Source organism: Ciconia boyciana, chromosome 1, assembly GCF_034638445.1.
Source record: "Ciconia boyciana chromosome 1, ASM3463844v1, whole genome shotgun sequence".
NCBI classification, from domain to species: Eukaryota; Metazoa; Chordata; class Aves; order Ciconiiformes; family Ciconiidae; genus Ciconia; species Ciconia boyciana.
The window spans coordinates 186428063-186484026 of record NC_132934.1 but is presented as its reverse complement, the minus strand read 5'-3'; the positions used below and the strand labels follow the sequence as shown (position 1 = coordinate 186484026).

At 42.2% G+C, this 55964-nt stretch overlaps 1 protein-coding gene across 1 annotated transcript; it reads right to left on the bottom strand.

The window, feature by feature from the left end:
* Positions 1 to 28082: 28082 nt before the first annotated feature.
* TNFSF11 (TNF superfamily member 11) lies at positions 28083 to 51192 on the bottom strand. The gene is made up of 5 exons (XM_072854265.1): positions 50962 to 51192; positions 43169 to 43336; positions 36524 to 36569; positions 36342 to 36440; positions 28083 to 28773 (listed from the first exon to the last, which is right to left on the bottom strand). Exons 1-5 carry the CDS (start codon positions 51190 to 51192, stop codon positions 28352 to 28354), a joined length of 966 nt encoding a protein of 321 aa, XP_072710366.1. The 3' UTR covers positions 28083 to 28351.
* Positions 51193 to 55964: the final 4772 nt, after the last annotated feature.

Genomic DNA, 55964 nt, shown 5'->3' with positions numbered 1-55964 from the left:
TTGAAGCAGCTGGACTAGCAGGGGGATTCAGGGATTCTGCAATAGTCTCATTTTCTCTCCCTAAAAGCATGCTGTTGGGAACATAACTACGGAAATTCCCGCACATGAGTTCTTGTTGGTATGTATGGAGATCACAGTGTATCCACAGATGGATTTATACACATTAGGAAGACTTGTAGCAGCTTCTAAAAATGTAATCCTTTCCTGTCTATGACTATGAGACCTCAGAGAGGAACAGACCACCTGGGCTATCAGGCCACCCTGCTATAAGAGGCAGCTATACCTTTACACTGCAGTATGCACAAAGCTGGCCAATGATTCATGTGAGGGAGAAGTTTTAACCAGAGAATTCATTGGGAATCTCACATCCTAAGCTCTGCTGATTTATCTTGCATGAGAAGTGTGAGTGTTTGGAGGAATCCTTTGGTCCTTTCTTGCCTCTGCCTGCAGAAACAGAGTGCAGCTGTGCATCCATCTTAATTACAGCATTTGCCTTGCAGCGGTTTGCATTTCCAAAGCTGTCTTCCCAAGGCAAAGGTGATAGTCTTCTCTATTTTCTTCTAATCAAGAGCTGAGTCACTCCATTACAAAGCCCATAGGCCAGATATATTACTAACGCAGTTGCCTAAGTCCCTATAGGTTCAGCAAAACAGTGCAGCCCCAGTTCTGAGAAACAGCTGTGACTGTTGCATGCCTCTATTTAAATTAACTTGAAAATCTTGAAGATAACACTGAAAGCAGCTAAACTTTTTTCTTTCTTCTTTGCTTTCCTTGTTGCTTTAATATCCGATATTACCTCCCTGTGACTTCAGCGAGTTTTTATTGATCCTAGGAATTGGGCTGCTGGAGTCATATTCAGACAGCTTCCTTATACCTGCCTACTTTAGATATTGCAGCCTCTTTTCTCCCCTTGGGATGGTCCTTGAAAACAGGCAAACATTGCTCCCTTGTTTCAGATGCCACAATATTTGTGATGCATCATTTACATGTGCAGATAGGTAGGTCCGGTCCAGATCCTCAGAAGTATGCAGGTGATTGGGGTAAATTACATTCCTACACACTTTCAAAAAACTGAATTTCCATCCCTGAAAAGTGGCATTTGCAAGCGAATTCAACATTGCAGAAGTGTTACCATTAAGTCAATGGTATCCAGTAAAAGCAAAGTCATTGACTTCAGTGGAAACAGGGGTAGAGCCAGAAAATGCCCATTTGAAAACTGAACCCCAAATACACAAACAGTTAACGTTCACTAACCTAGAGAATCCTGCCTTCTGACTTTGCCTGGAAAATAGGCTGAGATAGAGAATAAGATAGGAATTTCTTTTTATTGCATCAATAATTTTCATTTGGGTATTTCTTTTCCCTAGCATCAATCCCAAACACTACTTAAAAGCAATCTATTCCTTGTCCTGATTTCAGAAAAAGCCGTTTTACTACTGTTTATATAGCACTGAAATCAAGTTTATATCCCAATGCTATCAGTGTTTCTTTTATATCACACACGTACATAGAACAAACTTCCTGGTGAACCACCATTTCTAAAAGGTTCATTACTGAAATTTCAGTCTCGAGTATTACTTTTCCTCACAATCGCCGAGTCCATTCCACTTGGGTAGCATTAATCTGCTACATAGACAGAGGCAAGATGTTTCCATTATTCACTAAGATAACTAGTTCCTCAATTTCTGCTGACAAGGTTGTTTTCCAGCTACTCCAACCCAAAAAGCTGGCAAGAGTTTATTAGGAACATAAAGACACAACCCTCAGGATTAGTCACTGCATCTATGCAAAATGTTAAGGCTTTTTATTTCTGTTCTTATAGACCTGGAAATATGGTAGATGGCAAAACTGCAGCTTCTATATTTCATACTTGATATAACAGAGCAGTAAGGTCTTAAGTTGTGTAGGATCAGTTTTCTCCTGCAGGTTGCATGTTCACAAACTGAGAAAGCCCAACCAGTTTTTTGCCTAGGGGATACGTGCTTTGTACCAAATTTTCAGGCAGTTTTAAGATAGTCTCTATAATTAGTGGTCTAATTTTGTCGTGCACAAATGACTTTACCCACCCAAGTAGGAACACAAAACTCGTATTTGTGAACTCAAATTGGCTGAATGTGTGTCCTCAAACAAGTGTACTGTGAGTCTGCTGCATGCATAATATTAAGTATGGCAGGCTCTGAAACTACAGTCAACAAACTAATATGAAACACTGCAAAATTATTTTGGTGCAAAAGAGGTGAGGCTAGGAAACAAGCCAGAATGAAAACTTTGACTTTCTTACCTGGCTCCTGTCCAGATCCCCCAAACATGAGCAAAGTCTCCCAAGAGTCTTGGGAGCGCTCAGAAGATTGTGCAATGTCGATACGTTGCCCTATAAGGGTGTTAATATTTGGTATCATGATCTCATCATTGCCTCAGCCTAGCAGGATCTAGGACTCTGTTGCTGGACCTCATCCTTCAGGAGAACCTTGAGGCCAGGCATGAAGGAGGTTTACAAACCTCTGTGAACCAGGGACTCTGTAATATAAACACCAGACAGAATAGATTACTGATAATTCCATTCATGATCCCAAAATATACTAACACTACACATGTTCTGCACTGGCATTTATAGTCTTGGTTTTCATACCATGTCTGTTTCTCTGTTTTATAAGCTGCCTACCAGTACAGCTTAAGTGCTGTACTCTCAGCCTGATCATTCTTTAACAATTGTCCATTCCTGTTTCAAAGCTTCTCCCTTCTGTTGAATTATCCAAATACGACTAAAGGAATGAATAGTGGCAAAAGCATTACTGAGCCCAGACAGCAGTCCAAATCTTCAGGAAAACCTATGAGAAATCATTCTGGCAAATAATGTGCAAACCACCATGGCTTGCTTCTGTATATGTTTCTTGCAATATTCCATAGGGAACCATAGTGCAGTAGGAACAATTAATCTTATTCACCTACCAAATGTGTGTGGGTTATAAACCCTTCTGAGTAAATGCCTCGGTTTTATTCTTGTCTGCACCCTTTAGTGCTATCTTCTCTGTATAAGTAGAAATTGAAATAAGAGCAATTATTATTATTATTATAACTAATAGCACATTTCTTAAATTGAGGCTATTTTGAGTTATAAGAACACAAAAAGCTTGAAACAGGTGGAATGATTTTCTTTAAAAATCACAAAATACAAGCCAAATCAATCTTTTTTTTAAGTTTTCTTTTGAGCTAAAAACATTGTCAAGTTTCACCCCAGAGCAAATTTCTATGGATGAGTTATAAATCTCTAAATAATGAGGTTTTTAATGAAAACAAGGCTAACTCAGTGTGAACTGTAGCAGAGCAAATTGTGTCACTATAACTGTAACTTAATGGAAAACTACAGAATATTGAAAATTTTTTCTGATTATTGCTTAATTTATCAAAATCATATCATTTACAGCACACTCTAAATGAGGGAAAAGCATATCAAGGATGTGACAGAGATAATTATAAAAAGCACCAAGCAGCCAAGTAATGAGTAGGTAGAAGAGTAAGTAAGTCACATGAGAGGAGACGGTATTATTAGGCTCAATGTAAATCTGGGATTTCAATGGTTATATCAGCTATACCAGTCAGCTGATATATATATCAGCTATATATATAAGTATGGGAGATGGTGGGAAGAATTGAGGACGGGGAGGGGGGTGCTACGTGGAGGGAGGGATACAGAACATGAGTGGAAATGGCTTTCTGACCGGTGAATTAGTAACATCGTCTGTAATGTTTTCTTCCTGGGGTATGGTGTAACTGCTGTATATATAGGCATTTTTAAGTGGAAGCTTGAGATGCAATTAAGCAAATGAACAGCTAAAACCAAAGGGTCCCAAAATAAAGGAAACGTTAGCAAATTAGCTCTGAAGTAAATAGCACTCATAATTTGTGCAGCATTTTACATTTTCAAGGGATTGTATAAACATTGACTAATGAAGGGCCTTTTTTTTGTTCTCCCTAGAGTTCACAGGAATTAAGGCATCTATAAATGAGCAGGAACAGGCCCAAAATGAAGTGCTTCATCAACCAAAGATAACAGAGGAGGGGATACCAAGCAGTAGCTGACTACTAGGTAGGCACATGGAAGATGATACAAACCTAAAACAGCCATTAATGGTGCAGTGGGGAGCTTCTACAGAGCTAGCTGGTCCGTTACCTGGTGCATTAACATTGTGCACCTGAGCTGAGAAGTCCTCCCTCTCAGCCAGGCACAGCACTGTGCTGGGACCAGCTGTTGCTCCATCAGCCCTGCCTCTGTGCCTCTGCGCCTCTGAGCCTCCGCGCTTCTATGCCGCACTTCATCTCACATGAAAGATGTGCCTGAAGCATCACACAGTGCACCGAGAGGATTACAGACCAAGAATTGCATCTAACAGGAGCTCACATCAACTGCAGGGAGAGCCCATAATGACCACGCTGACAGCATCGCTCTTTCCTCTCTTGAAACTCACCCACAATCCAGGCAAGAATGGCAGATTCGTGGAATGGAAAACACTCTAAAGCCTAACGCTTATGGAGTTCACTTGCTAAGGAAACAGCCAGGTTCCTGGGCATTAATTTTATGTTGCAAACTCTTACAATAAAAATACATAAACTACTGTGGGAACAGGGGAAGAAACACTTGCCAGTGAATGCCCTTATCATAAGACGATTTTGCAAGGGCTCCCTCCAGTCTCACAAATCTTTCCGTTTCAGCTGTAAAATGATCCAGTTTTCATCCTTCTTCTCTTTCCCTCCCAACCAGAAACCTCCCAGAGTGCCCTGAATTGTGGAAGAAGAAAGTACAAGCTCTTTTCAGCTGAGGACACCAGAAACTTGGGTTTACCACCTCAGCCAATATTCCAGCCACCAACTATTTTACAGAAGGTGGGTCTCTCCTTCTCTTTCTCCTGAACAAAACCAGCTTTGATGGCTCACCGTCCTGCAAGTTCAATAAATGAAAATGTAGTGGTGGTTTTTCTGCTTCAATCTGAGACCAATACCCCAGTGTGAATTAGGTGTGCTGAGAACAAACCAACCAAACCTGACTGCTCAGGGTTTTAGGCCTAGGAAGGCTTTGTGGATCCTACAGGGACTTCAGACTAATCCCACACTCGGCTGAGAAGGCAGCAGCTCTGAAAATGGACACCAGCAGGACTGTCAAGGTCAGGCAAAAATGCAAGCACTTGAGTATTGACTTCTACTGAGGGGCTAGGCACATTACTTGTGCCTCAGTTCCACCTATGTAGCCTTTGAAGTGCCCAAGTGTCTTTTTGGATCTGGGCATGAGTGTTACAGATGGCATTAAAAGCACATAAGCAGAGCCGTACACGTCCTGGATGGTCAAACTTCAAGTCCTTAGTAGCAAATATCTTCTGAGCCTTGAAGGCTGAATAACAGAAGGAGATGTTGAGAGCATACAAGTCATTTTGTGACTGTGTAGTGGCTGCTGGTGCAAAGCATACATTTTCAAGTGTTTCCAGGACTACAGAAGCCTTGCAGCTGGTTCTGAGTCATTCTGAGCACCAGCAAAGGTGATGAACGTTATAGGAAATGATCTCCAGTTACTTCAAAATATTATTCTGGAATGGAAACTTCTGTGAGCTATTTGCTCCGGGAGGTATTTTGTGGTTATTAGGCTCATTTCTGTTCTGTTTTTACAGAAATGCACTGCCTACTCCTGCCCAGGACTTTGCAACGATAGGCACAGCTGCATCCCATGAAGACTATCCAAAGCATCATTTAAAGAAAGCCAGTAAACAAAACAACAAATTATGGCTCACGCAGCAGATGTTGAAGATAGTGTCTCATGCTGGAACACAGTGGGGTTCTTACTCCTTACGCCACTGGAGTGAGTATTCGCCAAAGCTCTCACAAATCAGAGACTACATCACCCAAGAGGACCAGCCCCAATTATTATGAACCGAGCCAGCAGATGCACTTAGCAGCATCGCCACCATTCTGCTGGCCGCTGTCAGGTTTCCTCTCTATCTCCATGCTTCCAGGACGATGGTCTGTTCCTTCCTGATGTAATTTGTCATCTCAGCTGTTCAGCCAAGGGACGATGTAACACGGACACATGAGGTTGTACTGGAGATGGGGATTGCTCTCAGGTCTAGGAGCTGAGACACGCAGGCCAGCAGCTGGGACTACCTACTAATAGTAAATGCAATGAAGATACAAAACACCAATCCTGCAAATGTTCAGAGAAAATTTTCCCGACACTGACTTCTATTCTATTGCGGTCTAATATCTCAAAGGAAGCGGTAGAAGCTTCCTGACTTTAGGCATTTAAGCCTCAACTGCTGAATAAAACTTAACAAAATAGACTGCAGTGATCAGCTTTTCTTTGGCAAGAAGACAGCCTCATCATAAGGGCTTGCCCTCTCGCACGTCTATGATTTCTGACAGATTACAGTTAGCCAGGTAATTAAGGTAAAGAAAGTAGCTTAAATGGGAATGTACAACTGTGAGAAAGGAGAATGATTATAAACATTGCAGACTATATTAAGGGATTACAGTAAAAAGAAAAAAAAACGCCTCAGGAGGATTCAAGTGTTAAATAGTAGTTAAATAGCAAAGAGAGAGAGAGAGAGAGAGAGAGAACACAGTCTAATGCCTCTTTTTTTTCTTTTTCTTTTTCTTTGTAATCCAGATTTAGAAGCAATTTTCGGATGTCTGATGCCCTGGTGTGTGAAAATTGGATGCATTTTCATGAGATTAATTTCCTCAACAGGAATTGGGTCAGGTGAGGGAGTTTTGTAACTTCTTACTGCCAGACAGCCACTAGGACATAGGTGGAGGTCTTTATGCAGGTCTTACGCCTTGCTCTTCCCTTCGCTGAGAGTGAAGGCTTGCAGGAGGGAACAGTTGTGCTATCTGGCTCAAGCTGAGAGCACTGTGAGTACCACTGTTTACTTGGAGGGGGTAGATGTGGCACAAAACAATCTTTTTAGTATCTGGTATCAGCAGAGAAAGATAGTCTTAAAAGAAAGAGACAGAGAAGACTTGTCTGAAAGTGAAGCATAGATTTAACAGAGGGCACCTTATATGCCCCTATGGCGTGGTAACCCAAAAAAAGATGTATGTCATCAGAAAGGAGTTTATGACCACAGCTGATTTACAAGGTGAGTCACTGAAGCACATACTCTAAAAGAAGGCAGTGCCCAGTAAAAATTGACTGCATGTGGCAAACCACACACCAGCCCTGCCTCAAATCATCCGTGCTGGCCATGCTCCTGTGTCCAGCCTATGTACCAAACCTATCCCAGGCGGAGCCAACGCTCCTCTCAGGCTTGGCAATGCCTTTTACAAGATTTTAGCTTAGATTCAGCTAATATATATCAAGCTATTTGCACTCTGTGCCTTTGTCAGTTGAGTGAGGAAAAGAAACCAGCTGAGAATCTGTGTTTAAATATAATTTAGCCTGTCAAGCAAGAGTGCTCCTCAGCTGGGGGTGTTTAAATGTGAATCGAGGCACTTGTCGTGAAACAGCAAGGTCAGAGACACCCCCCCATCGCTGTTCGAGCCCTGCTTCCAGCTCCAGGCCCTGGGGCGACAAGAGAGGAGCCTCAGAGAGGAGAAGGCAGCAGCTGGGAGAGCTGAGGAAGCCCTGCTGCGGGGGCGGGAGCAGGCAGATGCCAGCTCCTGGGGCTTGCATTTCCCGAGGCCAACATCCCTTCTTGTTTTTCCTCTGCTGCTACCCACCACCAGCGAGCCAGTCTGCACATGCAGGTATGTAGCTCCAAAATCAGCCACCTCCAGAAGTTTTCCCCATACTGAGCTCCCAGGTCTGCCTTGGGGAGGCTGCCACTGGGAAGGGAGACTTACCCCCTTGCAGGCACGGGGATGGGAGCAGTGCCAGAGCACCCACCACCTTTGTACATCCTGCTCTGTACGCAGCCAGCTCACAGCAACCTAGCTACGCTAATCCTTAAAAAAAATCATTCCAAGAAAAACACCTCCTTAAATAGCGGTGATTTGGGTGATTTTAAAATGCCACCATGCTGCTGCACAGATCTGCTCTCTGTGGCTGAAGATTTCAGTACTGTCATTCACTTCCCATTACTACTGAATCTTGTGGCTCCAGCTCCATGTATTACTTTGAAAATTTGCCCGTATGTATCTTCCAAGATCTATCATCAGCTCGGTTTACTGACACAATCAAACGTTTACTGCTTTCAGCACTGCAGAGCCAATATAGCTGAACAGCAAGCTATATCTACTTCTTGCAGCATCATCAAAATTGCCAGCTAAATTTTGATTTCTGATGCCTTATTATTGCAATGAAGATGTATGGAGCAAAAAAGAAAAAAAAAGTTTTCATTTCCAGATACCCATCTGATTCTTGAAACTGTCATTGAAACAAAAAATACCCACCCCCCACCACCTCAAAAAAAGGAACATATTTTTCCTGAAGAGTAAATGAGCATCTAAGCGCAAGAATAAATTACATAAGGAAGAACCAACAGGTCATTTTTTACTTTAACTCCATGTGGAACTAAATTCTTGAAAACAACTGTCAGTATGGTGAGCACAAATTTTGGCACTCATGATTGTAGGCAGTTAATAACTGAACATCCTGACGTAACCCATACTTCATCTCTTTAGGCATCCTCTGCATATTTAATTGAAAGTACAAATAAACATGACCACAACTGTTCTTTGCAAAAGCCAGGCACCCCCACAATGGGTGTAAGCAATGTGGGGCAGTCTAGAGAATATCTGGTTAAAAAAGACCTGGCTAAAACAAACAAACAAAACAAAACAGGTTTTCAAAACCAAATGCATGCAATACAAGAATCCTATGAACTAAAGCCTGAAGCATCTGACTTGTATGTCCCGGTTCCTGACGTAGCATCTAGGACCCAGAGTTTGGTGTTTTGGGACCCATTGAGCTATGAGTTGCCAAAGTGAGTTCATAGTTCACTGGGGATGAGGACCAAAAGCCTGGGCCTTGAATGTATCTTCTTTTTTTAAAGGCTTTTCGGCAGGGTTGTTGTCTCCAACCCCTTGCCTGGTGGTTAGGACTCTTCCTGAGGAAGGACAGCCTTGAACTTCTTAATGCTGAGGATGGACCCAGAAGTAAGCCTCCTTCAGGCAGTCAAACTGGATCCCCATTTCCCTTGTCTCAGAGCTGCTAACCAGTACCCACAGTCAGAAGGAAGGTGGGGTTTAAGAGTCACCCGTCTCTGTTGCCAGCCCGGCTGGTTGGCTTCTCTGTCCTCTTCCCCTTCATACACAGCCTCATGGGCACCTCATGTTGAAAAACAAGGGCCATCCCAATGAAGCAATCATCAGGGCACAACCCAGCACTGTGTTCACACACTGCTTCAGAGGTGACTGGTTTTTAGCAGAAGTCTTAGTCCTGCACATCTGAGCTCACCACACTTCTTTCAGATCCACATCCAGGTAGCGCTGAGCAAGAGTGGAGTCAGGAGAGAAAGCGAGCAGGAAATATTATGGACAGGAGGAGGGCGGAAGAGGTTGCAGATGAAGGAGAAATATATTTAGGACAGGGAGGTTGCTGCTACAGATGAAACCTCATGGAGGTCTGAGGGACCAGAAAGATGTCTGTGCAATTGTAGCTATTACCCACTTAGACCTGTCAAGTCTCAGGCTTTATGTCTGAGGGGTGATTTGTTCAGCTGCCTCCTGGACTGGTGCTGTGCAGCCTGGAGAGCAACAGCAACACAGATTTTCTCCGTCTTTACCTTCACTGACCAGCTATATCCAGTGCAGGAGGTACCAGGCCTAGGGGAGGCTCTGGCAAGGGATAGCGGCAATGGAGTTTGTCTTCCCATCGGGCCCTCACTTGTTGGTACCCTCTGGTTTCATGTAGCAGCCACAAATAACATAATGTAGAGCTAGATGGGGAAAACATGGAGTTAAAAGCCACCATAGCCATCTGTCAGGTATTCTGATCCCTGAAGTTTGTTACCTCGGAAATGGCTGGATGTCAGTGCTAGGTGAAGCGGTTCCTATGAGATTGCGAAGAGCTTTGATTTAATAAAATAAGGCATTATCATTGTTGGGTTTTTTAATTATTATTATTATTATTATTATTGTTGTTATTGCTATTATTATTGCTTGTCTGGCACACCTTCTAGTTTTAAAGGCCTGGAGAAATCTGACAGCTGATATGGGGATTAATGTTGTCATTTGCTATGGTTACCAGCAACCTTTCATTAAATTCATTGCTGCAAGGTAAACTGTATTTCCACATTCACTCTTTTTCTATGGCTGCAGCAAGCTCTTAAGGTAGGACTTGGGATTTGGCTGTTCAAACAGAAATGTGGGCAACTGATTCATTGTAATGTGGCTGTCATGCTATTTGGCGTTTGTTGGGTTTTTTCAGCACATACAGGTAATGATTACTGCACAGGCAGAAATGTTTATGCTAACTTTCAGGGACCCTCAAGGCAGAACTATGGTTCTGATCCATCTCTTGTCAATAATTCTTTCTCTTTTTAAATAACTGAAGCACATGCTTCAATCACCAGGCATTAAATAAAATGTATGAGATTGAAACATCTACAGTAAAAATACTAGATGGAAATAAAAGGGCAACTACTTTGTAGTTATAATATTAAGCAGCATCAATATGCCCATTTCCATTAAAATATTGCACGTTAAAGGTTACAGGAAAGGCCACGCTGCAGCAATAGTTTGATTTGTACTGCTTTTCTCTATAGAGTGTATAAGTCCTGTCTTAATTTTGTCAGATGATGTGCCAGCCAAGAAGAGGGTATGCAATTATGAAAAAAAGCACAAATAAACACTGCCATCTTTTGGGCACCGCTTAAACTCCACATTTATTAAGTTCCAGATACATGTAATGTATGAATGCTATACAGGAATGCACATACACGCTTATCTGTGCAGCAGGTGACTTTAGGGTACTAGCTTTATTGTCTCTTGAGAGGTAGTGATAGGGACTCAAAGCCTGAAAGTCTCCATCCAGGTCTCTACAGCTGACCACTTTTCTGCTGTGGCATCCTAGACTCCTGCAGCGTGGGGTGCAGAGCGATGCCTGTTTCTGAGGCTGCCCGTGGCACCTCCGTGGTGGATGTAAGTCCTATCAAGAAGCAGATGGATGACTCAGTATCCTTTGAGAATTTTTGTGTATTGAAACACAAGGAATATGAAAGTAAGGTGGAAATGCAATGCTTTCATTTCTGTATGGGGGAAGAACAGCTTCATGTTTTACCAACATGAGGTCCAAACGGATTACATGTAATATTGGACCGTTAACCTCTGGGACAGGTTTGACAACTGAAGCTGTGTGGGTAACTGTCCCCTTGACTGAAACAGGCTTTCCCACTGTGACCCACACTTCCGCCACTGCCGGGATTGACTATTACAACATGTTGCAACCGTGAGCAGAAGGTGGGCTTTGAACAAGCTCCAGCCCCATCAAAATGAGTCTCCCAAACCATAAACACCACCATTCCTGTGCCTCAGGCACTGCCTTAACACTTTCTGAATGCCACAACAAATTCCAGTAGTTAGGAACAGCCTGTACAAATGATGCCAAAAACAAATATGGGTTTCCAGGTGTATTTATATGTCCAATGCTCATTAGAATAGGAGCTGGGTACTCAGTCCTTTGAGAATCTGATCCTACCTTGAAAGGAGAGTGGATATTCAGCCACGCTTTACTGAAAAGGTACCCATAGAAAGAGTTTATACAAGATTAAGGGCTAATTACAGGATGATAAAAAAGTGTTGCACTTACCAGTGATATGTCCATTGCAGCAGTCATCACCATTGTGGTGGACAGCATCATGGCTCATGGTAAGCAAGCAATCAACCCCCTGGACCATAACAAGGGATTAAGCAGTTCTTGAAACATCCAGGAGCACTCTAGCCAAGAAGGGACTGTATAAGGAGATATGACACCAGTCAATCTGCTCCCAGGTAAATGCAAAATAATAATTTCTACCTGACTTAGGTAGTGTGTACATCCCCTCTCTTCTCCAGCTTTGATCAAGGTTGTGTTTAGTCCTGAATAACATAACCTTTCATATTCAGTGATTCTGCATGAATTGAGCACACTATGAAGACCAGAAGGTAATGCCCTGGCAGCTCCTTCCCTGACCTCGCTCCCTGGAGACACAGCACTAAACCCCACAGCATTGTGCAGGCACTGGCATGCACTGGAGTCCTGCCCCCGGCTCCACCAGCGTAAATGCGGACAGTAAGGCAGAATATTCAGAGACACAAGTCTTGACACTTGAAAGAGTAAATGTTGCAGTTAGGAACTGTAGAAATACAGACAGGCAGGCAAAGCCTGAGCTCAAGATGCAGGGCGAGACAAAATAACTTCTTCTGAGGCACAGATTTTTTAAGATGTTTAGGCTCCTAAATCTTGAGACATCAGTGGGGGTTGGCTGTCTCTGAGGTTCAGCTGTACAACACCCAGGTTTCTTTGACAGACATGTTCCTGTTCATCTCCTGTCTCTGTGCTCTCTCTCTTTTCTTTCCCTTGCACAGCTCTGTGGTGGAAAGGCAGTTGTACTCCATTACATTTCCAGATAAAGATACAATTCCTTAACATCTCTCTCAGGAAGGCCTACACAGAAAGTGATATTTTGGGGAAAAGACAATTAGACTATAAAGCACCATGACTTGGAGAGGGGTCCAAAACTAACCCATTGAATTTTGACTTCTCCGGATTCCCACTGCAATTCTTTACCTTAGCTGTGACCTGGGTGATGCTTCTCTCTTCAGGTTAGCTTTCTCCAGCTAATAATGTTCTGCTCTGGATTTTTCTTCTTACCATCCCCAGATGCTGAATTTGTTAATATTTTCCCAAGAACACAGACAAGTTTGAAGTCTGATGTGCTTTCTTTATTTCTGTAAATTGATATGCTCCATTCATTTACTCAGAGGAGTTTGGCAGCAGTAGACACAGCCCAGTTGTACATGGCACACATTGCACATTGCAGAGAGATCAGCATACAGATATGTCTACTCTGCTTACCAAGCATATCGTTTGCTGCTTTGCAAACAGTGAAGGGCTTGATTAAATTCAGGTTTTGTGTGTTTGCCAACTTGGCTTGAGGTCATAGTCAGTGGAATCAAAATCTTATTAGAACTGAAGTGTACATTCAAGAATAAATCATTATCTTTTTCATCTGCAGACTCTTCACTGTCTTACATGCATTGTTTCTGTGTGCAGAGTCTTTTATTCAAATTGGGCCTCAATAATAAACGCTGTGTCCAGTTACTTTCTGGTGATAAGACATTGTTTGACACTGTATGGCTTGGATACATTTTCAGGTTGTTCTTGCCTATATTATTGTTATGTTGGAGGTGCAGGATCAGCAAGAGGGATGCCACAATAGGTATCTGCTACAGATTGCCTGGTCAAGAAGAGGGAGTGGGTGATGCCTTCTTTAAACAACTGGATGAATTCAGGCCCTCCTGATCTCAGGCCCTGGATCTCAAGGTGGGGGTTTACCCACTCCAGCATCTGCTGGAAGGACAGCATGCGGGGCTCAGGCAAGCCGCAAGATTTCTGGGATGTGTTGAGGGCAATTTTTTACACAGGTGCTCTACAGGACAACTAGGGAGGTGCTCAGCCAATTCAGCTGCTCATGGATAATGAAAGATTAATCAAGGACACGATAGCTGCTAGCAGTCTTGGCTATGGGGACCATGAGATGGTAGAGCCTAAGATCCTGAGGGAAGTGAGGAAGGCCACTAGTGCAAAAATTATTAAGAATTTCAGGAGGGTGGACGTCATTTTTTTCAGGGCAGTAGTAGGCAGGATCCCATGGGAGGCTGTTTAAAAAGCCCAGGAGAGCTGGCTGAGCAACCACCTCATTGCACAAGAATAGTCCACCCCAATGTACAAGACAGAGCAGGAGATATAGCAAGAGTCCAGCCTGGTTGAGGAGGAAAATCCTGAGTGAACGCACGTGACAAAAGCATATAGAGGGAAGGGGGGACCAGAGACAGGCTATCAGGAAAGAATATAAAGACATTGCCAGAGCATGCTGGAGGGAAGTACAGTTGAAACTGGTGAGGGACGTGAAAGGCAAAAAGGAGCAAAACAGCTTGGACAGTCATGACTCTCTGGACTTCTGCATCCTTGAGAGATGCACCCCACACACGGTTGTTGCTTCACAGTTTATGATGTCAGCCTTGCACCAATAACACAGAGATAGCTGGAATTATTTTAGTGGGAAAATAACACCATCCTTACAAGAAGGCAATTTTCCATGAGAAAATTTTCAATTTTGCTCAAAAAATGTTTTGATTTTCTGTCAAGCAAATTGAGCAGACAGCAGCCCAGCTGCTGACTTGGAAAGCTCTTTCAGCTGTGTTTCATAGTGGCAAAAAGTCAAATCAACCAAAGCCCGCCAAGGGGGAAGCTAAAGGCCACATTCATCCTCTTTGGTTTTCAGTCTGCTCATCTGCCTCATTCACAAGTGTCCAGCAGGGAAGGGTGAGTTCCTCAGCCCTCTGCCACACCAGCTCCTGCTCAGCACATCTCCAACCAGCAGGGCACGAAGGGAAGGTGGGCAGCCCCTGCTGTGGCTGCTGGAGCTGTGGGGACCAAGTCCTTGCTCCCTCATCCACCCAAGCCCTGTGGAAACCGCCAGCTGATTTCACCTGGCACCCACTACCAAGAGCCTTCAGGTGAGCAGCCAGAAACCTTCCCCCTGAGGTTGCTTTGGTTCTTGACATCCCTTTTGCAATTTTCACCTCTACTTAGCATTTTTTGTTGGGTTTTTTTTTAAATGCAAAGGCTTTCCTTCTAAGGAACCACCAGTCTCCAGGCCAGAGTGACCACAAGTTGCTTCTGCCGAGTCCTTCAGGCCACATCTACACTGCTACAGAAAAGAGGCCCATGGATGAGACTGAGGCCAAGCCCGCAGATGGGCTCCCGGCCATCCTGCAGAGACTATGCCCTGTGCAGAGCAGGGCTCTTTGGTGGGAGGTAGTAGCTGCAGCAGCACAAAACAGAGCCACAGCTACGCAGCACACAAAATGAGGGAGCCTGTGCTCAAACTTGCTCCCTGCTCCTCTTTTATTTAGCAGCACAGCCATACCCTTTGGCACAGACCAGGACCTTGCTGCAGACCACTCCAAGATATGTGCTGTTGCCTGACCAGGGGGATCCTACAGCATCTTCTGAGCCCTCCTTACTCCTTTTGCCACTGGCAGAGGTGATCTCTCCCTCTGGGCTCTCGTCTTCTGGGAAGCTCAGCAGTAGCCTGTTTTCTCCTACCCTCGGCAACTCGTCCACCTGCTCAGGGAACCGTCTGGTTGTGCTGGAAGGCTTCTGTGGGGTGGCCACAGAAATATGGGATTTGCCAGTGATACCAAAAGCTGTGGTCAACAGGAGTAAACAGGTCCATCTGCATAGCTCTGGTGGGGTATTCGAGTGTCTTGGAAGTGTCTAAAAATTTGGTATATAACAGTTAATGCCGAACTAAACATGGAGCCTCCATGAGCCAGTCAGACAGATAGGTCCACAAGGACCATCCTCCCAACTTTCCCATCTCCTTTTTTACAGCAGATTTGGTCCCCATCTAGGGTATCTGCTATCTCCACTGACTGTTTGGAGAGCCTGGATACAGGCCTCATTTAGATGGCTGAAACTGAGATGGCTTCAATACTAAGTTGGCATCATATAATGCTCTTTACTCTGATTTGTGTTAAAATCCACCACCTTTTAGAGGGACAACCCAAGGCCTATTTACCTCTACAGTCTCAGCCACACCTTTTCTTACATCTTCTCATCTTGTTTATGCCTTTATATGGGATTTAAACAATGTCTCAGAAACCTAATCCTCATATGACTGGCACTTGAAAGGCCAAAGACCATTGTGCCCTACTGACGGCAATCCATTTTATCTAGTCAGTTAATGGCAGAGTTTCTCTGGCATCTATAATGTTTAAACATTTATTAAGGGATGTATTTTATCAGACAGCACAAGAACTTTCTTGGACCTATTTGTGCTGCTGTGGTTCCAGGGAAAAAAAATGCACATTTAGTTCACAAGTGAAAATTTTCATTTCTGAGTGTATATCTAGAAAAAGTGTAAGGACATATATGTATATGTGTGTATTTCATCATAACCCTACTGCCTAACTGACATTGACACCTGTGAATTTCAGCTCCTAGATAAAAGCTGAAAGTGGCACTTTGGAGAAATAATAAGGTAGAGCAGAGTGTGCATGTCTACACCTTTACTAAGAGAATTTAAATAAATAACAGCTCATCACAATTGAGCTGATTTCAAGGACTGGAAGGCAGGTGATGAATTCTAGCATGCGCTGAGGTTATACCAGATAACAGCATCATTTGAAATTTTACCAGATAACCCGTTTCCTGCTTCAGATTTTTATTATGTATTTCAAACGAAGAGGAAATTCTAGGTAGTGCAGCTGCCTTGCTGTGTTATATGACTCCAGCCTGCCAATGGCTGATTTCTGGTGCAATTTTAGCACTGTGGATGATGTCTCGGAGTGCGATAAGCAGCATAGGTCCTGGTTACTGCAGATACTTCCTTTAGTTCTGCAACCGAGGCCAGATCAGATACTGCAAATATCTCAATATCTACTCCTTGCTTGCTAAGAAGCAGCTGCCAATGCACTACACAAAAGAAGGTCTCTAAATCTGGGCCCTTTATGACACATCACGTTTGGGGAACTTGTGTTTTGGGGTGAGGAAGAGATTGGTAGGAAATAGGATTCTGCTTGGATCTTGGAGGTATTTAGATTTTGGACATAGAACAACAGAAGGAAGCAAGGTCTTCCCAGAGACAGTCACTGGAGGAGTGGGGCTAACATCTCCCTAACCACGGGAGACGGAGGGACCCTGGGAGGACACATGTTCTTTCTTAGTCATCTAAGCCAGTGCACTAATGCTGGAGGAGAAGAGGGGTAGATGAGTATCCCCCACCTCCCTTGGAGGGATGTGTGCTGTCCTGTCTGTCCTGCAAAGAGGGAAAGCTTTTCAGTGCATAGATGTAGGAGTCAAAAAAACCCCTCATGTCTCATCTACTGACCCACTGGGGAAAGTTACTTCAGCTCTGTGTAAAACATAGTTTAGCTTGAATCATAATTATTACAGTGATGCCTAAGAATTAACCAAGGACCCACCAGACTAGGGGCTGCACCAACACAAGGAAGCAGTCTCTGTCCTTAAAGCCTGTACCCAAAATGGGTGTTGGTGAGGGCAGGTAGGACTCACAGCAGATGCAAAACAAGTCATCGTGGCAAAGACCATATCAGTGCCAAATGGATTCAGGGTTTCTGCAAGGTGGGAAAGGGGTTGCTGTGGGACAGGCGAGCTAAGAAAGAGTGCGGGAGAGGGACAGGGTATGGAGGGGAGGAGCACCCGAGCTAAGCAGAGGTGAAGTGATGGGGTGGCAGAGACGCCACAAGGAGCAGGATGTGAGCAAGCAGACTGTCAGCGCAGGGAGAGAAAATGAAGGCGGCAAAAGTCCCTGGTGTGCTTTCTCAAGCCTGCTGGCCTCAAGGTTTCCCCAGGACCCTGAGCAGAGGCAAGACATGTGTTGCCATGCAAGTCAGAGAGGATTTTGGGTCAAGAGGGATCCCTTCATCACCAGCCTGGGGTGGCAGGAGGAAAAGTACCATTTTGGGAAAATGTGGCCCTGTTTTATCTCTCCCCAAAAGGCATCCCAGCGTTGCTCATCTTCCCTTACAGACATTAGACTTCCCTTTCCACACAGCAGGCAGGAAGATTCAGAGAAGAAAAGCTTAGCCTGGGTTTTTCTGAGCCAGTGAAGGAATTTCAGTGCTCAGCTCTCAGCAAAATTAGCAGCTAAACCCTTGAGTTTAGCTTCAAAAACCTCAGCCAGATTACTCATTGCTGCTGTTATTATGTATTCAGATACTTTTGGCCAGGTGCATTATTTATGATCCTAAACAATGTCCCAGTTATTGTTTGCTATGACACTGAGTTAGGACGCAACAGGAATGTTAAGGGGAACCTGCAGATATCAACCCTTTCTTGCACAGAAATCAATGCTTGCAGGAATCAGCACAGAGATGTCAAGGTGGCAGAAGAGTTAGTTTTGGTCAATTGATTCCATGGATGTGGTAGGCATCTGAGGCTGCTTTTCCCATTAGTGAGTCTAAAGAACCTATTGAATATTCTAGTTTTTGATGTATAATTTCCAAGAGCTACCTACTTTGCATGGTATTGTGAGGATTATTAATGTTAAAATGATGTGTTGATGATTTCAGGAAGTGAAGTTCTAAATTTCTTCTCTGACCCCTGCAAACCCAAGTGATTTTCGAGTTTGGCAGAGCAAACCTCCCCCTTACTTAGGCAATTTATAGGAATGGACCCAGAAAAGTCTGTGTTGAATGTTCCTGCTTACAAAACTTTAAATGACTCAGTAGCAGCTTAAACCACAAGAAACATCAATGTTTGCACCACCAATTATTTTGAAAGGGAAATACATTTCCATTTTCATGAAGCGGAGGAAGATAAAGTGATGTTTTATGAACTTCCTCTTATGTGTCAAGCTGGCTTGGTTGATTTTTTTGGATAGCACTTAATCATGTTGGGTCTCTTCCAGGAAATGATAATTTACAAGCTTTTGAAACTCACACTCCCCCTCTTTACTAGTCAGAAACTATGACCTAGTTTAAGTTACAGCTTGAAGATGTGACCTAGTTTTACAGGTAGCCTGCACCCATTGTGCTCAGCTCAGCATTGTAAAATTTGGAAATCTCTTCATGAAAAGTGAGCTGGACTGTCACCTCAAATCATTGCTCCTTTTTATCTGGCCCCTGAAAAGTTAACAGTATTGCCTCATTTAGAAAGCTTGGGATAAAAAATTTTTAGAGGTATTTGATCTCCTAGATTCAGGTCCTCAGAAACACTTTGCTGCCCAGCCCCGATGATCAAATAAGGCCTGGGGGCTCTTCTGTAAATCCCTGCAAAGGATGGTCATCTGAGGACCACAGTTTAAGACCACTTCACCACTGAAGACATGGCTGGGTTGCCCAGTGGTTGAGGAGCTCAGGCACAATGAACGGCTGGCACTGCTGACAAGGGAACAACCTGGCAGAGTACAGCTGCCACTTTTTTCCTTCTCACACAAATAGTATGCAATTACAGAGGAAAATGCTCCTTGCTTGTCTGGTCTCCCTATATCATGGTTGAGTGCTCAAGCACCACTAAACATTGAGCAAGTGCAATGTTTTATAAAGAGCCTGGACTTATTCATGGCTTTGATGTTATCTTAGTACAGCAGTGGGCTTATTTCCTCTGGGGCAGAGAGCACCAGCGTATTTTCTCTCTACATCTCTACCTGGATTAGGCAGGAGTTGCTCAGATGGGGGCAGTTCTGACCACGTGCAAAATCAGAAAAATTTGCATCCTTAAAAGCAAAGACAGATGGTGATGGTAGGTCCTTCTACACAGAAATGTTCTGGTGGGTTTTCTGGAAGCAGTTTTCCTCTTAAATGCTTTGATTCTAGCGGAGCACGACACAACTCTAGCAAAGGCATCAAAACCTTAATGAGTATGTCCTAACTGGTACCTACCATTGAAGAGATCTCCATGTGGTCTCCTACTACTTTTCCAAACTTTTCACTGCATTAAATAAGGTTCTGCCTTAAACACTGGAAATAACTGAGAGCACTGTTCATTGTCACATCCAAACAGATGAACAAGAAGAGGAATAATATTAGAGAAAAAAGTTTGTATTGATGAACCAAGGAAGCGCTGCTGTAATTAAAATGGAGGTTCCTCTGTGTGGAAAGCTATACATGATCACATCCATCATATCAGTGGCTTTGGAGTGACGAGCCAGGCATCTAACGAACGGCTCACTTCCATAGCAGAGGAAACACCAAAACGTGCAGCACTGAAATTTAGGCGCGATGCAGAACTTGAGCCTTCAGAGGCATATACTGAGTTAATTTTCCTCTTAACAAAAAATAATTGCCCTACAAACATGAGTATGGGGGAGACATGGTGATGGTTATATCTCCTCTTCTTTGCACATGCATAGGAATGGGTTAGGTGAACATGGTATTGCAAGGGTTATTTTACACCACCTAAATCTAGGTCACATCAAGAAATTCAAAGAAAACTTCTGAGTTTACCGATACATTTTTAGCAAGTACCACATTTCCGAGTATGCAGGAGCTGATAATATGAGAAATACCAGTATTTCGTTTAGCCTGGCCTTTTCTCACTTTAAAATTAGTGCTGTGGTGAACTTTTGGGTAAAGGTTATATAATGTGAAACAAACACGTAGGAAGGGCTTTGGTCTAGCCCAAACTCGGCTGCCTATTTTCATGGCTGAAGCAGCATGATGCTCACTGTCACCTTCAGTCCTATTTTACTCTCCATGAGAAGCCGACTGGCGTGTGCTGGTCTTGATGTTCAACCCAAACTACTGACTCCAAACAAAAGACCGCGATGAAAGATAGTTCATCGGTAACCATTGGGCAACATCAGCTATAATTACTTCGAGAGGAGGAGCTGGTATTAAACCCATGGTACATTCTTGGTGTTGGTCCTTATTTTAGTGGCTCTTATAGTCTGTTATTTTTTCCTCCCTCTAATGGCCAAGAGGGAGAGGAGATCCTGCCCTGGCAGCGGGAACTTGCTCCAGCAGACTCTTTGGTAACCGGCCCATTCCCATTGTTGATTCAGACTGTCTCGTGTTGGGAGCAAACCCACATTCATATACTTTTTTTTTCTGTAAGAACTTAAATTACTTTTCATTGAATGTGTCTCCAGCCCATAATGGTCATAAAGGCCATCTGTGCTCCCGGGCATTTGGCTCGCAAGCGGAGGACAGCGGATGCTGACTGGAGCCTCCTCTGCTGTCCGCCTTTCGGTTTCATGAGTGTCATAGATACCTGGGCAAAACCAACAAAAATAAAACAAAAAAAGCCTCCCTACCACTGGGGCAGAATTTCTGCTTGGGTCATATTTGGCACATATTGCACAAGCACATTTGATAAGGCAATGAGAAAGTCTCTGGCAAGTCAGGTGTGTCGTATCTCTTCTCCCTCACTAGATTATGGCCTCAAGAGTTAGTATGGAGCAACTATGAGCCCTTGTTCCTGTTCCTGGCCTGTTCCTGGCTGGGATGCTGACAAGTGATGGGTCATTCTGGACTTTTGGTGAGCAAAGACACCAGCGTTTCCATCAACTATTCATTTGTTGTTGATGCTGCCAAAGTCATTCGGTATCATCTTTTTAATATAGGCACAGAAACGCCAAAACAAGTTATAATATTCCTTCGTGGCAGATCTCACAAGAGAAACAAAGATAAGATATGTCACCAATGAGCAAATACTATTCCCAGGGCTATATTATTCTCAGTTACATGTAGACTATATATGCTATGTTTGAAATAGATACAACTAATGGATCTTATGTAGAAGAAACATTACTTGCATTGTTGCTATGTTTTAAAGCAGTTTATACTGCACAGAGTGACAAATACCAGCATACACTAAAATAGCCACGTCCTAAAAAAGGCTTAAAAATATACTGTCTCGTATAAAACTATTTATAATACTAATCTTATTGATGTCAGCAGGAAAACATCCACTGATTTCAAAGTGAGAAGCTAAGCCCTTTCTTACCAGTACAATATTAACCAAGATTAATAAAACTGAATGAATTGTAACAAGCAATTTATGTATTTGGGGGGAATTTTTCACATTCAGCAAGTCTCACAGCACAGCTGGGCCAGTAGAGTTCTCAATTATCTTTTTTATGTGAGCTGCTTTGTTTCACAATCTCACACATCAGCAAAATTCTGCAAGTGTACAGATGGCATATACCGGAGAACAAGAGCAAACTTGAGGAAATTTGTTTGGATGTTTTCAAATAAATCATGGGAGCATTTCTATTTGGCTCGTATTTTTGGAAAAAAAAAAAAGTTTTTTAAATGTAATTTTCACCCAAATGGAAAAAAAGAAAAATAGCCAGATAACAAAGCAGAAATAAAGTGCTACTAATCCACAGGCAGCAGAATGCTGCACTGCAGTCCAACACACTTGATACTAATTTATAATATTACTTTTTATATTTATAATAAGGCTAATGAGATTTAAATCAAATTATCTCTTCTTATTCATAGTGGTATAATAGGACTGTTAGATTTGAGAGAAAATGCAGTCACATAAATAGTAATTTGACTATACATTTACAGGTGACAATAGACGGTAAAATAGACAGCTGCTTTCAGGAAATAGTAAACAAATTAAAAATGTTTTGTGCTGCCAGATTATTCTCTAATTTATTACTCTCTATCGACAGTGATAGATTGAAGAAGAAAAAGGCAGAAGCTCAGGCCTGGACCTTTGCTGCCCACACGGGTTTATTTTAGCTCTCTTGCTGGCTCTGTTTTGACCTGCTTGGAGGAGTCCTCTCTGTCAAGCCCCAGGGCGTGCAGCACATATGCTCAGTTTCATGCGATAAAAACACAACTTAGTGGCTTGCAACTTGGTAGTATCTTCTGCTCAAGAGGGAGGCTGGCTTAAGCTGCAAGGCTGTATGCCATTCAGTGCCTCGTAACTCCAGCCCTCTTCCAGTTAGCAGGACAGAAATAACCTAACTATCCATTTCCAGAACGGCAGTTGTTTTTCCAGAGCAAAGATCTGGAGCCATGATGAGTGATAAACCATTAAACCAGATGGACCTTGTTTTGTTTAAGCTGTGTTACTGCATGTGATATTGTACTGCAGAAAAAACAATTAGTAAACCTCACATTGCAAAATGCTGCAGGTAACCAGGGAGCTGGTCAAACTTCTGTGTAACACAGAAAGCATTATATTTGGGAGATGTTTATTAAAAAAGGAGTAGACAAACTGCAAATGGTTGCTAACTAAAGCAGTGTCATTAGTTATTAGTTCCCAGAGAGCAAAATCAGTATGTACAGGTTACGCCATTTGTGCCATCAGTTCCCCGGGATGTCAGCAGGGCGGAGAACCCACGCTGGGGTCAGAGCAGGCACTTGAACCTGTACCAGGCCAGCAATAACCTATGGACCAGCAATGAAGGTCTGCTCTACTCTATGCATTCATAGCCAACATCTGTGGTGAACTGGTTTTACCTGTGTCCACGGAAAGCTGCGATTCTGACATCTGGTGGTTTTTTGTGACACAGTAAGGAAAAAATCATTCCAAGCATTTCACTCGCTCAGTCCAATTAATAGTGAAGAGTAGGTAAAATCCTCCAAACTGGTGGGACATGAGATAAAAACATTGTGTACAAAAGAGTGTCGAACTTCCCAAACAGTTACCTTCCATGTGGTCACATTTCAGTGCTCCAAAATCTGTGACCTGCTGGGAAGGGGACAGGGGAGGAGATCCTGACTGAATCCTCCCCTTATGGAGTCGGGGTCCCCAAAACTGCCCAGCAGGCAGCCTTACTCACACCTGGTAGTACAGACTTAGGGACTAAGGGAGTTTGGGACCTACAGGATGTAGCAGCAGCTACATCGTGGTTACGAAGACATGATAGCACCTAAAATGTGAGCTCAGTGGTCAAAGAAGAATTCTGGCATCCTCTGCTAAAAGAACAACCAGGGATCTCTCACACGGTGAATGAATCAAGAACCAGAAGGTTGGAAAAATGAATCTATCATTTTGTGACTTGCAGCATGTAAGGAGCAGAAAGCAATTGGAGTTCCTGCTTGTCTTCTGTCATAGCCAAACATAAATTGATTGGAATTTGGTGATGTGCAGTCTGGGGAAAAGCAATGTGTCTCACACAAGAGTGCAGGTGGTAGAGAGCACATGGTTCAAACGCTGAACGAATGGCAGGAAAATATGCCCTCCCTAAACTTCATAAAATGGATTGTGAACAGATAGCAGTAAATCAAAGACACCCAGCCCCTCACTTCCACCCCAGCACAAATACTTCCTTGGAAACACCGCTAGAAACCCCAGCACATTCAGACTTAAGGCTAAAAAAAGCAGAAAAATGAAACATCCAAAGTTGCCTAGAAATTTGTGAAATCTAATTTAAACACCCTCAATCTGACATGGGTTTCTCAGCTTTTCATGACCAAGCTTTGCTTTAGAGCTGGTCACAAGTGATAACATTAGGCAAAGGTATGGGATCTACAGGGTCAGACCCCAGTGAGTTAAAAAAAAAAAACACAACAGTTGGCAAAGTCCCCTCGTTGTGATCCCAAATACCAGCAACCAGGAAATACTGGACAAGAAACCAATACAGAGGGGGAGAAAGAACAAGAAATTGCCTGCATACACGTGTAAGAACACTTTCTGCTTTAGATGTGAGTTTTCTCAAATCACCGCATCAAAATGCTGCATATGGTCACATTTGGGAAGTTTTGCTGGAGCCTAATTTTGTAACAGCAAAAGTATAAGCATGCGATAATTGTTTGGAGCCCTCCAAAGCTGGTACATCAAACCAAAGGGCAGTAAGGACTGCTTCGTGCGTCCAATCTCCTGGTGCCTTATTCCCCAACTACTTTTCTTCATGCCTATCCAGCTCAGCCCTTGCATCAACACTTCAAAAATCTTTTTGACAAACATAATCCTTGTTGCTTTCTATCCAAAGACACAGCAAAGCCACCTGAAAGTGGGCCAAATAAGGGGAAGTATGCCTAGATCTGACCCAAGGCTGTTGCTACCACCAGGAAAAAGAGCTGTAAGTCAGTGAGAGTGGGGTGAGCAGGAGACACTGGCAGCTGGAAGGAGCCGGAGAAAAGGAAGTGGGATAGACAGAAAAAGAAACACTCACTGGCTGGAAAGAGCTTGGGAAGGCGGGGGGGAGGAATACCCAGGTGCCAAAATATGCAATCGTAACCCCATGTATGAAAATTTACTTTTTTAGCAAGAACCCAGTAGAAATATACAGATGTTTACATGCATGCAAACACACTGAATTCCAAATAAACTCTTTCCAAGTAAGATTTTTTTAACTCCAAATTTCAGCAAATAATCATCCTCTATCCCACAGACCAAAATTATCATTTGAAGATTATAAAATAAGTCACATGTACCTTTCTTAGCCAAGAAAGCATTACCTTCTTCTCAAGGTAACTCTCTTCATTAATTGATTTGTCTGCTCTTTTCATTAATTGTGTCCCAATGAAGCAATCAAATAAATGAAGCAGACAGAAAAGAACAGACACTTCTGGGGGAAGACTTGGTTTCAGTAAGGTCAGTGCAAGAGCAGGTGGTTTTACTTAATCATCTTGGCATACATGCCCAGGCTGCCTCAAACGACACTACTGAAGCTTCTCAATCTGTGGCTGCTCTGATATAAAGAGCAAAATCAAACTGTACTAACAGCTCTACGTGGAGTTCCCTGCTTCCTTTTAAATGCATGTAAGGGTAAGAAGGGACAAGGGCCAGAGCAAGACAGGCAGAGTAGGACCTCCTATTTGCTTTCTATTTTGTAGAGAGAATAGCCAGAGTGTGCCTTCCAATTATAACCCCCAGGGTAGCCTATATAGCCCCATGAGGACTGTTTTATCACATCTCTCCCACCTAGTTCATCGTATAGCTGGACAATTTGCATCCAGAGGACACTAAAGCAAAAAAAAAAAAACACCCCACCAAAATTATTTAGGCCCCAAAGCCATCACACAAAGGAAATGTAAAGCCCCATATTGCATCGTGAAATTCAGATGCCTACAGCATTCCTAATGAGCACAGATGTACTAAACTGAGCCTCAGAGGCCTTCTTCTACCTCTGCTAGCTTAGGATGCATAGGTAACCAAGTGTCTTCACAGGGGCTCAACACACCACAGGTGCTGTGACCTTCTCCAGCACACACTCTTAGCCCACAGCTACTGTCATTCAGATGACATTTAGTACTGGTGCTTCCCCTCCTTCATATAATACCATACATAGGCAGAGCATTTGCTAAGGTCAGCTACTATGTGCTAAGTCTAACTCAACTTCCAAACCATTCGAACTCCCATCTCTACCTCCCCAGAGGGTGACAATCCCCAGAACAGACACAAACAGTAGACATTTTTCTCCCAGCCTGCCAATGGACATCTCTATAGTGGAAAAAATATGACTGAGTATGACCTGTAGCTCTTGAATTTTTGAAAGAAAAGCCCCAGATTCTTCTTGTCCGTCATTTCTGCTTTTGAACGGACAACTGTTTGGTGTAAAACACAGATGGGAAGGCCTCGTTTCCAGCTAAATTTCCTACCCCTAATGATGTAACCCTACTTGAAAGTGGTGGTTGCATGTTTGGAGCCAAATCAAAACTCCATAAAATTCATTGTAATTCCCTCAAAATAGTCAATTTGTGCCTCAGTTTTCTTGAGTGAGTTATACCATACCCAGCCTGCATGTTCTGAAATCTGAACAAAATGACTGAAGCTGCACAAGAAATACAGGGACAGAGGAAAATAAAGAAAGCACAAAGTTGATTTTTTCTTAGAAATATATTTTGTAAGAAAACAAAACAATATTAACATTAAAAAGAAATGTTTATGATACAGTATAAAATAATTGCTTGAATTCAACTCAGTTCCTTATAAAAAAAAAAGCCTGAGGATTTGTATGAAGCCTCAATTCCTACAGATTTGAGTCTTTTGCCTTCTGTGATTCCTGCTGCGTTAAAGAGCAGGTTTTCCCCACATCATCCTTAGAGCACCCAAACACTCCAAAACTTCCCTCATCCCTTCCCCAACAAGTTGCCATTCCCTGCCCAGATGTGCTCTAAACATCACCCATGGTATTTGCGGCTCTCTCCTATGGCTCCCATACCCACCCTCAGATTCCATCCACCTACTTCTTTTGGCCAAGCAACTATACAAGTGACAACACACGTTGCAGCTAGCTAGGAGTCTCCCCATATTATTTTGTTGGCTAATATGAACAGTGGCCAGCCACTGACAAATAATGTATAATGGCTGAGTGGTTCTCAGCTGTCTGTTCTCATAAAACCTGTAAGAATATCTCTTAACACTGCCATTCATCTGCCAAATCTGGCAGAAGCGTGCAGAGTTTCAAAAGGTAGAAGGAGAGACAGGGACAGGCAATGCAATGACATAAACTTCACTTTCTCAGAAAACTAAGCTAAAAAGTCATTACGCAATTGCAGAATTTACAACTTGCACATTTTGTTGTAGGAAAACATGCCTGTTCAGTAACTATAAATACCCTTAATACATTTCCGTGGCTTATTATGTATTATTATTATATATTTTTTTTAGGTAATGCCAGCTTTGTAATGTCAATTACCCTCCAGGTTTGAAAGGCACCCAGTGACCAGCATTCTGGTGTAATTATTCATGACATTGGTGTGATTCCCCCCCTCCCAATAATACTGACAAGTTTAAGAGAAATCTATTAAGTTAAAAAGAACAAAGATATATATTACATTTGCTAATTGCAAACAACCTCTTTTAGCTGCAATTTTTCCCATTGGGATTAAAAAGTGCACCAGTTTAACATGTCTGTACATTAAGAACAGTTTAAAACATTAAATATACAAACAGCAAAAGATTTAAAATATTTTGTATCAAATACTATAGGACAATATAATTTACATTTTTTTTTTTTACACAAAACATTACACCCGAAATATAACTTTAGATATTACAGAATATAAAAATACATACTTTTTGTCTAAAAAATGTCTTTGCAGGTTCTGGCACATGTAATACTTTAAAGGCACACTGTATTTTGGCAGTCTATATTTGCAATTAACTGTGCAACAATAATAAAAATGACCTGTAATTAACCTTTTAGAACTGCAAGGCCACATGATCTCCCTTCTTCCTTTTAATCAGGTAAAAACTTAAGTTGAACTGTTTAGGTGTTCTGCAACTCATTTCTGCCACGGCCTGAGCTCTCCAACACTAATCCGGCAAAGCAAGAACAGGCTTAAGCATGTGAAAAGCCACATCAAATGCAATGGGATTAGTCATACTTTCACAATCTTTGCCGTCTCAGGGTCAGAACGCTCAACCCCAAGCAAAATTGAGCCCTAAATGCAAGCTGGGAGCCAAGTTCTGTCCTGCCCTATGTTTGCGCCAAAACTAGTAAGAGTAGCACAGGTTAAAAAGTCAGGGCAGAACTTGGAAAAAGAAGTTCAATATTAATTGCTCTGATTTCAACTACATCAATGTAAAAGTCATGACTCTACTGAAGTCAGTGGAGACATATAAAGTAAAACTGCTGTAAGACTGAATCAGGAGAACTATGTAATTTTGCCCTTTGGTGCATTTGTGGGACTCCCACTGGAGCCAGCACAGGGCAAAAACGTGTCTTTAGAGATATATGGCTTATACAGACGCAATTGGGTTGCAAAAGATTTTCAGTTCTGTCTTCAAGTTGTTTCTGGACCAGTAAAAACCCAAACAATTTTCAGCACACTAAAGAAAGATTCAGTCTAAATCCCTTACTTTAAACGCCCCAAAATAAGTTGCTTCTTGTGATGAATCCAGTAGCAATGGGTTTGATACCTGGATACTTATCATTTCACCAGATTTTAATTTAAAAAACCCTCCTACATTGACAGAATAAAAATGAAATTCTGAATTCCCTGACCAGTATTTGGTGCTTCCTCCCTTCATCAACACATCAGAGCGCCGTATTTTAAGGTTTGTCTTAGTCATATACACCATCAGCTGAAGCCCTCTTTTAGTCAGGTTTCCTGAAGTTTCATGATGTCTAAAACAAATGTTGGCATAAAGGTAGTAAAATCCATCTTGATTAACAATTAGCTTTCCATCACTGAATGTCATATTTGATAAGTTTGCCTGGCCTTTGTCATGATGCCAGGATGTGAGGTTCACTTTGCGAGTTCCTGAAGAGAGGAGAGAAAAAAATTCATAAACTTAACAAAACTCAACATGTAGAAAGCAATCCCCAAGTTTTTAGGATCAATAGCAACTACAGTTATATAGGCTAAAGTGAATATTAGACAATTATGATAAAAATTAATCAGAAATTTCCTTTTTTCATCATGTACTGCCATATTTGGCTTGCTATTTATAACCATCTGCCCTCCCACCAACACAGCTACTGGACCATGGTACAAAACATTTACTTGGCCAATAGTTTTATTATGCTAAGCAATCACACAACAAGCTCTGTATAGAAGTTGTGTTCCACCTAAAACTCTATTCAAGTAACAAATACTAGAGAGGAATTTGAAAAGAAAAGTTACTAATGAAAAAAGAGCAAATCTTGTCATCAGTCTTTAACCTGTAAGTGTTTGCAAGGAATAACAAAAAAAAATCTGGAAACAAGTTAAACTGGTAATTCCCAAAAGAGAAAGCTTATGAAACTTTCCTATATTTTATGTTCTTGTGACTGTAGTGGGACAAAGGTAGACATTTTCATTTGAGAAACCAAAAAACCAGGGAAAAATCAGTACAATTGTGCATCTTTAGTACTACACAATAAGTTGCCTAGACTTTAGATAGCGCTTCAAGTATTTATGACGTAACAAACCTTTTTATGCAAAAACAATGTTTAGAGTTAACCCAGTGCTTGCATATACCAGAATAAGGCTCCACAATCTGGTTTAGTCATATCCTAGATATCTAGGGTAGTGGCCCACAGCACAATCCTAAATCTTTGATAATTGTACAAATACTTCTAGCTGGGCAGTTATAGCTATTCAGAAGGTAAACTCAGATTCTTTGTCTAATAGCTAGGGGAAGGTCTTGCAAAAAGAGCTTTAGGAAGACAGATGTGATTCTGGATGCAGTGCTCTTTTTCTTTTCTTATTTTTATTTATTTTAAAGTATTTTAAGTGTCAAACTAGAAACAATGAGCTGATATTCCATGCTTGGAGGATAACAGTCCCCTTCAAGTTGTCTTAAGCTGGAGATCCACAAATTAGGAAAGAAAATTATGATAATATTCTCTCTGTCTCTCCATAGAACATCATGCATGTGGAAATCAAACTACACATATAACAGTTATCAAGTCTGACTACCAAAAAGGAGAGATTAACAGAATTAACATATGTAAACAAGCATTATTGAATTCCTTCTAACAGGTAGTGTAAGCCTTTTCAGCTCTGCCTGCATGATGGTGGTGTGGTAAACAGGAAGCTGTTCCTTATCTGTTAAGGTGGCTGAATGCTCTGTGAAGAGAACAAAAAGGAGCTGAGAGACTGAAGATGCTTTGGTTAGCTCAGCACTGTCACTGAAAGCTAATTTCACATATACAGGTACAAATGTCCCCCAGAAACTCTGGCCCAAAAGGCACCTCATCAAGTTCCACATTGTATCATCTCTTGGAGGTTTCAAGGTGGTCAAATCTCAGATGTCATTTCACATAGATCCTGGACATTAGAAAAAGGTTCTTCATTGAGAGGGTGGTCGGTCACTGGAACAGGCTCCCCCAGGAAGTGGTCGCGGCACCGAGCCTGTCAGTTCAAGGAGCATCTGGACAACGCTCTTAGTCATACAGTTTAGTTTTAGGTAGTCCTGCAAGGAGCAGGGAGTTGGATGATCCTTATGGGTCCTTTCCAGCTCAAGATATCCTATGATTCTACTACTGAGGCTGTGCTAAGAGATGGCCTGGCAGGAGGTCAGATAGGCACTGAGAGAGAGCATGAGTCTTCCTTCCAAACCTGGTCACATTTGACGCTTCAGTTTGGTTTTGGTGGCACAGTGTTAAGAAGCAGCCTGCAACACCAGGCTAGATAGCATTGCTACTGCAGCACGTGTATTACGTAGAGGTTTATCACAGTATTTTCTGTTGAGGAGCATGCCCTGCAGCATACATCCCACAGTCCCTTCCACCTCTCCAGCTTCACCACCATCCCATTATAGCACCATCTCATCTCACAGCCCCTGCCTGCAAAAACAGAGGAATAGGCAACAGTGGGAGGAGAAGATCCAGCCAAGGCCCATGGGCATGCCCACAGAGAAAACAGCACCGTCCTGAGAAAGCCACGCAGGCCCTGACCCTTCCTGATACACACAAGCCGCTAACACACTACCATTTATTCAATGTAATACACAGGGCATAACACTACAGATGAGAGTTGGCCAACTTGTCCTCCTAACCACTAGCAATTTTCAGCACACAAGACTAACCCCATTTGCTCCCTCTGAGGCACCCACAGCAGCAGGTCCACACAGGCACCAGACGACCTTACACTTTCAGCTCCCAGTGCATCTAAATGCCTGCTTTGAATATTCAGTTCCTTATTCTCCCAACATCAAACTAAAACAATCTATTCCCACCAAAATTTCCATGGCATATGGCAGGGCCCAGTGCCCTCTCCTCCAAGCATGTATCGAGGCGTGCCCCAGAACCGCCAATGCTCATAAGCGTGCTGGAGGAAAGCCCCAGGTATATTTAGTTAGTTAAGATGCCTGCTGGATTTGTTTGTGCAGAAAGACGTGAGGGGAAGTAGGGACAGGGGAATTTGAGAGCTATGAGTCTTCCCTAACTGCCAAGGGGAAGCAACTTCTGCATGTGAGAGGAATACTTTGATAGTAGTCCAGAACAAAAAGCTTCTGGCATTCTTCCACAGAGACTTGAGCAAAGCACAGGCTGTCAAAGGCAGATCATGAATAGTTGCTCCCCTATGGCTCCAGTACAGCCAGGTAGAAGTTATACAAGCAAAATCATACAGAGAAGCCATCTTCTATGCAGTGCCTCAAAAAAACTTCTGAAAACCATCAATTAATTGGAAGCAACAGTAAGATCTTAAGTCTCTTAGCCTGGAATTATTCACCTGCAAGAGATGCTGAGATAGGGGTACCAGAGTACACCTCTGAAGCACTGGGGATAGCTGAGGAAGTTGTAGAACTTCTTGTGCGCAGCGTTAAGTGTGCCAGAAATACTTCCCGCCCCAAGGAGGTTGGGCTACCTTCAAGATGAGGAGGATAAGCAGGAAATCACTGTTTGGATTGGAGGAGAGGCACATTAGAGGTGTGGGACAGGAATGTATACGTATGACAATAGAAAGGCATGCCAGCATGCTGTGACTGACTGGTGGCACACTGGGTAGCTGCTAGGCAGATTTTATTTACCTGCCAAGTAAACTTTACTTGCCAGTTTTAATCAAGTAGCAATTTTAAAGAAATCCTTAGTGGGAATGCACAATTCTCTACTGAAGAAGGGGGAAGAGAGAAAATACATGCCACAGTTGCTTGTAATTGAGATGCTGAGAGGGGCTCTGGGTGGAGTTTGTTCACAGTTTTGGTGTTGAGAGGAATATGCATCATTCATCCATGGTCAGGTGGAGGGACAGGCCAAGAGATGATGGAAGATGACCCTATCTGTTTTGAGCAGGGGATTAGCCTAGATAACTTCTGGAAGTCCCTTCCAATCTAAATTATAATGCTATGGTTGTATTAACTGAGGCGGACGGGCGTTTTGCCACAATTCAGGGCTTCAGAAGAGGCACACCACTGCCAGCAGCACAGCACAAAGATGTAGGAGTTATGCCATGCAACCTTTAATGGAAGGAGTGAGCAGGCTCTCAGCACTTCTGGTGGCAATACACCCAAATTTGGATACACCAAAACAATCAATACCCCAAAACAGGCAGAGGAGAAAACTGGAGCATACAAGAGTCAAATCAGCTGTCCATATACCAGAAACTCTGAAACATAACCCAAGCCATGGGACAATCAGAAATGCTGCAATACGCTATCTTCTGTAATAAAATTTACTATGGAGCCATGAAAAAAATAGCACAAGTCATGTTGACAGAGAAGGAAGAGGTCAGAGAGATACTAAGATAACCTTCCAGACATGGTAAAAAGCATTAAAAAAAAGTCAAGATAATACACAGTTGTTCTGGTAACTGAAGACAAATTAAAACAATGTCTTGGATATTTGTGAGCATGAACTAAGACCAATAGAAATGAGTTTCAATAAAATTAATTAGTAAGAAGGAAGATGATTGGAGGGGAACAGAGGAGAAAGTAGCCCTGTATTGATGATTTGTTTGCATCCTAGTAGCTTTCAGGTATAAATAATGCCTGAGGGAAAGACCAAAGCACTGTTTGCTCTGAAAGACTGTTTTAGAGGCAAAGGGCAGCTAAGCCAAACCTGTAGCTGTAAATAGCTCAGAATACTACAGTGTTTCCTTAGACAGCTGAAGGTATCAATTCACATCCCAAATGATATATTTAACATTTACATTTATTTCTGTTTGTGATTTTCTCCTTTAAACTGTGACTAATTTCTGTAATCAATTTATAAACCAAAATTCACTGTTCTCATTTAAAACCTAGGTAGGATTTACAGTGAGCTCTGGTAAAAAGCAACCAGCAAGCATCCAGCTCTAACCTAAGGCAGCAAACAAAAAAATACACACAGCAAGCCAAACCACTATGGCTTTTGCAGCCAAATGATGGGTGGGGACACCAAGACCTGGGAAGGGGTATCTTCCCCCTCCCTCGCACTCCCCCCAGCTGCAAAAGTCCATCTGGGGCTTGATATTATTGTGATCTAGGTAAAAGGAAAATGTTCCCTCACAGACACTGCTCAGTGCCCCTTCATGAAGGGTGTTCAGTGGCAAACTACTTAAAATAAAATCCTGTTTGACAGTGAAGAAGACTGATTTTTTTTCCTGACGTTGTTTATTTTGGGTCAGAGTGATGACAGTAGAGAACCTTAAAATACTAAGTACAGATCTGTCCAGACTCACGGATGGCATAAAACAATTCAGAAGGATTTCAGACATGTAGGGTAATGAATCAGGGGAAGAAAACAGAAATTGCCATTTGCAGTCAGAGGAAACAGGATGGGAGAGAAAAACTCCTGGTGACCCTCAGGCAAATTCTTCATCCTTTATGCCTGCCGTTAACCTCTATGCCACCCAGGCAAGTGGGTACTGCCTCATACCAGTGAGCATGATACTAAAGTGCCTCACAACCAGTAGGTTCAGGGTTCCAGCTATCCATAAGAATGCAGCCCCTCACTGCTGCAATGCCCACAAGGACCACAGAAGCTGTGTGCTCATGATTAACATCCTGGCAACGCTTTTCCAAAAGAGGCAGAAACCATATGTGTCAGATCAGGAGGGAGTATGTCCAACTCATCACATTGGTAAGGGGTTGATCTGCTCCAAGGAGAAATAAAGCAGCTTGTTGTCACAGGCACTGTATTTCTGAGAGTTCCTGCAGCCTGTGCTATTAAAAAAAAAAGTGAAGAAAGCAAGCGAGAGCAACGCCTCCCTTGCCATTACCCACAGATGTGCTAGAAGGTTAATGCAGTGATGCACAACAGTAAAAATTATCAGCTGCTAGCCCTGATAAAAATACAGTTTACAGCAACATCCAGGTAGACAGCAAATAAATTCCCCGCAGGAAAAGGTGGATTTCACAAAGTATGACACTGACACACTCCACTTCTGCAGATATAAGTGATCTGTCTCTATGATTAGCAAATTAATTGAATCCTTCCAAAGACAAAATGCTAAGACAAGTTTACTGATACTGCATCTTCTACTATTGACCTATGTCAAAAGCCAAAATCTGACTGAAATAGAAGCTTGTCAGGAGGTATTTGAGCTAATAAGAAAGCTTGTAGAAGTTCTGACTGCCATCTGACAAGCTGCTGAAGCTCTCTGCTTATAAAGCTCTGGATCTTGGCAATGCCAATGCACCTGACAGGAGAAAGAATCCTATCCCTCCAGGCAAGAAGCTAACCCCTTGTGTACAGAAATGCTTTGTCTTTAAATAGATAGAGCAAGAGCAAGGTATTACTATGCAGGCTGCTGAAATCTCAGATTTCAAGCCTCAACACAGCATTCCCCTTTGGTTTAGTTATATAAACCAGAAAAGCAAAGCATATAGCTTAATTAACAAGGAGTTCAGCACTGCAGACTGTATACATCTTCAGAGGAAGGCGACAATGCCCCCTCCTATCTTGAGTCCTCCATCTGATAGCTTCAGAATAAACTCTGGTTTACTTCTAGCACACCAATGAAGATTGTTGTGTTGAGAATACAGAGAGAAAAATCTCAACTGACAGTGCCCCAGGGCAAAAAAGGAAACGGTACTAGGATATCTTAAAATTGTAGGAATGAATCTTTTCCTCCGGAGAGTGTTCCAAGGCAGACTCATGTCTTGTTCCCTCATATTGTACTAGAGAGGATACTCCCAAAGCCATCCAAAGATACTTGTGGGTAGATAAGAGCTCTGGCAAGGTAAAAGCATGCCATCCTCTTACCACAGGGGCAGATAAAAGCCATGAGAACATTTTTTCCCCCTACTCAATAGCTCAGAAACACACTGCACCCAAGTCAACACACTGACCAGAAACCCTGTTGCTGAGAGTACAATGCTGTGATCTTTGATCTTCCTGCTACTGGACTAGATAGATGCAGACGGACCCTTGTGAAGCTTTGCCATGTCTGAACATCAGGAAGGCCCTGGGAGTCTTGATGTGAAAAAGTCTATACCAGCCCTGCAACATAATAATGAATGGAATATGACAAAACCTTTTCAACATGCCATTAGCAGAAGGAAACACTTGCTATAAATTCAGTCCTATGCTATCAGAGTGCAATGTACTCAGAGGGCACGAAACTGGCAGGCAAGTTATAATAGTGACAGTGAGACTGCAGTTCTAGGTTTTCAACACCTCAAAATGAAAGGTGTGCTTCCTTTACAGCAAGTTCTTACACTGATGGGCAGCTGACATGCATGTGTTGTGTATTCATGTAAGATTCTCAGCTTCCAGATCCACCCCGAAGACAAATGCTGTGTCACCCAGTACAGACCCAATTACACTTCAGCACACAAAAGGAGTGTTGCTGTGAAGGGTTAAATAGGTGGATATAAGACATTCTTGAATTTTACAACAGAAAACAATACATTTCTTCATCTGATAACAGGACAAAAAAATCTTAGACTCAATGGAAGGGAAACATCTTCCAACCTGCAAGATCTGGGTTCTGGCCTATCTTTGTGCTGGTATATCCTGTGTGTATGTATGCATACATTTGTGTGTATGTATACCTATAGCTCATGTCCAATGTGAGTTAAGAACTTCAGATGCGCCCTACTAGCCAAAGAAAATAAGAAACTTCAGAGGAGAGCATTCAATGCATATCTTCATTCCTCACCTGAAGACAGCACAAAAGGCAGGCCAAGCCCTCAGAGCTTGATCATGAAAACTGGTCATTTGAAATGGAGGCCATTTAGCACATAACAGACTGATGTAAGATACCTGAGGGAAAGGGGAGCTATCCTCCTGTTAACATTACCCCTGCTGCCTCTGAAATTTATTTATTCTCATTATCAAAAGCCTCCAATTTATTCTAATTATCAAAAGCCATTTCTGAAATCCTAGTCTGTTGCTAGTATTGCTGAACTATTTTCATATACTTCACTGTTTAATACATTTATAGTAGCACTGGAAGTATTCACTTAAAACTGAACTTACCAGATGGAATATTCTTATCATCAATAATGAGATGGGCAAAAGGCTGCTTCTCAGGTTTGCTTCTCTTGTACAGATCCATTCCTAATGCCTCCATTGCAGCTAGAGATAAAAGAAATTGCATTACCTCAGAAAGTCAAGTTTAGTAGAACTAAAATATTTCTTATTCATAAACCAGCACCTACCTTTTTCTGGTCTTGGTGGTGCTCTTCCCATGACACGCTGGACTTCCTAAAATGAGAAAGAGCCATTGCTTTGATGCTGTCTTGGTTTTGTAATAGTGTGTATTGCAGGTAGTTTGCACAATTACAACACACTGTGTGTATGTATATGTGGGGGTTGTTCTACCTACAGTATATTCAGATGCCTGGGATACAAATCTCATATCTAAAGGATGTATAATATGAACACACAGTTTAGCTGCCACAATCAAATTACTTCCTCTGTCCAATACATCTGATAAAGGTGGATAGGAATGATGGTGTGTATGATGACTGTACTATTTATTGAAGTAGTGGTGACAGGACGTTTACAACCTTTCCTGCTTATTGCACTTGGAATATTTCTCTAAGTGTAATGGAACAATGACTGCTAAGAATGCATCACATAAACTAATGGAGTTTATGAACTGATTTAATTACTTGGGGTCAAAAGGTAATGAAAGAGGCAGTTCTACATAGGGACTAGCGTGTAATCACACTAACAACTAAGGGAAGCTAAGCTCTGAATTTCATTTGTGATGAGGGAAACGAAAACCTCCACCCCTCACATTTGATCACTAACAGGGAAGGTTGCAAGACTACAGGGCTTTATAATCAAGGCTCACTTCTAACAAGGTATGCAGGAACTGAAGGATTAAGCATCTTCCACATCTGTACTGGGCTAAATGGACTGGGTGCCAGAGTTTGGAAGTATGCATTCTTCAAAACTGCAGATGCATTTTACCATGAATTAAACCCATGTTACCCAAAACCAAGAACAGGACAAGTAACAGACATCAGGCACCACAAAAAGCCTTGCTTTTAATGATCCCCACCTGTTTTCTTCTTGAGAAAACATACAAACAGCAGTTTTCAAAAATCTAAGCAGCCTGTTGTTGTTACAAGCCTGGACTGAGTCTTGGTAATATTTCTAAAAAACAGGGGTAATATTCTACTTGCTGTTCAGAATACCTCATACCATGGAGCCATCAAGATGTTTAGTAAAAGGAAATAATTTGCTGAAGCTGGCAAATCGTATCTTATCTTTCAAATCTAAGAGTGATCCTTTGTTTTGTCTTTATGTCACACATACTGCTGTTTGTCTGATTCAATACCATGTATATGCAATACGCCTCAGATTTGGCCAGATCAGTAACTTTCCACTGTGCTCTCAATCACTGTGGTGTTTTAAAATTTGAAATCCTGCTTTGAAAACACCTAAAGTCCTGCTTTCATGTAATTTTGCAGCAACAGTGAAATCTAACTCCTTAGCCAGTGCATTCATTACTCTCACTTTCCCCTTTCAGTAGGTGTTTAAATGTTAAACCAAAATGAAAAGCCACAGCAGTATGGAAGTTGTAGTATGACTATCAAAGCATAATAGTTCAGCAGAGATATGCTGATTTTGTAGATAAGAATCATTAAGATGCTTTCTGCTGTAGAGACAAGAAAAGCAGAAGAATCGCAACTTCAAAAGAAACAAAACTCATGTCCACCTCCCCCATTTACATTCACTTCCCCTCTCTGATCTTCCTACTTCAATGTCAGTTCTAGGAGCATGAAAATGAAGCTCAATTCTAGGAGCTGCACACCAGCGTCAGCCTCTAGCCACACTTGAGCTCTTTAGCTTCATCAGAAGTAGGAAGACAACAAAAAATTTTAAGTACTACATACTGCGAAAAGTGGCAAAGCCTCTGAAGAGAACAGGACTTAAGGTAAAAGAGACTGGGAGATGGACCACACTCAGATTACTGCACCACACCTACTCTCAACCCTTTCCCTAGAAAGGGGAGACTCCTTTGTTTTCTTGCTTTCTTAATGGAAACTTCTCAGATGTGGAGTCTGCTTTCATATCCTTTCCTTCTGGGGGATGTGATAATGTCCTTGCCTGGAGAGCCTACTGGGCAGATCCAAAAAGAGCTATGTATATTTTAACCTCCTATTATCTAAACTGGCACTAAAAAAATCCCGTCCTTGCTAACTACACAGCCCTTGAAGTCCCTGAACTGGACAGTTGTTATCCTCCTCTTAACCTACATTTTTCTTAGGAGTATAGAGTTCTGCTTCTGCACTTTTCCAAAGATGCCCTAGCTTGAGCAGCTGCGTACCTCACCTTCTGAGATCTAGCAGCCTGACTCAGCTCATCTTCCATGCAGAAAGGCTCTGGTTCCTCATGAAATGCAGCCTGAGCTGCTTTCTTTCTAACTGTTGGTGGTGCTGTTCATCTACAACATCACCACTTGGTAAGCAGAGCAGCTACCCAGGAAGACTTGGGCCCACAACTCTCCTTGTCCTGATGGTCTTGAGCCTACTTTCCCATTTCCTAGGAGCATCCCTCTCTGACAGAAACACTCTCCTGTACTCCTCTTGAAGCTATGCTACTATGCAATTAGGAATGCAACTGTCATTACAAAAAAAGGGAGGTTATAAGCGTGAGCCCAACACTAACACACTGAGAAGAGCTGGAGACTGGCTCATGTTCATTGACTCTTCTGTGTGCTTGTCATTGGATTAGAAGTGGCTAGCTTGTGGCCAGAAAACAGAAATCCTCCATCAGCTGAGTTCTCCAAACACTGGACTACTGTTAAGTTCTTTGCTTGATTCTGACCAGCCCCACAAAATTTTGATATTCCTTTCTGTTCTGTTGCCCAGACATCCAAAAGGAAGCTGAAATACATGAACTAGTCCCTAGATAACAGAGATGGAGCTGTAGGTTTTCTCCTGAAGAATAAGTAGTTCAACACTTTTTTTTTACTTCACATTTCTATAGTTCCAAGGTGCTGATACACAACCTACCTTAGAAAAGCATTTTAGCATGTACTTGCTTCCAACCCCAAAGGACTCAAGGGCCACATTTTTCAGTGAATGTCTGAAGATATCCAGATATCTAAAGATGGCCCTTAGTGGGATTATAAAAATCCCCTGGTACCCTTTTTGCAAGGAATTAAGAGCTAGGATTTTCCAAATCTTTAAAGTATCAACTGCATTCTTTAGCACCTGAATGTCTTTAAGTATCTCATACCTAATCACAATGTACACTACCATTAAGAGAGCAGAAACAGCTCAGAATCTGTCACTAAGACACTGCTATGGCATGAGAACTGCTGACAAAATATTACCAGTGACTTCTCTTAAGACTGCCACCCACAGAACCATGTGCGCTACCAAGCTGTTGAGTTATTTTTAGAAAAACTGTACACAAAAATCACACCACTCTGTTAGTCTTACAATAAGCTGCACTTTTACACCTTTGCATCATTTGCTCACTGCCCACCAAGTCAACTCTGCTGGCCTGCTTCCCACATTCCAACCTCCTTCATACAGTCACTGTTTATACAACAGACAAGCAGCCAGTCAAAAATGAAAAATGTGTCTTCCTTCATCCAAAAAAATTTAAGAGGCCATTGGGAAGCTGCAAAACTTTCACATTTTAAAAGCTAAAATCATGCTTTAAGTGCCTGGAAAGTTGGAAACTGTTCTTTCCTCTTCCACAGCAGGCTGCAGGTTTTAAGCCTTAACATCTCAGCATCTTCAAAACAAAAACAACCCTTGCTCTTCAAGTTATGTCCAAAGTTGAGGATGTGGAGACAAGGCTGAACACATGACATTTGTGAATGGTTTTTCCTCTCCTTTGGCTTTTACAGTATCTCAGTATCTACTTTGAGCAGCTATAAGTAGCCTTTCGAGACCAATCAGAAGAGCCCTCTGGACATTCATGTGCTTCAGCTGTGATCTTAAAGCTCCTTTATGCAGTTGTTTCTTCTACCTGAATGCTTTAAGTCCAGCTAATACCAGGAAGAAGTATCTGACTATCTTGCCGGAAATTCAGCAATTTGAAGAATGCTAATCAGGAAGGAAGTGAAAACTAAAGTACATGAACCAATATTCATCAGAAGATAGTTTAGAAATCAGCACTACAACCTCTATCCGAATAAGTAGTCTATTGCCTGCAGAAAAAAAAGGGCATGTAAGGTTGTAGGATGGAAACTAACATTTTAACAACTTACAGCAATCACTTGTGAAACCCTGACTTTGTCCATAACTACATGCACTCTAAATGTCTGCTAAGTATACAGATCTCTTTATAAGTGCTGTCCTGGAGGTCTAGCAAAGTACTCTGTTGCCATGTGGGAGACTAGTTTACGCCTGAACTCCCCAAGCTGCTAGAAGCTGGGAGTATTGCCAAGAAAACTTACTTATGAGTTGACCTAAGATATGTTTGTAGTCCTTTCTACTTCAGGCTCATAACAGACTTCATAAGAACTGTGGTTAGTGCATCTGGACTGCCAAAATGTTTTTAGGGTTACATGCAAAACAAGTTAAGCACACAGACAGACTAGGAAAAATATATTATTTGTCTGCTTGAAAGTTTATATGCAATATTGAAAGCGTGCTTTCTACTGAGCAAGCTGCTCCCTAAGCAGTATTTTTATCCTAGAATATGTTAAGGAATTCACCATTAGATTTTGATTAAAAGAAAATCTTTAATTATTATTTTTTCATGAGACAAATGTTTCTAGACCTGACCTTGCAGCCCTACTACACTGGTTTTCATAAGAGCACTTTCATTTTCAGCATCAATCCCTGCTTTAGATTTAAGCACTAGGTCTACAGGTGCGCAAAGAAAACAGATGAGAACCAGTGCAGTAAGCTAAAAGCTGTAACCAGAGTATAAACCTGAGCAAAACCAAGTTGTCTATTTTCATTTCCTGAACAGCTTGAATTGCAAAAGAAAAAACATTGAAAAATCACAAAACTTAAACGGTATTTTAAAGTGTTCCATTTCAGTCACTTAACACACTGCCAATTCAAATGATACAGGTTCTTAAAACACACACAAGTTAGATCCTCCTTCAGGAAAGCAAAGAAAGCACAGACAATAGGAAACCTCTTTCAAGTCACATTAGCTGCATTCCCACACATAAAGGACTAGCACAACTGGAAGTAAGATTCAGCTGCATCTCTGCCCTTCATTGTAGCAGAGCTTTACATGATAAAGTATAATTTTGCCTTAATACTGTTTCTTTCACTTCTCTGATGTACCAAAAAGATGCAAATGTAGCCCCAGGCAAGCATTTTCCTATTTTTCTGTGTCATCAATATATGATGACAAAGCATCCAGAACACTGACCCAGCTGCTTAATACATTGTTGCATTCAAAGGAAATTCAGAGTCTGATTACTTTGGCAAGGGAATTTTTATTGTTCTCAAACTAATGGTCATCAGCCAAAAGTTATCCCTACTCACTACTTATCTTGGCCACGGACATTGCAGCATTTAACCTCGATCCAGAATGGCAGGATATGCAGCCTCAACTAAAGCCAATGCCTTTGTTGAGTAACCAGCAGCAAATGACCAGAATACAGGGCTTCCCATTCACTTACTGTAACAAGCTCCTTACTCTGTCATGGGAGCTGCATGAACGAGCAGTCTAGTACCAGCACACAGAATTAGGTGTAGTGTGAGGCAGTCTATAAAATGCTGGAAGACAGAACTAATCCTACAGAGTTAACCTTTTTTTTTTTCTTCCTTAAGCTTTTCAAGGAAATGGCTAGCAAATGGGATAAAACATGAACTCCTAGGTTTCTTTAAGTTTTGTTCACAGAAAGATCTGTCACTCAGGGTACTCCATTAAAAGCAAGCATTAGCAGAATTAAAGTACCATATAATTAACTACAATTCACTCTGTAAAGTGTACATGAGTTTGGCTCAAACCTAATGTAGTATCCTTTATGAAAAACTGACAGTTTTATGCAGATGTGAAAAAGTAGTAATGGACCTGGTAAGCCAGGAAAACCAAATACCATAGCAGACATTCAGCTTTTAAATAGCCCATAATTAGCACTAAACACTATCGTGAACACGCAAAGAGATCAAAGGCAGTAACTGCAGTAAGAGGTGATTGTGACATATACCCAGCTTGTCTAGGCTTCTTCATTAGGGCTGACTTCTTTAGCTGACTACTTTTGTTATTTGTGTTTGGGAACAAGCTGTCATTCTCAACTGCTGGGCAAAGACTGCCCGGTTATTGTGCTACAGCAAACTAGCTCTTCTGCCAGTGTGGCACTGGTCTGCACAGAACAGAGAAATGGCAAAGGGAGCAAAAAGAGAAAAAGGAGATACTATCCCTCATTTTGGGTTGCAGAAAGAGTAAGAAGCAAGCAAATGTTATCTCCTCTATCTTTCAGGTGATATTTTGCTTGTCAATGATCTTGACTTGGGAGAATCTTGTCAGAAACAGTCAGGAAGATTGCTTTGAAAAAAATGTGGAACTGTCCTTTCTTATGAACATCCAAAGCGTTGGCAAACCTATACAAATCTTAGGATAAATGACTACCATTCAGGCCCATCCAAATGTCAGAATGGCCAATCAACTAACTGCAATCATAGTTTTCTCAGTGCAACTTCAATTCTTCCTTTCTTAAAAAAAAAAGTGTTTGAATACAGAATTGGTTAGCCACTACCAGGTTCATGAGCAAACACAATATGATCTTGGATGCAACTTGAGGTATTGTTCGAACACCAGAAAATACTTTGTAGAACTTACCTCTGAATACAGATGTTGGAAAAATTGTTTTAAGTTCAACAGGAGCAAGAAATAAAGGAACACACAGTCTGTCTGCCACTTACCTTCTGCACAGCTCTTTGGAGAGCCTGTTTCATGCTTCTACATGATTCCGGCATTAACTTTGCTTCTTGATTTTCAAAGGATGCATCACGCAAATCTGTATTTTCTTGATGTCCAGAAAGTGTTCTGACACAGTGTGCGTGTTCTTTTGAAATTCTAGTAGGGTCCATCTGAAACAAAAATATAAGCACAACCACAGTTTTAAGTGTCTGTCCAAGATACATTAAGAGCATTTAAGTTAGGGAGAATTTTCAACCATCTAAAAGTTTGGCACCTAGCTGAGTTTCTTATCTAAATTTTCATTGTAAACAACTAAGAAAGAAAAAGTTCCCCGCATAGAGGTTTATTTCATCAAACAAGCATGAGAGATAGGAGAATGAATTATCTTCTGGAGCTGCCTAGTTCATTAGCTTAGACTGGATATCTGACTTTCAAAAGTTAAAGATAAATCCCACTCTTACAGTAAAATCAATAATCCTGAATTCCATTTGTGACCACTCAATACAATATCACAATTATTTCAGCAGGCAACATACACAACCATCCTACCTGTAAAAACTATAGTTTGCAAGACGACACACAAATGCCAAGTAGAGGAACTTGGGGAAAGTATGTACAACATCTAGTACATCATTTTCAAGAGGAGAAACAGAATAATAGTTATCATTTATCACTGAAACTATTTTGTGGGCAAGAGATACTGCTGCATGAAACAGTCACCAAGTAAGACAGCACAAATTCAGAAAGACCAAAAGATGATAAAACCATAGCACAGAACACCTCTGCTTCATGGGTCAAAGGCTGGTAAACCTAGAATATCTGGAAGGTATTTTTAGCAATCAGTCTTTGTGATTGAATCAAATATACTTAAACTGTAAGTTTAGGATACTCCTGAATTCTATCAATTAGGTAAACTGGAAGGATATTCCAAGGATTAGGAGTGTGCCTTGGCAGAGTTTAATTGCATAAACATTATTTAAACCATTTCACCCTCTCTCCACACACTCCATATACTTTACACTCAAGAGATATTAACCACTATCTTTCAGAGATGCCCTAAGACTCTCAGCAACTGTTCTCAACTGGTATTTATTCTGCTCTTACGTCAGGCTTGAAGAAGGGTTTGTGTACTCAAAACCTTGTCCAAGTTCTCTAACTGTATCAGCTTGTCTAATAAAGAACATTTACTTCTATTTTTCTGCATAAGGTGGAAGGAAGAATTTTATCTGAGAATTACAAAAGGTAATACATTATTTGTAATCACGATGAGGGTGAGAGCCAAGACATTATGGATAGTGCCTGACCACTGTTCAGTTTCCTTTAACATAGCACTGAACAAAACATATCATCAAAAGGAAGTTTTGCAGAATACAAAACAGTCAGAGTGAATCAAACATGTTCTATCATTTGTTCACATGAACATAAATTCAACTCCCTAACCCCAAAAAAGAACCAAGTTAACTTAAAAGCATAAGGTTAGGATTACTGAGATGAATTTAAATCTACACCAGTCAGGCAGCCATCCAACAGGCACACAGTGCAGAGAAACATTTGTTGCACAGATGGCAACACCAAATGCTGCCTTGTCCGTCACCATCCTTCTGCTGAAGTCTCCAGGTAAGAGCTGTTTGCCTGATTCATTCAGGCCAAGGTCAGCCCGTGTGACCTGGTTTAGCTGTCTCAGTTATCCCTGCAGATTTGGAATGAAACAGGTCAGAAAAGGTTCACCTGAAGATCAGAAAATGCTATTGCTTTGAGCAGAGGGGTAGAGATGAGTTACAGAATGGCTTGGAGACAGTAACATCTTCCTGGGGTAGCCTGACACATCTGAATCCAAAGTAAAATTTGTGTATAGCCATTACAGCTCTATGAACTAAGCACTAAAAACCACACTAATGACTTCTGAAGTCAGCTAGTGCAGTGCAGCCCCATTAACTGTGTAAGCTAATCTAGACCAGCACCTCTGTGCTCCCACCTTCTTCACCACAAAATTTCATTCCTGGTTCTCAATATCCTCTTCTAAATCAATAACCTGTGAGGAATGTTTGCTGATCTAATTTCCTGAAAGATTAGCAACCTGAAACCAACTCACTTCAGGTATCAGACAAGCATCAGAGCCAGTACAGGGACAGGCACAGGAATGAAAGAGCAGGAAGGCAGCACTAGCTTTAACGATGTAAAACTGCACCCTAAAAGCATGTCTCAGTATGTTCCACTCGTATCCAGAACTCAGAAAATCAACTGTAAACTGAAAGGAAAAAAATGAAGTGCAAAATGTTTACCAACAGCTGCTAAAAGGCAGTTAATACAGAATGACCTGGGTTGGAAGGTACCTCTAGAAGTCTCTAGTCCAGCCCCCTGCTCAAAGCAGGGACAGCTTGTAACTTAGGTCAGGTTGGTCAAGGCCTCGTCTAGACAAGCTTTGTGGAATTTCCATCGATGGAGACCTTAAATCTCTCTGGGTAAACTGTTCTACAATTTAACCACTTCTACTGTGTAAAAACACCGGTTTTGACATCCAGCTACAGTTCTTCTTGCTGCAATTTATGACTGTGCCTCTTGTTTTTGCTGGGCACTTCTGAAGAGCCTGGCTCCATCTTTAGGTAGCTGAAAATGGTGATTACCTTGCCTCACCTTAGTCTGTTCTTCTTTACGTTCAAAGAATCCAGTTCTCCATTTCTGATACACTACGGTCCCTATCACAGTGGACTTCTGCTGGACTCTCTCCAGTTTGTTGATACAACTCTGGTACTGAGGGATGCAAAACAGGACCCATTATTCCAGACATAGCCTCTTACATTGGGATTGTTAGAGACCTCAGGGAGAGTCTTCAACAGGATCTGGATGTCGCTTCCCCCCTCCACACACACCACAGGACAGAAGATAGAAAGCCACGCAAATAACTGCCAGTAGCTACTCATTTTTATCAGTAATTCTACTAACGAGAGACTATTACCCCAGTTTTGGATTTAAACACATCTGAAAAGTAGACAAGAAAACTAGTTTTACAACACAAAGATCATGAAATTTGTAAAGGCCTGAGTGTCCAGCATGACAAATCATGCATAGCATAGACTTACAGCTATCACCCATCAGCAATCAGTCAAATGTGTCACACAACACTGTGCTAGAACAGTAACAGCAGATTGTACAGAAGCACTTACTCGGATTATAGTTTGTCTGCTGAAGGCTTAAAACAGAAAACCAACAACTCTGCACCTACAGTTAAAAGATTGAAGGCTTAATGGAAATGCTGTAACTGATAGCTTCAGCAACTTAAAGCTGTGCAGCCAATCCTGACAAACTGCAGGTCTCTAGAGATTTAGTGTTTGATAAGGTGACGCTCTGATCTTGGGACTAGCTAACCTAGCTGATTGCCCTTACCTTTTTCAAAGAATACCTAGTCTTCACCACATTTAACCATGGAAATTAGCTCGCTTGTCTGAAAAGGCATTCTCAGAAATCCTGCATCTTGTGTCTTTTTATAAAGAACACGTCCCTAACTGCCATGGCTGTAAACCGTTATTACTGAGCACTGAGACCAAAACTGGGCAAGAAGTGATGCACAGAAAAAACTTTCAAGTTTGAGTGTTTTGAGAAGAACTTCTAAAGAGCCAGACGAAATACCAGAATGGTCTACAGGAATCAGCTTGCTAACCTGCAAGGCACAGAAGGTGAACCTTTGAATAAACAGAGACCTTCAACATGAAGTCTTAAATATTTAATACCTGGAAGAAACATCAAGATGCAACCAAAAATATTGGAGAAAGCTTTATAACATGTTAAGCAAGCTAAATACCCTAGAGGAATTAACCTATTTAAATAGAGGAGTGTCTAGCTTATTTTTCCTATGTTACTGTTGTGTGTACATCCATTGTGTCTGACCTTGGAATCAGATCAAATCTTTTGGTGACCCTTGATTTTCAGCATCTCTAATCATATAGTTGCATCTCTGGACTCCTTTCACCTAAATCAGGGCAGCCAAAATGAACTTCAGCATTGTGGGTGAGACCAGATGAATTTACAGAATTAAGAACCAATTTTCTCATGTTAAGAAGATTCATTTTGATTTTAAAAGATGCAATACATTCCAGCCAACTTTACCTACTAAATGTCGCCTCAATTATGCAATGGTACAGTATATACTCTGTACTTAGTTCTTACAATAAATGTTTACCATTTATACCTGTACTTATTTTCAAACTTAAACCAACTTCCAGATTATCAAATATCACTTTGTACTCCACAATCTTTCTTAACCACCAAGAAGGTTCCAGGCTTCCAAAAAGCACTAATGACCCCCAGCAAGCGGTTTTCCATTAGCTACTGCCCTAGCATGCTCACAAAACTTTAGATGAAGTCTGAAAGATGATTGTTTAAAAACATACTTTCATTAAAGTCAGAGTTCCACAGATGCATGAAGTGACAATGAAAATCTGTCTTCCAGGTCCCCATTTATCCAAGTGTGAATTCTTCAGTGTGGTAGAATACTTAACATTTGTACAGACTTTTTTTTTTAAATGGGAAAAATGGATAAGTTTGGAGTTCCAGGTTAAACTATGGCAGTTAGACATCCAGCCCCCGTATTTGGATTTAAGCACTTCCCACTTGTTCCACTGCCCTCCAGTTCAGTCAGTGTTAGACTAAATTCTTACTCTTTTATGATCTGAGTACTTTAAGGAAGTGGGCCAGAAAGAAAAGTTTAAAAGCAAAGCTTTTGGAGACTAGCATTTACCAGTGAAAGTTTAATAAAATACTTTGCTCTCTCACCTTGTGCTGTGCACAAGTCTCTATTATGTGATGATCTCCAGCTGCTCTGAGTATCTAACTGAGTTTTCATGGCATTTTAATTGATCATGAGCAAATATTCCTCATGAAGTACAAGCAAAATAAACACTTAAGACCAATTCATTTTGTTAGTGTTTAATTTCTTGGATTCAGTACATTGCACAAAACTGTCCAAAAAGAAAAGCCAGAACATGTTAACATGAAAACATCTTAATGTTTTCACATTTCAGAACAGTATTACCAGAATATTGGTAAAATTTAATTGTTAGCTTTTTCTTTCTTTTAGATATACCAGCTCATTGTCTCATTTGCATTGCGCTGCATTATTTCTTGACCACAAACATGTGTTTACCCGTGAAAATCTAGTGTCAGTCTTAGTTATGTGTCTTGTGAAATTCCAAATGCTCAAGCCACAAAATAAACAAAACTAAGGAAAAACCAAAACCTCAACTATTGTCTCAGCTCATGTTGTGTCATGATCCAGCCCAGTATTATGCAAATACAGATAAAATGTGTATGGTAAAACTGAGTCAGAGTTTACTCAGCCTCTTACGTAGACTTTTAAAGAGCTTGTAAAAGGTGTAATTTCTTAATATCAGCCTATACAGTCAAATCTTGTAATTCACATTTGGTTAATTCACCAACCAAACAATCCAAATCTTTTGATGCACAGCTACTACTATTAACTTATCATTTTAACAAAATACACCGTAATACTTAAGTTCTGTTATTAAAGTACAAATTTAGATAGCTGAAATCTGTACTGAAAAGTACAAATTGAGATAGCTTAATACAACTAAATTTGACAGCAATCTTTTCAAAAGAAAGAGGTCAGACCATGTCCCCTATAAATAAAACAATCTGCAAGACAGTTAAATAAGACTTAACTTCTGCAGGACCCACTATATTTTTCCATCTATCTTATTTCACAATAAGAAACTGGTGAACATATATGGATTACGGTATCTTATTATTGTGAATTAGGTACTTACTTCAAAAGTATACTTATTATTCTATTTTTCAGTGATGCCAAAGAAGACATTTTCTCCATTAGAAATTTTTCAGGCAATGACTTCGGTCAAGTCTACATCTAGCTACATCGTCTCTTTTAGATGTTTCAGAAGTTCAAGTTTACAAAGGACTCCATCCAACAGCATCATTCCAAATCTACAGGAACAAGAAACTGGCAAGAGAATTAAGCTGCCAAATGCAGAACTACACCCGGACTATGTAATTTTTTAAATCAAGGAAGCTGAAGAAAAATAGTTGTTATGGTAAGAAAGCTCTTTTTACCCTTTGTTAGGCATGTGTGAAACACTGACATGAACCTACCAGAAAGAGTCCTTAATAAAGGGGCAGGAGGGAAAGAGAATGGAAAAATAGGGTTTTCAAAAAGTATACTTTCATTAGTTGTTTTGATTGCAATGGCTCTCTAGCCTATTAATCAATGTATAGCTGTGCATTTCTATGAGCTATGTTTTGACAAAGATGTCTTTTCAAGTTCATGCAGATCTGGAGTGAAAAACATTTCTCTGCCACAAGCTGAACTAGACATTAATTTATTTAACTGTCAAGCAAACAAGTAGCTTTAAGCTACTTTACAATGAGTCCCAGAAATTAAATGTCACTCTTCTGAAGCATACAGGATATGATTAACTAAGTACTGTATTGCTGTTCCATTTTATTTTTGTAAAAATGGCAAATGCAAAGCCATTGTCAGTAAGAAAATACGAATTGGTCTGCATAATAAATGATCAGCAGCGTTACTGTATATTTGATAGTCATTCATCTGCTTAAGCAGGTATACATTTGTGCAATATCTGGTTTTGGAGTGCACTGTTAAGAAATCCAGTCTGCTACATCAAGATCAAGCACATCTACCTAGAAAGTAAACTGAAAGAAACACGTTTCTACTCCCCACTGACTTCAAATGAAAAGTACACACAACAGAAGTACCACTTCCATATTAACAGAGCTATATTAGCATCCGACGAAAAACCCAAGCAGAAAGCTAACGCCTAGCCCTGAGAAGCAACCAGCCAGCAGCCCCCCACTTCCTCTGAGAAGGCTCAGCTGTGTGGGGGTAAGAGACACAGCAGCGAGCGAGCGAATCCAGTCAGTCAGCCGAGCCGTTTCCAAGAAGCGGGCTCCTCTTCTCTCTGAAAGCCTAACTGCTCGTCACCTCATCTCCCCCACAGCGATACCTCCCTGTGCTCCTTTCTGTGTGCACTGCTGCCTCTTCTGAAGCATCCCCTGGCAGGCTTGCGGCCTGGCAGGCAAGGGGCGGCTCGCTCTCAAAACAAGCTCCTGAGCTACAGTGGGCACCTCCGGCCGATGCCCGCTAATGCACAGACCCCACTCCACAGTGCCCCTGTGCAGTCTGAAGGACAAACGATCCCAAGTGGTGTTGTGTGGTGGCTTTTTTTTTTACCTTGAAGACATTTCTCCTGCTGGTGAAACATTTATGGCAGCCAAAGACCTCAGCTACATCAAACCGCTCTCCAGTGAATAACTGAAAGCTGATCATTAAAAACCAAAGCCCTGCAAGACTTCTGGTGAAGGATCATTAAACTCCTTCCTGAGTCGGGGACCCCTCACATCCGACCTCGCTGAGAAATCCTGTACCTCAATATGCACCATTAGGCCACAGCACTACCTAGAACACCTCAGGCAGAGCAGCACCAGCAACCAGGGGATAACACAGGCCGGGCAGATCCCCGGGAGCCCTCCAGCCCGACCGCTCTCAAAGCTGGGCCAACTTCAGAGCCAGATAAAGTTGCTCTCTGCCCTTTTTTTAATTAATCTCCTCAATCCCACCAACGCGAGCACCTTCGCCTCTTCCGAAAGGGGTGGGGGTGCGAGGCGGGCGCTCCCGCCCTGCCCGGCCGCTCCCTCACAGCGCGGCTGCCGGCGCCCAACGCTCGCCGCGAAGTCGGGAAGGGGCCGCGCCGACCCCTTCGCCCTCACCCCACCGCCGTCGCCGGGCGCCAGCAGAGGCGCCGCTTACCTGAGCTCGGAAGTAGAGGAAGAGGGCGACGCTGCAGACCACCTGCCCCAGCCCCAGGAGGACGAGGGCGGCCAGGAGGGAGCGGGAGGCGGGCGGCGGGTGCGGGTGGGCCGGCAGCGGCGGCGGTAGCGGCGGCGGTGGCGGCGGCGGGGCGCTCTCGTGGGCGGCGCCGCTGCCCAGCTCCTCGCAGCCGCGCAAGTACTTGGTGTAGTCTCGGCTGGCGCGCCGCATGGCGCCGCGGGCAGCTCCGCACCGCTCCGCTCGGACGGCTCCACAGGCGGCCAGCAGCTCCGCGGAGCTCCCCAGCCTCGGCAAACAACCCCGCCGGCCCGGCCGGGCACCTCTTATAAACTGGGCGGCCAATCAGCCCTGGGCGGCGTGCCTCTGCCCCCCCTCCCCTCCGCCGCCACACACATCACCACCGCCCCCTCCTCGCCTCCCCACCCCGAGCAGAGACCGGCCCCCGCTGGCCCGCGGCGGGAGGGTCGGGTCGGGCCGCGTCGGGCCCGCCCCTGCCCCCGGAGCCCCGGCCTCCGCCACCGGGCCGGTCGCCCGGCGATCGCGGTCGGCGCTGCTCCTCCTCGCGGAGCGAAACTCTTCGCCTCCCCTCCACCATGAGTGAACAAAGTACAGGCAGCCCTGCCTCGGCCGGCTCCTGCCGGCCGCCGTCCCCTTGCCCCCTCCTCACCCTTGGCCCCGCTCAGGTTTGTGATGCACCCGGCAGCCGAGGCCTCTCTTAGCCCGTGGTCGCGGCTGGAGGGTCCTTTTCCCCCAAATCCCGGGGTACCTGGACGCGGGCGCACCCCGGGTAGGCCCTCCCTCTCAGTCATCGTGGGTGGGTCCCTTTGGTGGGTCCAGGTCCTCAGGGGACCAGAGGCCTGTCAACCCCTCCGCGTCTTAATTCACTCCTCACTCAGGCCAGGCTAAAATGAGCACAAATGGTGTTGACTTGCACTGTCCAAAACAGGCAGCATAGTTCAGAGTCTTTTTAAAGGACTGGGGCAAAGAAATGGCAGAAAGCTGTGCTGGCAACTGACAGCTGCTGAAACCAGATCAGAGCCTCCCCATCTCCCCTCATGCAGCCGGTCTGCTACAGAGGCGTTTCCCAACACTTGGTTAGGAACAACATCTTCCTGCGCTTCCCACGTCTCGGCTTGCATTCAATACTGAAACCTCTTCCTCATAAAGTCATGCTACGGTTTGTAGGCACTTTCTTTCTCATGGTCCTCTGGGCGTCCCATTTAGGTCAAGCCTCCCCTTCATATACTTGCTCATTTAGAGTTTGTCTATTTATAGTCCTTCCTGCCTCCATGTAGTCTTTCCTCCCTCTGGACTTTCGCTCATCAGCTTACCTACACTTTTGGAGATGTGACTGTCCCTTCGGTAGATCCATCTTATGTGCCTAAGTAGTCCACTTTCCACTAGTGGAAAGCGTTCTCATAAATCCTATGAAAGTGCTTGTTGCAAAGGCATTGCAGGTGTATTAGGTATGCAGCCCTGTAAAACTCAGTGGGGAAATGGTCCAGACATAAAAGCAAGTGAGTTGAAGCCCTGCTCAGGCTTTGAAGAACATGGGAGAATGACACAGATCCATGTAGGTCACTTTGACTGTAGAAAAACAGTCTAATTTTCGACTCTTGATACATGACAAAATATCCTGTTTAGGTCTGCCTAACCTAAGAAACTGAGAAACTTTACCTCCCAAAGAGGTTGACTGAACCAGACATGATTACATGCTCCAACAAATTAAAGGAAACTGTCTGAAATACACCAAACCACCATGCAACAAATTACTATCAAAATAAGCTGATATCATTTAACACTGGACCCAAATAGTGCAATAACAATTACTTCACCAACACTGAGACACATCTGAGAAAGGATGGTGAGAGCACCTGCTTCCCAGCATCACCCACCAGGAAGTCATGGAGCAATACCCCAACCTTGAATGGCTCCTCCTATCTCTTCTTTCCAAATGCTTACATTTATGCTCGGAAACCTTGGTAGCATTGTGGTCTGTAGAGAATTTGAGGAATTGTTTCTCTAAGTGTGTCTCAACTTTTCTGAAAACAAAATGAAGGTAAACTAGCCACCATCCCCTGTAAAATAACCGTGAAAATGATTTCGCATTATACTGAGCTGGACAGCCCTGAATGAATCTTACGTTGGTCTACAATAACATTTTTTTCAGGAAAGGAATAACAGTGAAATAATTTTTTGAAAGACATAACTTTTTTTTAAGAGTCTACGCAGTTTTTAAAATCTAGTTACCAATTAGTTATTAAACAATTGATAAAGGAGAAGTTAGGATAACATCAGTGATGCTAGCAGATGGTTTTTGATGCTTTCATATGAGAAGGAACTCAAGAAAGACCTCTGCTCTTTTCACCTTGGAGCTCAAGTCTCTTCCTAATGAAAACGGAAAAAGTTGTGTAAACTCTTCTTTTGCCACCTTAAGACTTTACTGTGCTCTTCTAGATTCTTACAGAAGGAAACCCAAGGAGACTTTCACTGAAGAGCTATGAGGATCTGCAGACACTATCTTTAAACACTTTGTTATATATGAAAGCAGCTTTCTGCAGAAAAACATGCTTCGTCCAGGATCACTACTTCATAAACTATCTTCTTACTGGCACCATCTTTCATATTACCATCACTATGCCACACTAGGGAGGCCTCATGCCTGACCTGCATGCCTATGTGATATCAGCCTTCTAACTGGCATCTTATATATATCAAGCCCCTCTATTTCATCTTCATCCACAACAATTTCATCCTCACCAAATCACAGATGCAACTACAAGCACCCAGGTACTTGTATCCAAGCACCAGGATATCAGAAGCCACCTCAAGAAAAAGACTTTAACCTTCCCACCAAACCAGCGTGGGTTCCTAGGATACACTAGGATACATACATGACATCTGGACTTGGATTCCCTCATTGATTCCTACCACAAATTCAGCAACCAGAATTGGCCATCAAACTATCTCTGGAAAATTTACATCAGCATCAACTTTCTAGACACCAAGGTCAACATAAAAAATAGCAACCTTCAAACTACCATATGCAGAAAATCCACAGACCAACACACCTCCTTCCACAAACCATCAGCTATCCAAAACACACTAGAAAAACTGATATACAACCAGCCCACAGACATCACCTCATTTGCTCTGAGGAGAACATTCATGACACGCCCTCATAAAGCTACAGATGATGTTCATCCAACAGTGACACTCCTCTAGGATCGCATATTTGAAGAAGCCACCTAAACCTTATACAAACTTACTACAATATAGACAGAAAATCCCCCACTGGGTATGACGTACCACAATATGCAAGAAATGTATACTGGAAAATGTTAACAAGTTGCAACTTAGGTTGGAAGAAAATCATACGTTGAAATGATTTTTCCTAGAAACACCCCTCCTTCCCTTCAAATGACACTCATCATCATTAGCTCCATCATTCAAAGCAAATTTCCGGTAGACCAGCATATGCTGGCTAGAACGAGATAGCTCAAGAAAATCAGATCCAAATCTTGCCACAACCCTCATGATAAATGCCTGCTCCACCAGAACGACCAAAATCCACAGATCCTATACATATGCATCCTGAAATGTCATAGGCATCACACAATGCATTCACTGCTCTTAGGGAACTCTCTGGGTGAAACCAAACAACCACCATGTGCTACCTAATTAGGAAAGAACAGCGACACCCAGTTGGAAAATTATGTTCCCAAAACAACTACTCCATCACTAACCTTGCAGTCCTGACACTGCAAGATCAATGATGGGCCAGAAAATGAAAATGTGTAACTCTATCAGATACCAGATCTGATGGATTCGAGATAGACCTCTGAGTTTCCCCACATCTCAAGTCTTGCAGATCTTCGATGGGAATTACCACTTCCTCTGATCATTTAGCTTCTGTCACCTTTTATACTCTTAGCAGGGTCAGGATCACCCTCTGCTCCCAAAATAGCAAACACTTTTCTCTCAAATGTCTGACTGACTAAAACAATTAAGTGCAATTCAAAGCAAATTAACTACAATTACCTTCATATTCTCTCTATGCTTTGGACCCAAAGAATAGTTCATCTACCTGAAGATGAATCTGCTTTATCTAATATCTGCTTTACCCAACTGTATCTGTTGCCTAATAAAAGATATTCTCTTCCTAAAAAATGTGGCTTTCTTTGGATTGTGTGAGGACTAATGACATAGGTAACAGTTCCTGTGGACAAAGTCCTGGCTCTATAAGGCGAACTCTTGGCCTCTGAGCAGAATACAGCTCTCTGCTATTGTCTACAAAATATTTGTGTTGCAGGAGATGATCATGAATATACTACCTGTTGTGATAAGGCTGCATAACTGCTAGGATTTTTTCATCATTTTGCTTTGAAGCAAAACAGGAAACATAGTGTTTACATAAAAGGCAGTGTTGAAAGTAGTTTCTCATTGCCAAGTCGATTCTCATTGCGAAGTCGAAAGTCTTGAAAAATCTGAAAATGTCAAAGAGCAGCAAGCCTGCAGGTCAAAGTAAAACATTAGAAAAAAAAGTCCTTTTTTATTTTAGTTTGTTCTTCAAAATAGGGAGAATTGCTAAAAGTTCTTCTCCCAACCTACACTTCAAATGAGGCAGCATTTATTAACTCAAGAGAGATTATGTAGGTGAAATATTCCATTTCAGTAAAGCAGTAAGTGCATCCATCCAACTGCATCATTTTTTTAACAAGCATTGTTAAACAAGTGTTATATTCTTACACCAGAGAGATTTTATTCTGTGGAGAGACGTTCATAACTAACTTCTCTGCTGTTACAATTGGGTGGAATATTGTTGGCAAAATTATTTCATCATCAAAAGGTTGTTTTGGACCTGGCACAAATGTTTAGTTGAGATGTAGCAGTTTTGAGCATGTTTTGGACAGTAAGGTTTCTGAGGAACAGAACAGACTCTTTAGGGGATGTAAAGAGAATCCTGTACGGAAACTCTGATT

Excerpts from the sequence above, each read along its gene's own strand:
- TNFSF11 (XM_072854265.1), bottom strand. The coding sequence starts at position 51,192 with ATGCGGCGCGCCAGCCGAGACTACACCAAGTACTTGCGCGGCTGCGAG. Across the intron at positions 36,441-36,523 it reads ACCACCAAGACCAGAAAAAG|CTGCAATGGAGGCATTAGGA; the intron begins GTAGGTGCTGGT and ends TTTTATCTCTAG. Across the intron at positions 28,774-36,341 it reads TGATAAGAATATTCCATCTG|GAACTCGCAAAGTGAACCTC; the intron begins GTAAGTTCAGTT and ends TCCTCTCTTCAG.